This window comes from Thalia democratica, chromosome 6 (genome assembly GCF_965202585.1).
Source record: "Thalia democratica chromosome 6, ktThaDemo2.hap1.1, whole genome shotgun sequence".
Classification (NCBI taxonomy): Eukaryota; Metazoa; Chordata; class Thaliacea; order Salpida; family Salpidae; genus Thalia; species Thalia democratica.
Genome location: NC_139170.1, coordinates 30,354,928 through 30,427,016, shown reverse-complemented (window position 1 = coordinate 30,427,016; position 72,089 = coordinate 30,354,928). Strand labels below are relative to the sequence as shown.

Below are 72,089 nucleotides of genomic sequence, written 5' to 3'. Positions count from 1 at the left end.
ACAGATGTTCCTTGGTGAATAATGCTTGTTCTGTTTGAGCTGAAATGTTAGAAAATTAAAACAAACTACTAAACCTAATTGATGACATAACAATATAGTAATTAAGAGTTTATCTCATTTTAATTTTATTTAAGTAAAGTATGTTAATGAAAAAAACAAATGGTAAGTAGTGATGGAATGCATCTTTCATATGCTCTTCCATTGTTTAAGTGTTTAAATGTAGAGTGTCACAAAATCAATCAAAGAGAACACAAGTATCTCAGGCAACATTATCATTATTATTGGATATAGTTATTGATAAGACCTAGAGCTTTTATTGAGATATTGCTTAAAGTTATTTTAGACCTTTTTTAGAACTGCAGGTTAATTATTTTTGTATGTTTATTATTAAAGTATTAATAGTTTTTATTGAAAAATAATTTACTGTTTTGGAGTTCTTTATTTATTTTATAGCTCTTATTATTTAACATTTAAATTTAAACTGTAAGGGCATGGGGGGTAAACACCTTTTTTTGAAATTTGATCTTATTTATATAGTTTTTTACTAAACTACAAAATGCTTTTTACAGATTTAAAATATTCAAAATAATTTTTGAGATATAGCCGGTCAATGTCGGAGGCAACAATAGGTTCCTTATTAAACTAAAACAGCAAAAATAGACTGTTTCATTAAAAATCTAATTTCTTCTACATTTTTTAGATAACTACTTCAAAACTTTAGGAAATGTTCCTTGATATATTTAGAAAATTTTGTCAGAAGGAATTTAAAAAAAATTATATATATATAAAATAAACAAAAAAAACAGTTTTTTTTTTGTTTAAATTATTTTATATTTAATCTGTTCTGACAGAATTTTCTAAATATTGCAAAAAATATTTCTGCTTAACTAAAAACTATTTTCAAAACTGGTATATTTTTAGACTTCAAAACATTTATTGCATTTACAACAGCTGATTTGCAAAATATCAAAGTATCTCTAAGTATAGTTACAGTAAAAAAAAACATAAGTTCTAACTTTTCTCTCTAGACAAATAAATACTTTATAGCTTAAAGAATCAAGTTTCATCATTGTGCTACTATATAAGCCTTTGAAAACAGGAAAGTGATCATTTCAAACGAAAAGCTTAATAATGGTTTCATTTCATTTAAAAAATACTGAAAAACTAAAATAGTAACATTAAATCACAGAAGTGGGGATATACTGAGGTTCAAACCCTATAGTTAATGTTATAAAACAACTATAGAGTACATAAACAATCCAACTATTAGAACAAAATTAACCCAACATCAGCTGTTGCATATCAACTAAAAGTTAAAAGAAAATGTTAAAGCATTAATTTAAAAATAAAATACTATATAATGCAGTCTACTTAATTTTCACTGTTAAAGCACCAACAAATGTTTTAAAATGTGCTTAAATGAAATATTTTTTATTGTTGTTAACTTTAAAGTAGTAAGCTTTACATTCAATACAGTTACAACTAAATGTAACTTAATTTTAGAAACATATACTTTTTTAAAAACTTACTTGTTAATGGTCTTCCATAACTATTAATAAGAGATTTTACTATTGGAAAGTGAAAAAGTTCTTTTAAATATAGGTTGTCAAAATAATATACACCTAAAGCAATCAATACTATAGAAAATGTCAATAAGCCTTGAGTAGAGTACATAGTTGTGATCAGTAAAGCATTTCAAATATATGTTGCTTTTGGTTTTTGAAAACATGCTTTAAAAAAATTCAACAAAAATAAAACTCCCTAAGATAAAACTATTTTCAAATTTAAAACCACTATGAAAATTTAACCTTAAAAAGTGTAAATGCATAAGTAGTTTGTTTTGAGCAAAAATTAAAACCACCAAACCATTTTACCTTTTTTCAATTTTGAACTTGTAAAAACAATACGTTTTTTCAAAAAGATATAACATACTATATATTATATATATATTTTTAAACTATCTAAATGGAAGGCTCTTTACCAGACCTGGTATTAAGCAGTGTGTCTAGATTTAAAAAATTCTCGGCAGTAAAATTTAATAAACTTTAGAAGAAAATCAACCTAATGCATTTGTTCCTACTAATATCCAACTATTCCTGCTAAAACTTACATCTAGTTACTTTTTAATCTTTTTTTTTTAGTTTGCAGATATTACTATTGCAATTTTAAGTAAAAACCTAGTGTTAAATACTACTTCATTATTTGTTCTAATATACATTTTTATTGAAAAAAAAAAAAGTGGTCATAAAGTTGGTCCTAGGACCTTGTGTGGTGCACGAAAAAACCTTTAGGTTATGAAGTCGTGCACTTCTTGGATACCTTAAAACGTTTTTGTTTTTATATATTTATTTGTCAAAAATTAAACTTTTAAAAGCTTTAATTTGTTTAAAAATACAACCAACTTTTGTTTACCAATCATAGTTAGTCAAACTTCAACACTTTTTTATAAAAATCTTTATAATAGTTTTTATTTTCTGTAGACTTAATAGAAAAGATTTTCTATTGTTTTAGAATACTATACTAATTTAAACAAAAATTATCTTCAACAATATATTATATTAAATAGTTTGTCAGAAAGACTAAGTCAGACGAAGTTAGATAAATTGGCATCAATGTAATTAAACTGCTGTTTTAACATGCTGTTTCATTGTTTTCTAGTAATGTAGTGTTAGTCAACCAGAACAATTCCTGATTAAATAAATATCAATTGCAAGTAGTTTACCATATATGGAAGTGCAATGATGCGTAAAAAAGCTATATAGACAACAAAACAGAAGGTGATGAGGATTAGAATTAAAACCTTCGAGTAGTAAGCTAGTGTAGTTATGTTGTTTCAATTATTGAATTTTTGTTGTTTTTATAGTTTAATTACAAATTTTATTTTAACAATGTTTAATCTAATATATGTTTTTTGACTTAAAGTTTGACAATTCTTATATTAATGTACACAATCACATTCTTAAAATAATTTCCACTTTGACTTAGTTTATTTGTTAATTTTTTTTAAATCTATTTTTAAGTAAATTATAAAGCATAGTTCTCTATTCTATCTTTTGTGCATGGTTCTTTATAAAAGAATATAATTACTTATTTGTTTTGCCTGGATAGTATAAAGTAGCCTTAACTACAATTTAATTTAGTTAAGCTTAAAGTAAGGTTAGTGGTGTGGTGTAATAACCAAACAACTTGTATAAGTAATCCAATATATTTATAAGGTTTTATCAAAGTAGCAGTCTTTTTTTGTTGTTTCAAAGTTTTAATGTATTGGATATTTCTTAAACTTCATGCCAGTTTTTAAAGTTTTTCCTCAAGTTTATACTTTTATCTAGATTCAAAGTATTTTTGTTTTATTTTCGATGGTTTTTCAGTATTTAAGCTTGATTAATAGTGTTTTGTTCATCTTTAGAAACTTACTACTTAAATTTAAATTAGGGTTTCTAGTTTGTTTTAAAAAAATTAAAGCTTTGAAAAAGTATGCAAAATAAACTAAATGAAACTATAACTTTTGAAAGCTTATTTTAAGAGAAAACTCTGAGTTACAGTAGTGTAAGTAGATGTACAAATGTTATGCACTATTTTTAAACCATATTCTACCACTATGCTACAAGTTACATACTTTTAATAATTTAAACTACACAGGGTTGCCACTTTACTTGGAAACCTTGGAAAACCTAAAATTTGACAATTAAAGCAAAAAAAACCTAAAAGTTGAGAATTTTTGAAAAGAAAATGGAAAACCTGGACTTTTAACAATTTCAACATGTTCAGTAGTAAATTTCGATTAAAAAACATATTTAAAGTAGCTTTACCGTATCTTTCCAGTGCTTTTATACTTTTTAATACATTTTCTTACCTTTAACTTAACTCTAAACTATAAATAGACCCAAAAATGTGTACTTTTAAAAACCTTGAAAAATTAGGAGAAAACAAGTGGCAACCCTGACTACACTTATTTACTTGCAAAAGTATAATTTTTTTTGGACAAATATTATTTACTTTTTACACATAGCAAACGTAAATTGGGTTACAATTAATCATATTTTTGCACGCCTTTAACAATTACATTTTCTTTTATAAACTTTGTTTTATTTGTTTTTGTTCTTATTATTTTATGAATACTGACCATGTTATTTCACATCAACAAAATAGTGAAACTTCAACAATCTCTTAAAATGGTATCCAACTTAAATTATGTAATATGTGTTGTTTTATGCTAATAAGGTAAATATTCTAAGATGTTATAATACTATTTATGAACTTTAAACTTTTCATGGTCATGTTCAAAATTTTGTTATTAAAACATTATAAAACAATGTGTTTAGTAAAGTTCTTATCTTCTAGATCTAGTTTATAGTTAGTTACCTATAATTTTTTATTGTTAATAAACTTCTAATTTGTTTTTTTATAGAGTTTTAAGACAAAAGCTTATATCTTGTAATACTTTAAACAAACATAAAAACATGAATAACTTAAAAAAAACTTAGTTAAATATTTAGTCTTATAAATAAAAAAATACTTTCTTTCATCTTATTATTATTATTATTATTATTATTATTATTATTATTAATCTAAAAAACATTGAAGTCATGTAGTTACATTAAATGTTGGCCAGACTTCAATGGTTTTTAGGTGTATTTATTTAAACCAGGATTTTCTAAACCTATTTTAATACTTAGTCTCTTTTTAATATCCAAAAATAATTTCTCCTCCTTATTTCAAACCTAAAAATATCTAGAATCTTCCATCAACTATACCTCAGATCATTTTTTTAATATTTACAGGGTTGACAAAAACCTGAAAAACCTTGAACTTGACAATTTAGGCTAAAACACTGGAACAACCTGGAATTTTAATCAATTATTCATGTTGAGTAGTAAAATTTTGATTTGAACAAAAAATATACCATATAGATTAAAATGTTTTATCATTAAAAAATTACATTATTAAAAAACACATTTGAAGTAGCTTTAGAGTATCTTTTGAATATTGTTATATTATTTAACACAGTTTTTTACCTTCAACTTTAATTTAATCTATAAATAGACCTAAAAACGTGTGCTTTTAAAATCTGAAGAAAATTTTTAAAACTTGGAGAAAGTTTGCCAAAAACAAATGGGAACCCAGTGTTTATTACAATATTAAATTAGTTGTTGCTGCTTTACATGTTATTGTCCCCTTAATGCCCGAAGTTTTAAAGTAACTCTCTTTTGCCTCTATTCTAGTTATTGCCCTTCTTTTGTTCTTTAAAAAAATTTTATTTATACTGATGAGCTAGCTCATTGCGGGAAATACTGTTTCTGAAATTAGTTGTTCAAAAAATAATACTGAGTATTGCTAAATCATTTTTTTGTATACTTTTTTTTTAAGTAAAATTAATTTTACGATTAGTTACTTTTATAATCAACATAGTTACTAAATGCTGTAACATAATATTTGTTACCTTTTTTTAACTGGTTTTTAACAGGCTAAAATAAAAAAACACACTGTTAATAAATAATTTAAAAGCCAAGACCCGCCCCTGGTCAGAGGCAAAGAAACAAAAAGTTTATAAAAATTGTTACAAATGTTTTTCGTTTCTATCAGTTGACATTTAGCTATGGTAACTTTAAAATCTTGAAACTTTAACATTTTTGAATTTTTTTATTTTGTTGAATTATAACAGTTTGTAACTATTTATTTACAATACAAAAAATGTCAAACTAACTTTTATCGGTACTCTATTATTTTTTCTTAATGAAATGTATTACTTAACAGTTAAAATTAAAATAATCAAATCAAGGCCGTAATGTAAAAATTAATAAAACTTTTTTTACTACAAATATTAACTGGCTTCATTAGTTTTTTACACTTTTTAGATTTTAAGCTTCCGTTTGTTATTTAGGGCAGGGTTTTCAAAAAAAAATTTCAAATTGCCCCCTTCAACGATATTACCTAAACTACCATTAAATACACCTACGACCTTTTTTTGCTCTTCATCATCAACTCCAGAATATCTAGTGCAAGCTTCAAATTATGACCTCATGGCTACCCTATGACTCCTTAACTACTCACATCCCTCCCCTCTTTGCTGCTCGTGGTCCTCTGAACATCTGTCATGGCCCCTAAGGGTTTGCACTTTGTTGTTTTTAGAGTATATAACATAAAAAATAAATAAATATGTTACACATGAAAACATTACAACAAAACTTTTTATTTTGTTTATATGTATATAAATAAATATATATATATATATATATAATAAGGTTAATATTCAAACTTGAACACCTTCTACTGAGCCCACTTGAAGGGCTTTTAAATAATTTATTAAAATGACGATTTTAAACATACTGGAACATATGTTTCATAAAGACAAAAAAGATTGTCTTTAATGTTCAGCCAGTTCAAATTTAAAATAAAAAGCACTTTGGTAAACAAAGATGCAAAAGTTTACCAAAAAACAAAAGCAATATGACGTAAGAATTGAACATTGTACAATACAAATATTCAGTACAAAAATCGATCTACCATCTAACTAATCATGTAGTCCTCCAGGGCCTGTGGTAGGAACTACCTTTAGTTGGGGGAAGTCCCCTTTTTTGTGCTAAACGCTTAGCGCGTTCAGCTCTTAAGACTTTTACTGAATTTACCTTACTCATTAGGTTTAACTTAGTACTTAATAAGTATGTAATAAACTTAATATAAATAGTTTCTTTAATGAAGTGAGTTTATTGAATATGTGATATTAGTATGATAACTAAAAAGTAGAATGACAAAATAAAATGAATTTATCAGTAGAATATAACTGCGAATATAAACACAACAAGTAAACACCAAATTCTACAAACTAAAATGTCTTAATAATGTTCTTAAAGTGTCTGAATGACACAATCCTAAAAACTAAATATGTCTAACTTATAATACTACTAATGTTACAGAGTCTTAATAAATGTCGTGCTTTATGCACAACGATGGCTTAACTAAGCACAATATAATACAATAGTGCAAAAATACATCAAGGTCTTATAAAATGAAAATAATAAAATAGTTCTTAAAATCAATTCGTGTGCCTCTCGCACGGTCTTATGGCTTAACTGAGCACATTACAATATAGTTATACAAATTAACATAAAGTTCTTGTAAAATGACAATCATAACAAAGTTCTTAAATTCAATCAGTGTCTTAAGTTCTTAAAATTAGTGTGTTTTTTGCATGATCTTATGGCTAACTGAGCCAAAAATAATGAACAACATATCGAGCTGCGCGTAGTGCGCAAGCCAAGGCTAATGAGCAATTTCTTATCGTTATCTTGAAATAAGTATACAATTTCGGCTGAATATAGCGCCAACTGGCGGAAAAGTATAAAACAACGAAATCGAGAATCGAATTCGTTACATTCAAACAACTAAAAATTAACAAATACAATAGTTAATTGACTCTTAAAATACAACAAATTTTGAAGTATTTTATAGTCAATTAACTGTTGTTTTCGTTAATTTTTAGTTGTTTGATTAGTTAGGTGGTAGATCGATTTTTGTACTGAATATTTGTAATGTACAATGTTCAATTCTTACGTCATATTGTTTTTGTTTTTTGTAAACTTTTGCATCTTTGTTTACCAAAGTGCTTTTTATTTTAAATTTAGACTGGCTGAAGATTAAAGACAATCTTTTTTGTCTTTATGAAACATATGTTCCAGTATTTCTAAAAACGTCATTTCAATAAGTTATGTATATATATATTTACTTTTTTAGTTGAATAACTTGAAAGACTAGTAAACTATAAAATTTTATTAAGTTAAATAATTCAGGTTAAGTAAAAACAATTAATAAAGATGGTAAAAAAATTGAAAACAACAAATTTTGAAGAAGCAACAAAATGTTCTGAAGGTGAAAATTTTGTGATTTTATCTAAAGAAAACTCTGCAAAAAATGTTGGGTTCAAGTCTTTTTCAAAATTTAAATCAACAATTAAAGCAGGTATATAGATTAAATGTCATTTAATGTAGATTTAACTAAACTAATAGCTAATGAAAAATATAAATTAAATCTTTTAAATCATATAAACTTAACCCTATTTCTTAATTAAAAATTTGAAAAATTTTAGAAGAAGATTAAACTATAATACAAAAGCTTTTTTACTAAAAAAAATGTACTCTTTTGAAGATTGGTAAGTATAGTTTTTAATCATGTTTAATTAGTTATTTGTATGTTTTTAATAATTGTATCCAAGTTAAACTTAAAAAATATATAAAACAAGTTCTAACATTTTAAACTTAAACACATAGTTGACAATTTTTAGTGAATGTTGAACAAGATGATTTGGACCGCTGCTCAATTCTGAAGTTAAGCAAAATTCTACTAACAGAAGATTTCCAAAGTTATCTGAGAAAAGGAGTAAATTTTCGCACTGTGCTTGTTTTGCTCCAACTAACTAAAATTTTCCACTTACCCACCCTCCCCAAGGAACTTTTAAGTAGCGTTGATCGTTTATTCGCGATTGTCGCTGGTACCAGCAGCTTCTTGGAGCTGGACTTTGCGCTCTTATCAAAAATTCTCGAAAGCTCTCAACTGAATGTCACGTCGGAGGTGGAGGTGTTCAACGCGGTAGTTTGCTGGCTGAACCACGACGTCGAGTCACGTGGCAAGCACGCGAAAGATCTTTTGCTCAAAGTCCGCCTTCCTTTGCTTTCACAACACGCTTTGGAGCACCTTTTGAAAAAACCCTCGCCGATTTCGCAAGATAGTGAATGCATCGCAATATTGGAAGGGGAGATAGAAAGGAAGAAGGGTTTATCACGAAACGAGTCAAGAATTGGCTGCACGAGCAGGTACTGTGATAAAAATATGTTTAATTTTATGATTTGCGGAGGCTTTAAAGAATCATCAACAAAAGTTTGCGGAAAAGTGAGTGAAATCTCAGGAAATGACTTAAATTCTTTCAAAACTCTCCCATCAATGGTAACAGAGAGAGGCGGACCATTGGCAGTGTGCTCAAAAGGAGATGTTTACGTATTCGGCGGTCAAAATGAAAACAGAAAAGTGATAAAATCCGTGGAAAAATATTCAATAGCAACAAACGTATGGAGCATTGTAGCTGAAATGAGTGTTGACAACAATTGTTTCTGTGGTTGCGCTTTTACAGATAAAATATTTATTGTAGGAGCTGAAGGAGATTCTTTCTCACATTTCGACACCAAAGATACCAAATGGACACAAGTTGCTAGAATTAACGAAGCTAGAGATATGGCTGCTTGTACAGTGTTTGAAGAAAGTATTTTTTTGTGCGGTGGGGTTACCAGAGATGACGGATTGTTATTAGATACCGTAGAATCTTACGACGTTTTTTCTGATGAGTGGACTCAAATGCCCAATATGAACGAAGGTAACTATTGTCACAGTTTAGTTGCAGTTAAAAGCAAGCTGTTCGTGATTGGAACTTTAGACTGTGAGGTTTATGACAGCACTTGTAGGAGATTCACTTTTCTTAAATCACATTCTAGGAGAGAATACAGTTTTTGCACAGCGATGGCGATTGGCAATAAAATTTATGCTTTTGCTACCTCTAAAAACTATGTATTTTGCTATGATACCATTACAGATGAGTGGACAGATAAACTATACGACTTACCAGAGCTTTGTTTAGAAACAATTAATGTAAAAGTGCCTGTTTGTTTTGATTTATTATTTTTAAAAATTTGAAACGTTAAAGGGTTAAAAGATTTCGTTTATTGATTGCTTTAACTATCGTGAATAACCACAATATTTTTTATGTAAACATTTTACACTAATTAAGTATTTGACTTGTTCAGTTGTTCGTCATTTTATTTGTGCTTAATATTTAAAACTTTTCTTTTTGGGCAACTTTTAAATTTGTTAATCTGAAAAATAAAAGAAGGAAATATGCTACTAATTGTAACACAAATAGTATTTTTTTAGAAATTTAACATATTTTTTTCATTACTTTAAGTTTGAGACTAAATTTAAATAAAGTTGTATCAAAAGACTGACAATAGTAAAATATACTATTTTACTATACTATGAAATGTTAGTTTATTGATAGTTTTTAGCTTGATACTGCATTTAAGGGTAGGTGTCAGAAAAGCACAGCGTCACTTTAGCACGGAGTAGCACTTTAGCACGGGGTGACACTTTAGCACGGAGTGGGACTTTAGGACGTAGTGTCACTTAAGCACGGGGTGACACTTTAGCACGGAGTATCACTTTAGCACGGAGTGACACTTTGGCACGGCGTCACTTTAGCACATTTTTGCACGTAATAATTCTGAATCTTTTAAAATGTTTATTTAAATAATGTTTAATATTCTAAAATATTTAACTTAACAAACAAATAATTGTGATAATTAGTTCTAATATTTAAAAAAATATCATCTTAAAAGAATTGTAAATAAAGTTTTTACTATTTAAAACGAAATAAGAAAGTTTTTAGTCTTTATATATTCTATTTTTTATTTAAAACTTACGCTTAAAATTTAGCCTTATTAAAATTAGTTAAAGCATTTAAAAAAAGTTTTAATAGTCCTAGAGCTTGTAATTATTTCTAGAGTGTCCTAGCTTTATTAAAATAGTTTTATGTCGAAAACTTTAAAGTAAAAGAACAAAATATTTTATCTAAAATTAAATAGTAAAACAAGTTTTTAAGTTTTCTTTTGTTTTAGTTTTAACTAAAGCTTAAATTTGTAACTCATTTAAATCTTTTTAACTATTAGTTTACATGTTGCATAGTTCGTTTTTAGATGTTTAAACAATACAGTACCTAATGTGATGTAAGCAAAGAAAAAAAAAGCAAAATAAATTCTGTGCTAAAATGTGACTCCGTGCTAAAGTGTCATTCTGTGCTAAAGTGTCACCCGTGCTTTTCTGACCCGTTCCCGCATTTATACTGCAAAGCTTTTTTAAAGATAGTTTTAGAAATTATCTGCTTGTTCCGAAAGGCTTTGAAAAAACAAATACACCTTAACACTATAAAAGCCATACACCGCGAAAGAAGGGCGTATTCGTTGTGCACTGATTCATGTTCTTGAACTCGTGTATTTTTAGGTAGAGCGTTTTTCGGCTTTACGTTTATAAGCTGACATTAATGATTTTAGTTCAGCGAGTTTCTTGTTTTTTTTCTAACGTTCTTGTCTAATACCGCAGATTGTTTATATTGCAAAATAAACTGTGAGTGCTAATTCGCATTTGTTTCTTAACTAAACTTTAATCTAGTTAATTAAATAAGTGACATTTCTATTACTTAATTAGTAAGCAAGATTGTAGTAAGGCTTTAAAAAGTTGGCTTAAGTGTAAACTATTTAATTTAACTCTATCAGCGGTAATAATCCCTAATATTGACTATGAGCACTAGCAGCAATAAATTAACGCCTTTATCAGCCTGCAACCTTTTAAAGTCAGTTACCAAACACTTCATACATGTGCAGACGGTTGAAAAAGCTTTGGATGCCAGTAAATAGAGTGAAACATGCATTGCATACCATATTTAATTATTAGTAAATAAAATGATATTAAAATATCTCTATCTTTAACGGGTATAAATAGGTATAGCAACTTAATTTAGTTATAAAATAAACAACAAAAACTATGTACAATTTATTGCCTAAACAAACAATACAAATGGTGCGCGACGCTTAAGTTTTCTAGACATTAATCTTATACGAACTTCAATATCGATAAAGGTTGAAAAGACGATATTAATGAACGAAGAAATCCTATCAAAGTTGTTTCATATCGTACCACAGCTTACGTCTTTGGCCACGAAGTCTCACGTAAGCTGTTTTATATCGTTCTATAGCTAACCTCTGCGGCCGCGCAGTCCCAAGCCAACTATTTTGTATCGTACTGCCATTGACGTCTCCAGCCTCGAAGTCTCACGTGAAAAGCTGCAACTACTTCCACGAAGGAAGAGTCGCCCCGTTGAAGCGGCCTAGGTCCGCTTTGTAGGGTAGTTGAGGTATAATAACCTGTTTGTAGATGTGCTTCATCGTTTATATACATTTTTACTCTCTCTTTTGCAGGTGGCTTGACATGTTGACAGTTGCAGGTGGCTTGTCATGTTGACAGTTGCAGGTGGCTTGACATGTTGAAAATTACAGGTGTCTTGGCATGTTGGAAGCTGCAAGTGTTTCGGCATGTTGGAATCTGCAGGTGTCTCGGAACGGTTTTAATAGCCAGCTTACATACTCACCTGGCTTTGCACACGGCAATTAATGGATACAAAATTGTATTTATTTTGTCTTTGTCAATTAAAAAATATCGAGTAGAATTCAAAATATAAGTTAAAGAACTGTTGTTACTATTTATTTGAAACTTGTATTTTAAAATGAATTTTTAATTAAACAAGTTTTAAAATTTATTCTAATGCATGCATCGATACTTGGACAATTGAAGTGAAATAAGTATAATTTCACATAAATGTCCAACACATGTAATCCTTATCTGACTAACATATCTGCTGACACAGAGTGGTGTCCGACGAACCAAATATGCTAGTATTAATTTTATTTTAAATTTAGATCTTTAAAAGTTTAGTATAAGTTAAATGCATTTGTAAAAAACATTATTTTTTTTTCTAATAAGTTAACTTGCCAAACAAAATAGTACATGAAATGATAACTTTAAAAAATGTTTAACTTGGTTGTGAATTTTCAACGAAGTAAAGTGTATTTTTTAGTTTATTACTTACAAGTTTGCTATAGTTTAATAAAAAAAATAAAAAAAGGTTAATAATCTCATAAGCGATAAACTAAATATCCTTATAAATTCAAACTTAAAAATACACTGTATACACATAGTTTTTATAGTTTTAGGCTTTGAAAATCTTTTATTATAGTTTATTTTCAAATCATTTTTTTTTAAAGAAATAATATATCGTCTACTTATTTTTACAAGTTTCAAGGTTTTAGATAAAATAGTTTTAGAATTTTTTTCTAAAATACTTTTATTATTAGACGTGTACTTTATAAACGATTTATTCCGTTTTAAACGCAAAAGATTACTGATATACTGTTATGATTTAATGTAAGTTTTGTTTTTCACTAAAATTCTTCAATTGTAAAATTGAAAAAAAACATAATTTTTAAACTAATCTGTACTTATCTATAACTTTTATTGGATCTTATTTGAACTTGGTATAGCTTTAGTATTTTTTTTAAAAAGTAAACACGCTTTAAGTAGCCGAAATATGTTTACGTATAATAGCTTTATTGACAACTTCAATAAAAAGTATCTAGCCTGATAACAAACGATAACATAAAAAAATCTCAAGCGCTTTAATGTTGTCAAGTACATGTAAAAATTATTGTCAAACGAATTATTATCTATTAAAATTTTGAAATCAAGCTTTTTTTTCATTGTGACAAACTTTTCTTAGAATAACAAAAGTATTTTTAGTCAATTAAATAAAAAATAGATAGGGTAAAAACATTTTTAGTGAAATTAAATCTAAAACAGTTTTTATATATAGGTAAAAACTAAACTATCCAAAAAGACTTCGCAATGCTTTACTAGACTTGTTAAGTTTTTTATTTAGTTTAGTTTTAATTGATTTTTATTTGTAGTGTTACACTTTAAAATAAAAGAAATCCATAAATTTATTTAAATTACAGTTAACCTGTGTTAATAAAAGTAAAACCACTAAAAAATTTAACCAAGTTAAACCTGACTGTTTGTTTTATAACGAATTTTAATAGCAAACTTTAGTTTTAATCATTTTTAGTAGCATATTACACTTAGTATATTTTTCTCAAAGACTCAAGCAACCTTTCGGTTTTACTATTTTGTGTGACTTCTGACTAAATTGCACGAGGGGACTAAATTGCAAAATGACAAAATTTCACGAAGATACTTTTGCACGAAAACAAATTCGCATGAAGGGATAAAATTGGACGAGGGGACAAAACTGCACGAAGACAATTTTGCACCAAGGGTCAATTTTGCATGCGTTAATATTTTGTATAGAGGGTCATTTTTGCAAAAGAATAATGAAAAAATACTTTAAAAAAAAACAGAAAAAAAAATTAAAAGATAAATAAACAAAATACAAAAAAAAAAATTACTGACCGAGGGTAAGGGTTAGGGTTAACAGTGATGGTTAAAATAATTATGTAATTTTTTCATAAGTAAAGTCAATATATAAAAAACTTTCTTCAATTTTGCTTTTAAAATTTAAGAACTATTATTCAAAATTTTATTAGATTGTAAACTGTTACAACAAACATACACAAATAAATTCTCAAACAAATCATACTTGAAATTAATGAGATACTATTTTGAAATATTGTCATCAATTGGTTATCACTAAACTTAATCATTTAATTAATCAAAAAGTCCTTAATTAAAAATCAATAGCAGAAAAGAGTGCAAACTGTAGTCTCAAGTTGAGATATTTTACTAAAATGTAAAGTTGAGCAGTTTATCTTAAAATAATTTTCAATGTTTAAATGGAAAAAAAAACTTTTTTTTAACATTTATAAAATCAACTAACTACACATCTGGAAAAAACAGCAGTTTTTTACACGTCCATTTTTTATGAAATTCATTATGGTTGGTTAGATCATCAAGTAAGTTAGTTCAGCATACAGATTTTTTGGGGTAATTTGATAAACGATTATTTCAATTAACTTAAAACAAAACAACATACTTTAACAAAATGGTGTTTTTTCACCACACAAATAAAAAGCCATTTTTAAAAGTGTTTTCAGGGTCAAAGTCTTACAGTTTTTTTTTTGTGAAAACAATTCAAAAGAGGTTTTGTAAAAATTTTGTAATATTTACATCGGCTGGCCGGATTTCAAACAAAATTTTAAAGTGCTTAGCGGGCCGGATCACCTACTTGAGGGCCGGATCAATTTTGTCCGCTGGCCGGATTCCATTTAAATCTAAAAATAGTTTGGGGGTTTTCACTCAGCGGGCCGGATCCGCCACGCGGGCCGTACGTTGCCCACCCCTAACTTAAAACATCAAAACTTTAGTTAATGTTGTATATTGTTACAGTACATTGTTGAAGTAAATAATATCAGCAATTCAAAATAAAACAACTTTGAACTTAACTTTAAAAAGTGTAATTAGTACAATATAACTTTGGATTCAACTTTTAGAGTTAAAAAACAACTGTGTAGAGTTAGACTTTGATACTTCAGCACTTAAACCAATGTCTTTATTGATTTTTATTAGACTAAAACCTTTTTTGTTATCTAATTTAAACATGTATTTAATGAGTCTTAAAACCAATAGATACACTCATTACTATAATAAATTCTAAATAGACAAACTTAATCTAATAGTTTTATACTTTTCAAGTTAAAAAGTTTGGTTTTAAAACAACTTATAACCTATGTCTTAAATTATTTTATAACTTAATTGTACTTAACACTTTTTTAAACCGTTTATTAATAATAAATTTATCTTTTAATTTTGATAAATTTTAAAACTGTTTCTAAACACTTGATGATATACAATATTATAAAAAGTCTTCAATATGCAAAAAAAAACACTAGTAGAAACAAATGAGGTAGTACCTAAATGTTTTTTTTTGGAGAAATTTTATCTCCTTTTCAGTTGAAATTTTGTAGCACTATGAGTAATATACCTAGTTATTTTGATAACTGTCCTACAGATGTGGAACTATACGAACTAAAAGTAAACTTTGTGCCATTTTTATTAATCATTTAAACGTAACAAACTGAAACCATTGTTAAAAACTGCAAAAATAAAAGTTTTAAAGAAATACACTTTTTAAACAAATAACATGAGTTCTTGTCATTTTATATTTACCTAAAAATAAATTAAAAAGTTTAAAAGTCTCTGAGTATATTTTTGTTTATGTTTTTTGTTTTATATAAAAAAGTTTGTAAGATTTACTTATTATAATTTTTTGCTTCTGTTTATGTCTTTTTAAGAAAGTATATATGTATACAAACCTATTCACTTTATACTTGAGTCCATTAAGTTTACTAACAGTTTTTGTACTTAACGTTTTAAAAGAAATTTCAGCAGCTTAACGGCTGAAGTTAAATAATTTTGTTTTTGTGAAAGTATGTATCTATAACTGTATCATACAGTACACAACTTAGTAAAACAAACGACCAAAAATGCTGCATTTTATTTTGTTTTTTTTTAAGTTATCATTAGAAAAAATATTATTTATTTGAACTGTTAATTAAAAAAATACTTTTAAGTAGTTAATTTGTTTCAAATGTTTTATAGAAAATAGTCGAGGCACTTACGGACAGTACGAAAATACAGTTCTTCAGATCGAAGACCCTGAAAGATCGATGGTTACACGAACAGTTCTTACTGGAAAAATGTCTGAAAACACAAACTTTATGTTAATTTATTTTATTTATTATTGTAATTTTTAAAGCTGATTTTAAAAAAAATTGAAAATTTAATTTTTATTTTTTAAAGAAAATCACATAAATAATAACACTTATCTATTCATCGACTTGAATAATAGTTAGAATCATAAACCATCTGAAAATTTTTTAATCTACAATACAAAGTAAATTGTTAATAAAACTTTTCAGAACAGAAAAAACTTCATTTGAAAACAAGTTACTTCAAAACATTGTATTGAAAAAAGCAAGTTTATTATACATAGTAAAGTATATTTTTATACCAATAGAAACTACTTTTTACTTTACTGCAACTTTTCACTAGTTTTTTAAACTAAAAATTTGTCATTTTAATGAAAAATTTGTTAATATCAATACTAGAACTAACTCATTTAAACTCATGATTAAAAGCTTTTTTGTAAAAACAAGATGAAAAAACAAACTTGAACTGCTGCAAAAAAACAAAAAAAAAAAAACAACTTACTTCGTAAGTTTAGTCTAAAAAGAAAATAAAATGATTTAAAAAGGATGACGTTCTGTTAACTAAAAGTTCAAAACTGCTAGGATTTATTGACGATATAGGTCCAAAGTGGTTTAAAGTGTTCTTTTTAGAATACAATCGTCGTCAACAACGCAAATGCTACGCCCAAATCATATTGATGTACTCGTCCGTTAACACGGTAATACGGCCAGAGAGACGGTCAGAGAGTACGGCGACCCACGAAAACTGTTTTTATCCACAAAATGCTGTGACACGGAACTGGGCAAAGAAACGAATATAGTAAAGTTCACTTTCAATTGCGACAAAGAGTACAATCAGAACAAGCATTTTTTTATAAGCAACAAGAACTATTTTTTGCTTGAAAAGCATTCTTACACACGGCGGGCAGGTACGGTAGTATGCCTGAAATGCACAAATCGTTATCCTGCGTGCTTTTTTAGCCAAAAAGTAAAGTGGTTCGAACAGAGCTAGACACAAAGAAATAAAAACATAAAGTGCTTTCTCAGAGATAACTGCAGATTCGCAATACGAGACCGCTTTTTAATTGAACCTTCAAGTCTCGAGTTTGAGTACAAGAAACAAAAAACAAAAAAATTCTGCATACGATGAGATGAAGAAAAAGCAAAACAAAATAACAAAGGAGGAGGTCTGCTTTATTCTGAGTATTGCAGAAAGTTTAGAGGGAACAAAACCGAGCCTATTTACTTTCCACACCAGCCGTAGGACTTCAATGAGCCTTTTAAGGTTGGCAGAATTTTGAAAATCAAAGAGTTTGAACATAAAGTGATTTCAGTCAACTATTATCTATTGCGCGTCCGACGTAAAAGTTAGTAAAAATGACAAGAGTTAGTAAACTTCACAAACATTCACAAGCTGTTTTTGTCTGGTCAAAGAGGTTTGACCGCAGCGGAAGAAGTTTTGTACACGTGCGACGTTAAATATCTTGACAAATATGAAAGAGCAGATAATGTTGATGACTTGCAACAAAGAAAATGTTACAGCTTTTATAGCAACAGGTTCTTTCTTACAAAAAATGAAAAGAATTAAACAGCTCAATGCGAAGCAAGTTAAAAACGAGAAACTGGCAAAAACGTTCCGAGGCTTTCAAACAAAAACTGAAATCGCTGAAAATATTTGCTGGCTGCGGCGGTTTTTCCAAAGGCCTGGTCCAGTCCGGAGTCGCCGATCTCAAGTTGGCGGTTGAAAGGGACCTTAACTTCGCCTCCTCGTACGCAATCAACAACCCCCTCACCAAATTGTTTCACAAAAACCGCAACAGCATGCTCTTGGAAACGATCGGAAAATAGGAGAGATACAAACCCTGGTTATCCTGAATCGGACCGGGTCGAGCTTTTGTGCGGCCGGCCGCCGTTTTAGGGGCTGTATGCCAGTGTTACAACCAACAATCCAAAAACAACAAATAAAAAATGCGACTTTAACAGCAACACGATAACACCGGTGCTTCGCGCACTCGTTCAGGAAAAAACGAACATTTCAAGAAATCTTACGGGAGAACATTGCACGAAACTAGATTTCTACCCCCAAAACGGCAGGATCCTCCTCCTGGAGCAGTCAAAAGCGGTCACGTGTCGCGAATACGCCCGTCTTTAGGGGTTCCCCAACAATTATGAATTTATTAAGTCGGCCAATCGGGTTTACACGCAGATCGGGAACGCAGTGCCGCCTCAGATGGCCAAAGCGATCGGCGTTGAAATAAGCCATGGCTGCTGATGAAGTCGACTAGAATTTCTTTTGTTTTTATATGTTTTATAAAAAGCTAGCTTAGTTTAAAGTTGCTAAGCTATAAAACATGTAGTTGTTTTTGTTTAACTTTTTATGGATGTAGATTATAATTTGGATGGTATAAAAAAATTCAAGATGTTGTATTTTTTTTACCATTTTTTCTATAAACATCTAGTACCTCTTAAACATTATAAATTTTTAACTTTCCTTCTTTAAAATATAAAACGCTTTATTATGCACTTTATTTACTTTAAATAAGTTAAGTAAGTTTGCTGTGCCTTTTTCCCGGATGTATTTTAAAAGAGGAAAAAATAGTTAAGTTGTTAGAAACATCAATTGTAAACGACTGTACATAAACTTAAAATAATTGTGTATTGTAAAACATGTGTGCTTATATTATACACGATAAGACATAACTTATATAACACAAGTAAAGTAAAAACAGATAAAAAAAAAAGAAAAAAAAAAGAAAAGTTATTGACCAAGGGTAAGGGTTAGGTAGTGGTACAAGTGGAAGTAAAATTAAAAAATAAAACAAAAACTGTTTATTAAAAATAAACGAAAAAAAAAGTTATAATACAAAAAAAAGAAAAAATAGTAACTGACCGCGGGTAAGGGTTATGGATAACGTAACAGTGATAGTAGAATTTTAATTAGAAGAAAGTTTAAATTTTAATAATTGAACATATATTTTAAAATATTAACCCGTGCAAACCCTTCGTTCTAAATTGTCTTCCAGCAAAAGTGTCTTCGTGCAAAAGTGTTTCTTCGTGCATATTTGACACCTACCCTTTTTATGTAGTTCTTCAAGCGTAGTTTGAATTTTGAATACTTGAGCATGTGAAATAATATTCAGAAATTCAAATATAATTAAACTTTTATAACTGCTAAATTCGAAGCACAATGCTGCAACTGTGTCAAATCAGTATACAACATATTATCAAATATATTTATAAAAACTGCTTTATTTTGTTAAAATAGACTAGTAAGATAAAAAAATATAATTTTATTCCTTTTAAAGAAATACATAAGTTAATTAAACATGTCTCATAGTTAAGGCTTGCATTCTTTTTTATGTGTTTCAATTTTATTTACTCATTTATTTTGTGAAAAATGTTATGTTGAAAGTTGTTAAAAATTAAAAATGACTAGATTTTTTCAGCAATACTTTATATAAAACATTATTCCAAAATAAACTCTTAAACAAAAAAATATTATATATTTATAATATTTTATTACTTTTATAAATATATGAGTTAAATGTTGCAAGATTTAAACCAAAGGGTCTGTGCACATACAAAAAATATATAGATAGTGTTTCAATGTATCATTTATCTGCTAAATATTATATTTGATAAAAAAAGTTCATAGTTCATAAACTTAACTATTCTAGTTTGTTGTTTTTTTATATTTTATTCAAAAAAACTGTAAAAACTATATCTATAACTCCTGTGTTTTTTTTAAGAAAAAACAACAGTAATATGATTTTTTTAAAGTAAATAATTTTTACTCCATTTCATTGACTATCATTTTATTGTCTAATTTTTTGATACCTTAAATTACTTTATTTGTTTTTGTTATGATTAAAACAATTGTTTTTGTATTTAATTTAAATTTTTTGAAGATAAAGTGCTAATGTTGTAGACTTATTGTTCTTAATTTTTTTGCAGCATAAGTTTACCAGAAGTGATCACTGTATATAAGTATTTTTATACTAGTTTACAGTTTTTATTATTATACTGATTCCATTAGGTTTTTTTTTTTAAGGTAGAAAAACATCAGAATTAACTCACTCTCCCCTCTACAACAATAAACGTTTTCTGAAGGTCATGCAAGTGAGTTTGAGCTCATCACGTGTTATTCCACCTGCCCTATCTTTAAATTTACTAAGAAAATTTTTTACCATTTAATTAAATAATAAAACTAAATCTATAAACAAAAAAAAAAAAGAACTTTTAACTAACCAAAATAAAAATAAAAAAACTAATCCTAACCTTTTGTTAAAAAAAAAACCCTGGTGACATGTCATTTGGCAAAAACTCACAAGGTTAAAATCTCAACACTAAAAACCACAAAGTGTGGGAAAATCCCGAAGCTCAAATCCCCAACCAAGTGCTGCCGACGGTTCTGAACAAAACAACAATAGCAACAATCCAATTATGATATCACTGCCACCAAGTGATTCCACAATTAGCCGTTGAAAATTTAAGCAGCAATATACCATTAAGCAGTGTAATTTAAAAACAATAGCTACAAAACAACAAACTCTAAAAGAAAATCTTATGTAATTTATTGCTAGCATTAAGTTAACACAAATCTTGATCAATATTTAAAAACTTGACAAATAATTTCTCTCTAATTGTATTAGAAAAAGTAAAATATCTCAACAGAAATGTTCCTTTATATATTAAAATAAGTTAAATAACATAAAATATTTGAACTTAAATTTATACAGAAATCAACGAGGAAAACAAAGTATATAATTAATCTAGTTTATACACAAATGCACAAAAAATAAGACAATAAAACAATATAATCAGGCATGTGATTATAAGCACTCAAGTTTCACTTCTTGTAGCAAGTTAATAGAAAGTTTTTATAACCACATTTAAACTTATCTTTTTTTAATTTTTTTAAATTTTCTGGGACACTAGACCAAAATCTTGGACCCAAATACCTAATGGAGTTTAGGCCAAGTCTTGTTCTAGGTCTTTCAGTTATGAAATTTATTTTTTTTGAAAATCTTGTATTATGTGAGTGAAGAGAACTAGCAAGAGTAAAACTTTTATGCTCAACATCAAATCCAGTCATACTATTCTGCATCAATTTACAAACTTGCAGTTTAAACACATCATTCAATTTCAGCAGACCAGTTTTCACAAACAGTGGGTTTGTTGGAGTCAAAGCAGGCACCAGCAAACATACCTCACTATCCTTCTTTGCATAGTAACAATTTGTTTCAAATAACATTCAGCAGTACCACCCCAAGCAGATATACAATATTGAATATGCGGATAAAATATGCGGATACCATTTTAAGTGTACTCACATCCAAATAGTACCTCAATTTTGAAAACACAAAACAACTTTTAGACAGCTTTGATTTGAGAGAGCTTAAGTGAGCCCTCCAACTCAGTTTTTCATCCAAAACTACACCTAAATATTTTATACTTTTAGTCTGTTCAAGAGCAAATCCATTTATATTTACTTTAAAATCACATTTTTTAGAAGTATTGTTAAAAAGCAAGAATTTAGTTTTAGAATAGTTAATAAAAAGTTTATTATCACGCAACCATACATCAACTTTTCTCAGTTCTTCATTAATAACACTGTTCACACAAGCAGGATCACTATGTTGGTAGCTTAAGCAGGCATCATCAGCAAACAATCTCATATTAATCTCAGTAGAAGAAAAATATCATTTATATACACAAGAAGCAATAAAGGACCCAAACAAGAACCTTGAGATATACTAACTTTCACAATTTCACACTCAGACACAAAATTATTGATAACAGTCGATTGGCTTCTGTTATATGAGTAGCTTTGTAGTAAATTTAACATAGATCCTTTAACTTTATAACTTTTTAATTTTGACATGAGTATTTCATGATTTAGCGTCTTTAATGCTTTTGCTAAATCTAAAAAAACAGGACAATTAACTAACTTTTTCTCACCAGCCTCAATCAACTCATCCACAATCTGATTCACAGCAAGCTCAGTTGTACTATTTTTCCTAAAACCATACTGATTTTTATGCAAAACATCGTTAGACAAAAAAAAATTGTTCAACCTCTCACACACTAAGGACTCAAACATTTTTGAAAAAGGAGACAAAAGAGAAGTAGGTCTATAGTTATTAACATCACTTTTTTACCAGACTTGTAAATTGGTACCACTTCAGCATATTTAAGTGACTCAGGAAACACACCATACTCTACACTTTGTTAAACAGTTTACATAATTAAGGAGCAATAACTTTTGCACTTAGTTTTACAAATTGTATACTTGGCACATCGGATCGCACACTTTTATTTGGATTCATATTCCTGATGTACATCTCAAAAACGTATTGTTTATATGTTTTAAAACGTATTGCACTATCAATTTTTAAAACTAACATATATTTGTTAAGATTAGAAAAGTATAAAAATTTATTTTTACTCAGTTTTATTTTTTGAATTTTGGTTTTAAATATTTAAGTATTTTATAGCATTTATATTAAAACATTAGTGTGCTTAGTACTTATCTAAATAGTATGGCATGTAATTATAAACATTTTTTCAACAGAGATTTTTTACTTGTTTACAAAGCTTCACTGTTTATCTACTGCTCATCAGGATTTACAGTGAAAAATTAAACAATTTGTTGAAAATTTATTACAGGTCGTATAACTATTTTTTAAAGTTATAATTTTTGTACAGGAGTATGTTGTAAAAATATTAGTCACAACTTAGTTATAAAAATGCAACAAAGAAATTTAGATAGATCCTCTGAGAGTTTTTATACAATATACAAGCAAATTCACAAGCCTTCTGGGATTGAAAACTCAATTTACTGTAACTTCACCTCTTGCAAGTTCAAAGTTCTTGTCACTTCAGTGGCAACAAAACTAGAAGTTTTCAAACTTAGGGAAGAGTTTTTGGTGAGTTAAAAAAATACCTATTAAGGTTTTGTTTACTTTTGGTTAAAATAATAAAGAAGTGTTAAACGAAATCTATTTATGACAGTACTTATGGTATGAATTGCTAAGTTACAAATTTTAAATATAAATCAAATACTTTTTTTCATGTGTAAAGGGTTTTAAGTAGTCCATGTTTGAACTTGATTATCCAACTTAATTAAATATCTTTAAATTGTTTTTAAGTTATATTTACTAGTTCTGAAATTTTTTTATACAAAATTATTGTTTTTAATTGTTTTATGTATACTTAGTTTTTATTGTACTTAATTTGAAATTTGGCAACATAAGATATCACAGTTTCCTGAATAAGATGTCAGAAAGAAAAATAATAATAATTTAAATTTTTTCATCCAACGTTTTATCATTTAGAAGTTTTACTATTTTTTATTGATTCCACCTTATACGTAGCAATCTATTGTCAGAGTTACCACACACTTAATATATTCAGTATGCTCAGGATAACTCAGGGCAGATTGAAATAATTGAAAATCTCTAGCTAGTTTGAAAATTAAAAAATAATTAAAAAAACTCAGGATGGCTCAGGGCAGAATTCAATTAATTTCAGGATAGTTAAAATTTTTTTTTGTCACCAGAATAGTTTCTTTTACTCAAAGAGTGGTAACTCTGTAAACTGTTAAACAAAATGTCAACTGTTAAACAAATTAAAAATTTAGGAAGTGTCTGAAGATGAGTTGGTTGAAAACTTCAAGCAGCTGAGTTAGTTGTTTTATAATTATTTTCTCTAGCTAAAGTTAGTTTTATAAATGTAAAAAAAAAGCCAAGTAAGTAAAATGCTTTAAGTAATACATTTAAAAGTATAAGTGTTTTAAAAGTTAAAATTTGAAAAATACTATTTTATCTTGTCACACAAAATTTTATACAGTTTTAAAAATCTTAAAGTATTTTAAGTTAAAGTTTTAAATAACTAATAAATTACAGTATTGAAGTATAAGAAGAATAATTTTTAAACTTGATTACTGCTATATTTTAGATTATCATATTGAAATTTTTGAATTGTTTATTCTGCTTTTAATTTGAGTTGTTTTAATAAATGTTAAAGTCAAATTATCTTATTTTTCTTGATTTTTTGTAGTTTGTTGTATTTCATAGTTTTATCTAAGCTACCATATACTTTTTACATCTTGAAAAAGTTAAAAGTAGTTTTAAAATATAAGGGTCAAGTTTTAATAAGTTTAATAGTTTTTGCATGTAGCGTTCAAACTAAAAACATTAAAAAGACTTTCTTTAAAAATATATTTATTGTACATATTTTAAATATACGTCCTACTAATTTTTAGAATTTGACCATAATTGATTTATTTCCATTTTTGTACTTTTAAGAAAAACAATGGTTTTTAAATTTTTTTTGGTGTTTTAGCCTTAATGTTTTATTTTTAAGTCTCCTTAAAACTAAAGGTATTAATAATATAAAACCTATATAGAAACATTTCATTAATATTTTTAGTCTCTTGTTGAAAAAATTAATTTTAGTAAGTTCATAATTTTTCATGAAGTTTTACAATGAAAACGTCTTTATGTTTGTGTACAAGTTTTTTTTGATAACTGACTATACCTAAATTTTAATAAGAATTACACTGGTTGAAAAAAATGCATTAGTTTAATTGTTTTACCATTGCAAGTGTCAATGCCAACAAATTCTAAATAAATGTAACAATTTATAAAATTTAAACATGTTTACAAATGTTTTTTCATTGTATTTAATTAAATAAAAATAAATCAAATATATAAAGACATGATTTTATACTAAACAACTATCTTTTGAACACCAATCAAAAAATTTTAATAACAGTATAAAAAATAACAAATGGTTCTTAAAAATTAAAAAAAGTATATATTTATTTTTTTAACAAATTTGACCCAACAAAAAAATTGGAAGTAAGTCTGTCTTTATTTGATATATTGTTAACCCATTTTTAAATTTTCCATTTCCATTTGCCTTCAATTTTTATTTTGATGCTAGTCTTTTTGTTTTGTTTTTGCTAGTTTAGGTATGTTTTTTTATTATTAATCGAAAATGTAAAATTAGCTTTCACATATCAATAAAATCAAATAGTTTAACTTTTTAATGGCTAATTATTAAAAAAAAGTTTGGTTTGAAAAAAATGTACTATTTATATAAATGAAATTTTTTAGACACTTTTCTAAACTTTGAAAAAGTTACTTTTTGTTCGCATCATAATACAAAAATGAAGAACAAAAAAAGCTAATAACTTAAAACTGCTTGCAATTATCTGGTTTTACTGAACAAGCTTTTTGTAGTATTATTAGAACTACTCTGTATAGAGAAATTTATGAGCTTCATTTTGTTATTTAAGACAAAACTATTAGTCACAAAGAAAAGTAAAATAAAACCTATAATACAATTAATAATTATTTTTATTTGTTTTGGTTATAATTTTTATATATGTTTGTTTTGTTTTGTCACATAATTTGAGTTTGATGTTAGTATTGCACAGCAGGCCCTCAATCGAAAAAAAAAGAAAGTTTTCTTTGAAAACTAGTTATCAAAATGTCATGAACTTAAAATTGAAAAATAAACTTAAAGCTTTAAATCAAAGTAAAACGATGCATCTACAAATGAAGTTATGCCAGTTGGCACTTGGTCATTTGAATGATTTCGATAAGTAAGAAACATCAACTCTAAAACCAAAAAAATTAAAAAAGGCATATACTTAAGTGTGTTATCTTACATGTTTTATTAATGTGTTTCAAAATTTTGTGTGCTAAGTTTTGTTAATAATAGCTTTTGAGAATAAGCAGTTTAAGTTTGGGAACCCTAAGATTCTTATGGAAGGCTAAAACTAAATACAAAAAAAAAAGACTTAATTCACTAAAATTTTACTCCTATAACTTTTGAGCATTTTAAAAACTATCTGTACTAAGTTTTATAAAGTTTAAGAAGTTTTCTTAAAAAGTAGTTCTTTTTAGCAATACTTATTTTAATATAAATTTTACTTTAAGAAAAAATAAATTAGCTAATAAAAAATAAACTTTTTTTGTAGTCATAAAATTTTCCATTTATTTTTTTTAAAGTTTGTTCCAAAAGAACTTTTTTATATTGCAAGAAACATTGCCGTTTTAAAATATTTAGTTTTTAAACAATATTAGCCAATGTATTAATATTTCAATGTATGACATGTAAAAACTTTAAATAAACTAATTAAACCTTGTTCTTTTCAAACATAAAAGTTATATATTTTGCATCTATAAAGCAATGTTTAATAAGTTGAAACACAAAAATAACTTAAATGAGTTATTATATAATAGTTGTAAATGTTAGATTACTTGTTTTTTTGTTTAAAGGGCATCTATTTTATAAACGAAGAAAACATTTAGAAAGCCACTAAGTAATTTTTGTCGGACAACTTTTGTTCAAAAACAAATCTTTAAATTTGTATGAAAAAGTTATATGCTTTTCCAAAGTTTTTCTTCTGAAATTAGGTATAAGTGTAAACTTTTTTACAAAGTATTAAAACGTTATTTCTAGCCCAGTAGCTCGGGACCAATGCGTATTGGTCAGCAAAACTTATCTGTACCTCAGAGCACAACTAACAACTATAATTTCACCTAAAGTTCCCCTGAAAATTTTCACAAGTTTAACAAACTTATGCAGATTCGGGTTACTTCAAAGGGGTGCTGGAGCACGTGGGGACGTGGTCCATGTTCGGAAAAGTGCTTTCCATCCGCAACGTTGCCAGGAGCAACGGCCAGCTGGACATGCTGCTGCTCAGCTTTTCTGGCGGAAACGTTCGTTTTTTACTTATTTGAAAGAATTTATTTATATTTATCAGTTTTAGTTCTGTTAGTTTGTTAAATGTTTACTAAGGACGGATCGTAAATCTGAAAACGTTTTGAACTTGTGTAGTATGCTATAAATTTGTACACTTTTCAAAACTATCTTTTGATTTATTCTAAATGTTCAAACAAATTATTGTCTTCGATTTTTATTTTATCACATACCAAAATAATTTTATGAATTCGTTTATATTTTGAGTTAAGTGTCTATTTTTAAACTATTTAAAAACTATTAAAAAACTATTGTTAATCAAACTATATCATGGTATTTAAGAAGTTTCTTAAAATGTCTTTAACTAACTTTGTTTTAAATTAATTTTAGTACCGATTAGTTTTTACTTAAAGTTCCCCTATAATTAGCATAAGATAACATAGTGACAAATAATAATTGATTTAGAATTAATATTTTTTACCAAAAATAGTCACACATTTAAAATGAAATGTATTTAGTTTGAGTAAAAATTTAATAAATTTGTTAAATAATTTTATGTAAATGACTAAACTTGTCAGTTGCTGAATGTGTATTGTACTTATACTATTAGGCTTTACATTTTTTAAGGCTCAAGTATAGAAGGTTTCTTCTCTAATAATGCGTAAAATTAGCTTTTAGCTGAAATTTCACTTTAGCAGGGTTTGTGCGCATCAGGCTAAGTCAGTCTAAATCAGGCTAAATCAGTTTTTTTGGAAAAAGTTCAAAAACGTCAGGCTAAATCAGCTTTTTTATTTAAAAATTTGAGAATCTCAGTTTTTCTCAGTTCGAATGCTTGAAAATTTTTGATAAAAAAAATTGAGAAATCTTTTTAAGATCAAATTGAGATGTGAATTTATTTCTAAATAAAGATTTAGTTATTAAAGACAAAATCAGTCAGCATTTGTAAAAATAAATGCTTAAAGCCTTTTGTTGAGTCTCTAAATAAAATTTAAGAATCTTAATTATTTTGTTTTGAATAGATTATATACATCATGATTATGAATATTCATTAAAAAAATACAGGTTAAACATTACAGTTTAGTTCAACAATTTAGCTGTTTGTTTGAATTTGTTTATATCAGGTTTTTCAGAGCTTAGTTGATTGAGCTGTTTTAATTTCTAATTTAAAGGCTTTATACCAAATACTTTTTAGATTAAAACTCTTTGTAGTTTATCAATATATTTTACTGTTTGTTTTAAGTTATTAGAGATTTTCACAACACTAAAACTTAGCTTTAAGATATAAGTACTAAGTTTTGTGGGAGTACAAATTTTAGCTACAATTCATTTTTATTTGAAATAACAAAATATTAAAGGTTATTTTTTAATTTAAAAATAAGCTTTCTAAATCTGATATGACATCAAAAATCACTGTATTTATTTAGATTTAGAGTTTAGGATTTATAATTATGTATCAATTTAAAGTATTAGTCAAAATGCTATAATAAACATTTTTTATTTAATTTAATACTTGTGTAAACTTTTCATTTTAAATTTTAATAAAACACGACAATGCACGTCGTTTTATTATAGATCTTCTGGTTATAATGTTTTTACTTGGTGCTTAATTAAACTGAACAGTTGTGTTTAGTAATATATTTTAAATTTTTACTTTAGTAATAGATTAGATATTACATTCGTTTTAAAACTTATCACTGAATTTGTTATGTTAAGGGCATATCGGGGGGGGGGGGGGTTGTATATTGAGCTATAACTAAGCTATGAGTTGCTTTTTGCAGATTTTTAAAGCTCAAAATATTTTTGAGAAAAAGCTGGTTGAAGTCGGAGACTACAATAGTACCAATCAAGACCCCCCAATACCTAAAATGACATTTAAGGGGATTTTTCTCACTTTGAAAAAAATGTCAGGCTAAATTGGTCTCAGTCAGGCTATATGAAAAAAAATTTCGCGCACGAACCCTGCTTTAGTCTAGAATTTAAATTAAAAGTAAATACTTTTTATTGTAAGAAATAAAAACGTTGTTTGAATTATTTATCTCATCATTTAAACTAGTCATATATTTTTTTTGAGTATTGTATTTCATTGCTTCAATCAAAGTTCTTAATTTATTATTATACAAACCATAACATGTCTAACATTTTGTTATAAAATTAAATTTGGTTTTTATTGATGTTTTATATAATATAATGTTTAGATATCAGTGGTTGAATTCGATGAAGAAGCTTTTGACATTAGAACTTTGTCTCTGCACAGTTTTACTGATCATATGAAAAACGTTAGTTTTTAGATTTTAAAAGTTAAAATAAGCCTGTTTAGTTATTTATACATTTAGTTTATAAGAGTGTAACGTATAAGAAAATAAATTATGTGATACTACCTAAATTATTTTAGTACAACTTTTTTTTTATTACCTCAAGGTAATTTGAGGTTTTGTCTACTTAAGCTATATGTTTTGAAATTTATAAAAACTTTTGCTTTATCTGCAGAAGTAAATTTATATGAATTTGTTTCTAACTGAATATTTTTTTTAATTAAAAAAATCAACTATAAAAATTAAACTTAAAAAAGCTTTAAGTTTGCCAAGTTTTGTGCTGTAAACTTTAACACAAGTATAGAAGTTAAAATATACATATATCTTTTTGGTATGTGAAATAATCTAAAGCCTAAAGATCAGTATACAAAGACATAATCACTAAATGCTTAAAACACTGTTCTAAACGTTGTGTTGTACATATGTAAAATAAATACAGTAACCTCTCGCTTATTTACGCGCATTGTGCCCACAGAAAAAATGCGTAAAGATACAAGAGATCGTAAAGATACGAGATGTACCAAATATACTTACTATAATGGCTTTTTTTGATACTGCTTCTAGTTTAAAGCAGACTGGGGACTTTCCCACTTTTACCAATTTGTTTACTTTATTTATAAATTTGAAAATAAACTATAAAACTACGTATATTAAAAAAATGATTAAATTTATATAAAATAATACTACTTTTAGAAAATTTTTATTGATTTTAATAATAAGTAGATTTTATCTTTATTTATATGTTACTTATTTGGTACTTAACATTTATATTCTTTTCTACTTAGCAAATTCAATTTATAATTAAGCATTTGTTTACAATTAAGAAATGGTGTGGTGTCTATATTTAAATTTGTTTCTATAGTCTTTTACAAAAATATGCATTTGGTGCTGTAATGGATTTCTTCTTTTGAACAAAAGTGTATAAAATATAAGAAAAATGTTCAATAAAAATTCTCTAATATAGTCTGTGATGCTTGGAAGCTCATATCTGAGAAAACTGTGAGAAGTTCTTTAATAAAAGCTTATTCAAAGATGAACTTAGTGACTGAAGTAGAAGAAACACTTTTATTTTATGGGCTGATAAAAGGTTTTTCAAAAATTAACATTGATTTAGAGGAAAAATGTATAAACAATTTTGTTGCAATTGACAATGAAACAACTGAAGAATACTCAGAAAGTATTTTAGAGGAAGTTGAAGCGGCAAACAGTGAAGTTGATTCCTCAAACATGCCTGGAACTTCAAAGGATCATCTTGAAACTGATGAGGAATATTTTTCAGAGCAAGAAGAAGAATTTGAATTCGAGGGTTTTAAACCAATGTTAATGAAGACCATCAGTTTTAATGCGCAGTTATATTCTTCCAAAGCTGTAACTGGTGCTGGTGAGCATTACGAAGAATTGAAGGCAACGTGCGAAAAATTTCAACGCTTGCTGTGCAAAGCAAGTGTTACGGAAGAAGAACTTAAACTAAAATAAAACGTCAACTGAAAATTAGTAATTTGTTAACTAAAAAAAACAATTGAGATTTGTGTTAAGTGTAAGCTCTATATTTATTAAGTATCACTGCTACTTTTTGCTAGGAAGTTTTATTATATTTCTTTTTTAGGTGTTTTTTAAGTCTTTATTCATATATAGGGAAAGAGTGCTGTATTATTTATTTGTGTTTTAAACTCTCATTGTTTCATTATACTTTAATTATTTAACATAGTCATATTTCTTTCCGAATTTTGATTCAATTTTACTATTGTTAACAAAATTTCTTATTTACTGAGATATAACTAAATGTTTATCAAGAAATATAAGTTTACAAACTCTAAAGATATAGAGAGGTGAGTGAGCGTTTAAAAACATATTTTAAATTAAAAATATACAATAAACCTAATTTGTGCAATATTTAACAAATAACAATTTTTATTTTTTGAATATTTTAGAATTCTAAATTTCGTAACTAAACGAGAGTGCGTAACGTCACGAGTACGTAAAGATGCGAGAGGTTACTGTATTATACATTTTTTTGCAGCCTAAAATCATCTATCTTCAATTTTAAATTATAACTTGCTAGGGTATTTAATAAAAAAAAGTTTTGTAAAACTTTGATTTTAAGATAAAAATCTCAATGTATTCTCTCTTTTCTTGTTCTCTCCTCAAAGGCGTTGAAAATACAGACGAACGCGGTGCTGGAGAACGACGTCCACCGGATCAGGGTGGACCCGCTGAACAGGTGCGCCGCCATGACGCTCACCAGCTCCTCCGTCGCCATATTGGATTTCTCCTGCGAAAACAACTCCGTCGAGAGCGACTACGCCGAGTACCATCAGGACAAAAAGTATGCGATTGGTTTTTGAGTGATGAGTAGTTTAAGTGAAACTTTTATAAGTTAAAAATAAAATGTGTTTACTGTCATCTTATGTAGTAATTCTTATGAAGATCTTAAAATCGTTTATTTACTGTGTTTTTTAAATATTTTCATGTTATTTTTATTAAAACAATGTGTTTGAAAATTGTGTTCTAAGTTTTTTTTTGTAACATAATTTTTCTCTGTATTTTGTTTTGTAGTCCATTATTTTAGACTCTTCAAAAATCAGACTTTATTAAAGACTCTTATCATTAAACTTAGATCTTCAAAAATAAACAGCACTAAAGCAACTGTATTTTTGTATCCTAAAAAAGTGCTTTAAGATACTATAAAAAAATAAATAAATAAATAAACTCTATGCAGTGTATAATCTATATTCTATTCAAAAAGTACCTTAAACTATTTTTCTATTATTGTTGCTATAAATAATGTTTGTTCCTAGTATCAGGGTTGTCAAAAAACCTGGAATCCTGGAAAAACCTGAAATTTGACAATTTAGGCTAAAAAAACTGGAATTTGAGAAAAAAAAACTGTAATTTTAAACAAAATCACTAAAAAACCTGAAATATTAAACTATTTTTTCATGTTAAATAGTATAATTTTAATTCAACACGAAAAATCTACCATATAGATAACATTTTTTTTGTCATCATAAAAATTTTTAATAAAAATAGACCAAAAAACGCGTACTTTTAAAAACCTGAAAGAAATTTTCCAAAAAAAAATTGGCAACCCTGTAGTATAAAAGTTTTGTAAAAAAAGAAGCAGTTGAAGAAAATATTAGTTTAAATAGCTTATACCAAACTATTTGAATTCGTAAGACGTCTATGACCTATAGTTAACAACAATTCACTCTTGAGATGCTTGTAACTTGTTCACAGAAAAAAAGTATGGAGCCACGTTATAGATGTGAAAGAGTTGCTGAACACGCAAAATATAATAGACGTTGAATTTTTGCATGGTTATTACAAACCAACGATGCTGATTTTGTACGAAACACCATTAACGTGGACCGGGTAACTTGAATGTTTTATTTGAAAATTAAATTTATCGTATAATATTTATTTAAATAAGTGATATAGCGTGTTTGATATTTAAATATTAAATTTTTACTCTTCAAATTATTTTTTTAACTGGTATTTATTAAAATAGAGGGTAAAAATTTCCAAAAGTAGTAATTCAATGTTTATCACACAAATTTTCTTTTTTGAAGCTTACTTAATTTATGAACTTATAAAAATCCCAAAGTATCAGCTATAAAGTAAATATAGATTAAATCCTGAGGAAATTGTATGACTAAATTTGTATATATTTCCTTAAACTCAAGTAGAGAACTCTACTTTTTTATTCAAAATGCATATGAAACATACAAGGTAAATAATTTACAAATCAGGAGGGTGATGACGCAGAGAGATACTTGCTTTATCAATTAGTTTTAATTAATAAACGATTGTTAAGATGAAATAGATGACAAAACGCAATAAAATTAGCAATGATCTACATGACTCTACAAAAGTAAATATCTTCACAGGAGAGTTATGACGAGGAGGGACACTTGCAACATCGCCGCGCTCTCCCTCAGCACGAAGAACATGAACAAGCAAACGTCCTTTCCCGTCGTGTGGAGTTTGAACAACCTGCCCTACGACAGCCTCAAGGTCGTCGCCGTCCCCAGGCCCATTGGTTGGTGGTGTTTGTTGATATGTGTCTTGTTTATTGGTTTTTAAAACCTATCAGTTCTCTATTATTGATATATGTTTTTCATTGGTTTTGAGTGCTAACTTTTTTAATGAGTTTTTGTAGAATTGAGTAACACAGTTTACTTTCTTTAAACTTCATTTAAAAGGTGTTCTATACATTGTAACATGTCTTTGTGTTATTTAGTTTTTGTTTTTAAAAATGTTCGAGCATAGAGTAATGTTTTATTCAAATACATCATAATGAAAATCAGGCGGTGTGGTGTTGTTTTGTAATACGTCGATGATATTTTTGAATCAGAGCGTTCCAGCTTACGGAGTCTCATTGAATGGTTTATCAGAAAAAGCCACATATTTTCCCCTACGTTAGTTTTTTTATAAGTGTTTAGAAATTTTGTTTTTTAATCTTTTAATTTTTTATTGTTTTAATTAGTGTTTTACAGAAAGCTTCATGGGAAGGAATAGTTATAAAATTTTGTTAACTTATTTACAATTATATTTTATAGTTTTTCGGTCATCTGGATTCATTCTAATTCGAAATTTTAAGTATTTTAGATAATTAATAAAAAAATTACTAAAAAATACTATTTTATCACGTTACTATTTAAGTTGTGTTATAAAAAAATTGTACTACTTCTATTACCTAAACACTGTTTAATTTTAGCTTTTAGTATTTTTGATTGATATGTAGCATTGATATATATATTGTTAAAATTAAAAAAAATAATTATAAACTAATTTTTTTAATCAAATAAATATTCAAATAGATTTATATTAGTTTCAAGTTTTAAATATAAAGCGTATTTTAAGTAAGTGCAATGATAAGTACCTACTCTCTGAATGTGTAAAAAATATATAATCTAATCATTTACGTTGTATTCTTTCGTACTAATGAAAACTAATTGTCACAGATAGTCAAGATGAAGTCTGTATTCAATTGAATTGCGCTTTTTCAGCTTTCATTAACAACACACAACTTTTAGTTTGCTTAAAAGATGGACAAACGTTTGTTTTTATTTTAATAATTACATATTTGTTTTTGTATGAATCAAAATAATTTATTTAGATCTAAAAAACTATGCCAAAAAATCTTTTTTGTTTTAGTACGAGATCTTTATAAATTAAATACTGCACCAAAAGTAATAATTGCGAATTTTAGACACTTTGTCAAAAGATATCAGTTAAATTCGAAGTAAAATACAATTGTTTCATATGTATGATATTTAGATTTAGTTTTTTTTTGTATAAACTAAACAAAAACAAAATTTAAAAGGTTGTATTAATATTCTATGCTTGTAAGTTGTTATTCATCACTTAAATGTTATTAATCAATTTTTGTTCGGCCATTATTTTTATGAATAAAGATTTATTATTTTATATATAATGGTTTACCTTTGTACTATTTTTAATATTCAAACTAAAATCGATAAAAAAATATTTCACTATAAATTCTGTCAATTAGTATACTTTTTCTATTACTAAACGTAAAATATAAATATAAATTTAAGATATATTTTATAGATTTTTGTAAAGTAGATATTTTTCTGAAAATAATGAGGAGTTTAATAACAAGAGCAATTTTAATTTTAATAATTCAATAATAAAATTAAAAATTAAATCTGAATAGTTTAACGTTAATAAAGATATTATTTTATTTTACTTGCTTGTTGCTAATTATAAACGCTTTTAGAAGTTTTAAGTTAATCTTTACTTCTTACTCTTCTTTTGGAAAGTATTTTTGTCAGTAACATGTGAAAACAAAAACTAAAGGCCATTTTCTTCAATTTCGAGTTTGTTTTTTATAAACCAATAATTTATTTTTATATATTAAATTTAATTTGTTACATTTAAAGCTCATTTTATAATTTACTTTTATCAACTTTCAGGTACATAATATCACTGAAAACATCGGGCATGCGAAGTGTGAAGGGAATCTTATTCAAAAAACTAACGGATTGCACCCTGCCTTCTTCGGTTGGTTAATATTTTTTATAATAATATTTTTAATTTAAGCTTTTTTAATGCTTTTAAAAAATTGTTCAATTAGAGTAGGGTCGGGCAACGTGCGGGACGAATGCGGCCCACCAACGTTTACAAAATTTAAGTGGAATCCAGATTGCAGAAGGTAAAAATGCGGCCCGCGAGCACATAAATTTAGCCCGCTTATTTAAGTTTTAAAACCTACAATAAGTATTCCTGGATTTGGATTAAATAACAAAAACATCTTATGTAAAACTCAAAATATTTGAAACTCCACTATATATATAGTTTAAATTTTTTTTCCATAGAATTACGAATGAGTTGAACAATTGTCAAGAAAAACTCCTTTTGTTTCAATACTTTTTTAACAAAGAAAAATCTGAAATGGTAATAAGTACAAATGTAAACACCCATGTATAATATGAGCTTTTATGTATAATTGAATAAGCTAAGGATCTATCGTTCTAAAAGTTAAGTGAATTTGAGAACTAAATGAAATTGAAATGATCCGGCACGCAAAATACTAAATTTTCTACATCTGGCTCGACGTCTGAAATTTTTGCCGACCCCAAACTAGAAAACAATTTTTTTTAGTTCGTTGTTTTCTATACACTAGGCAAGAGTTATATTTAAATGCTCTTTTAACTTTAGCTAAATTTTTAATTTTTTTTACAGCGTAAACAATTTAACTTTTGTTTCTAGTAAAGCAATTTTGTACAGTAGTGTGTCAAATGTAGAAACAAATCGCCCTTATTTCAGGCATAACTTTTGTAAAGAAAGTTTTCAATTTAATTATTTTAAAGACCAATGGAATATACTTGTTTGTGTTAAACCAAAATAATTTAATATTTAAATAATTTTGGTATTTACTTAGGTAGTTTCAATGGACGGCGGGTTTGTGTTTATTGGATCGAGACTGGGCGATCCGCAACTTATAAAACTATTTGCATCTGAGAAGATTGCCGATAACAACGGAATTGTAAGCACTGAAAAATAATATATACTTTTAAAATATTTTTATTTTGCTAATAAGTTTGTTTATCCTTAATTTAAAGTTATTTTAATAACTACTACAATATAAATATATTTTCTTAACTCAGTATAAATTACGTTTTTCTTAGTTTTTTGAATAAGCATCTCCTATAAAGTTATTAATTATTTCTCGACAAAACCAAACTAATGAAGTTTGAGTCTTTAGATTTTTTAAAGTTTCAACTATTTTAGAAAATTAGCTTTATAAATTAATTTTTGAAAGTTTTTTTTTCACCTGTAGTCAAAGATATTCAATATACTACTCAGGAGGAAAATTCCATGATAATGGAGGACAATAAGGAAAACATAAAAAGTGAAGAAGTTGGTACGACTTTAAATGCAAGTTTCAATTATTTTGTTATTTTAGATAAAAAATGTTTTCCTTATTGTACTTATCATTTGAAAATATTTTTTTTTTTAAGTTTTAAAGCTGTTATGAAAGTTTAAACTTATCCTTAATTTAAAAGTTGCAATTTACTTACGCTGTTAATTAAAGCAGTAAACGGCATAGAAGCACAATAAAAACGAATTAAAGAAAATTATAAAGCCACTTTAAAAGTTGCAATTTATGCTATAATTTCAGGCAGTGAACGGCACGGAAGCACCGTTGGTAGACGATGAGGTGGAACTCATGTACAAAGAATGCTGCTCGGACATGAGGGATGAAAACACCGTTTATTCGACAGTTGTTAGTGAAATGAGTACCTATCAGTTTGGCTTTGAAATATTTTGAAATTGAGTCTGTTATAAAACTTAAAAAGCTATTATATGAAAAATGTTAGAGGACTTTTTTTTAACTAAAAAACTAAGTTTTAGAACATTGTCATCTACTTAAGGTATTCAAAAAAGATTACCTATAAGAACAGCAAGATAAGTACTTATAACAGTTAGTTTTTGGTAAAGCACAACATGTCCTTGTGGCTTTGAACTCTTTTTTATTTGATTTGTTGAATTTATATACTAATTATATTTAAAGCTCTGCATTTTCCTTAAATGTACTGTGATTAAAACCAATACTTTGCCAAAACAGAACAAATACTTTTTGTAATAGATCTGTGATTCATTTGTAAATATTTTAAAAACAGATCTGTGACACACTTGTTAATATTGGACCTTGTGTTGCCTCAGAACTCGGAGCACCTTTCGGGCTGCCGTATCAAGTGAGTCGTAAATTGATAATTAAACTTATGTACTTATATAGTTTAAAAATTGTACTTATTTTATAAAAAAAAAGTGTTTCACTGTGAAGAAACAAAAGTTTAAACACTAAACCTAGATTAATTAACTTTTTAAACATTTTGAAAAAATAGAAGGTTGTCTATTTGAAATTTAATCTAATAAATAGTTTTATTAAACTTCTCTACTTTTTCTTTTACAGAAAGTCTTGTATTTCAAATTAATTTAAGAACACCTAATTTCAACAAATAAAAGCTTGCGTGGTTTAATACCAACTACATTATATTTGCAACATATTCATTTAAAATATAGCATTTACAATTTCCCGCCAATTTTGATTTAAGTTACTAAAACAATATTTCCCGCCAAAAACTTACAATTTCGCGCCAAAAACTCTTCAATTCCCCTTCACAGTTTCAAGGCAACCAGCACCACAACTTGGAGCTGGTGATGATGTCGGGTTGCGGCCGCCAGGGGGCGCTGTCGGTGCTGAACAGGACGGTGAAGCCGCAGATCGTGACCAGCTTCAACTTGCCCGGATGCGACGACATGTGGACGGTGTACGCCAGAAGCAGATCGGTTAGTAAAAATTAAATTATAATGATATTGGTGGAATTTAAATCAAAATTACTTTCGGAAATGTATTTTTCATATCGGTTAGTAAAAAAAGTAAATTATAATGATGTGGAATTTAAATTTCAATGATTATTTTTGAATATGTATTTTTCTTATCGGTTATTAAAAAGTAAAAATAAATTATAATTATGTTGGTGGAATTTTAAAATCAATGATTATTTTCGGAATTATGCTTTTGCTAAAGCTTTGATGAGTTTAAACGGGAGTTTTAAGTGATTGTTTTGAAAATTGATGTTTTAAAAAAAATTGAAGTAGTAGTTCCTTTCATCCAAGTAAAACATTACTTTTCTAACAGAGGAGACGCAAAAGTGATAACTTCCACAGATACCTGTTGATCAGTTTTGAAGGTTCTACAATGGTTAGTTTTTTTTCTCGAAGTACTGTTTATACTTATTTTGTCCTAAATTTGTTTAAAACTGTCCGTTACATTTTCATCAGCATGTGTTTTTATATATCTTAGACTAGTTTTATGTAGTGTTTTGTATAAAAAATTTATCAAACTAATTATATGTGTAAGAATTACAAGTGAATTTATAAAAATAAATTAAAAATTATAATTTTCATTTTAAGCTAGTTTGTTCACATTGAAACTTATACTGGAAGTTAATTAAATTAAATTTACTCTATATTATAAAACTTTAAACTTAAACTTTTTGATCATTATACAAATCTAAAAATGGTATATATATGTTTGTTTTTTTTTCTATCATTTTTAATTAAGCTAATATAACTCTGCTCAATTTAAGGAAAAACTTTAAAGATCTTCAGATAAAAGATTCAGCGATTCTAAGTTTGTTCTAAAACTACAGTTTGTTATTTATTTATTATATTTTCAATAAAATTCAACATCCAATCGCAGGTGCTGAACAGTGAGAGCTCCGAAATCAACACGGCGGAAAACTGCGACTTCATCAAGAACGAGCCTTCCGTTTACGTGGGAAACTTGAAGAGCGGCTTCATTCTGCAAGTTTGCCAGACAACCGTAGTTCTGCTGGACGGACCCAAAAAAATCGATCAGATCGACGTCAACGTCGGTCAGTAGTTGTTTACTTACCTTTTTTTTAGAATTTTTGTTAAGAGTTCTTTTTTTTTCAAATATTGTCATAGTTTTTTTTACAGAAAGTTCAACAAAGTTTTACTGAAAACTTAGACTGAAAAATCAAAAGTTCTTTTTGTTTGATTACAAATTAATTTATACTATAAAATTTATACTATAGAAACTATTTTGTGCCATAACAGTTATTGTTCTTTTTGAAAGTGTAGAATATGATTTTTTTTGTTTCTTTAATAATTTTTCTTCTTTTGCTTACAACGAGCATTTAAATAAAGACTTGTTTCATCATGAACATATTTCAATCCATGTCAAATTAGTTTTACAATTTTGTATAATAAATGCACATACAAGTGTTTAAACTATCTAATTATGTTTTCTATCCCTGATACAGTCATTTTACCACAAACGCACACGTAGCTGTTTCAAATAAATTACTTAAGACAGTTTTTACCTCAGATATAATTTTTAATTAAAAACGGAAAAAAAAACTTTGTACTTCAAAAACCTTGAGGAAAATCCAAAACAAAATGTTTTTTTTTTCAACAAACCTACAGCAACCCTGATAAACAAAACTGTTTTTGCGACAAATTTGATAGTAATGATGTTGAAATTTTCAGAGTCTCCGATCCAGCTGTGTTCGCTTCAGGATCCTCACGCGGTGCTGCTGACGGCTGACGGGCAGGTCGTGCTGATGAGCGTCATCACCGACAGGGAAACGGGGCTTCCATACAAGCTCGAATCGAAGACGTCTAATATCATACTGGTGAGGTTTTGTATAAAGGTTGTGTCTAATTAAAATAATATAATTTTTAAGTATTTTCTAAACTTACCTGATACGCTTACGTGTGTTTAGCGTTGTAACTTTTTATATATATAATTTCATACTGGTGAGCTTTCAAGTTTTGTAAATTGACAAATGGTGTGTCTATGTTAAAGTAGTATAATTATAATTCTTAAGTTATTTTAGAACTTACCTAATACGCTTACGTGTGTTTAGCGTTGTAATTATACTTTTTTTTTGCATCTAATATTATACTGGTGAGCTTGTTGTATTAATTTCGTTTATGCGTGATTGAGTTACTGCAACTATAGTTATCAAGCGATTTTTGAACACTGATAAGCTGGTAGACTTCATTAGTTAAAAAAGTTAAAATAAAGATAACCAAGTCTTAAAGTAAGTTTAATTCATGTTTTTTCTGTATTATTTTGTAAGTATACGAAAATTTAATTTCATAATTACTCTTATTTTACTTGTTACACTTTTTAGTTTAACAACTCCGAAAAACACCTTTGTTAAAGGCAGAACTATAATATTTGTTTTCTGTAGTGTACATTCTAAAAAACTAATAAATTTTAAATGTCAAAACAAACTAATGGTTTCAGTCGCCTGCAAGCACGTCTATATCTTTATATATAATACTGGTTGCATTACAGACTAGCAATAAATTTAAACTAAGTTTTGAAGTATGGATTTCAAAATAATTATACAGTAACCTCTCGGATCTTTACGCACTCGTGACGTTACGCACTCTCGTTTTGTTACGCATTTCAGAATTCTATAAAATTAGAAAATAAATTTTTTTTTTTTTTTAATTTTGCACAAACTAGGTTTAATGTATATTTTTAAATTAAAATATGTTTTTGAATGCTAACACACCTCTCTATATCTTTAGACTTTGTAAATTTATGTTCCTTGACTAATTGATAAACATTTATTTATACCTCAGTATATCAGAAATTTTGTAAACAATAAGAGATTAAATCAAAATTCTAAAATAAACATGACTGTTTTTAATAATGAAAGTATAATGAAATAATGAGAGCTTAAAACACAAAGAAATAATACAGCAGTCTTGCATTATATATTAGTAAACATTATTTTATTATTGTAAAGAAATGCTTAATTATAAATTAAATTTGCTAAGTAGATTAGAATATAAATGTTACATATATTAAAGATAAAAATAATTTCTACTTATTATTAAAATAGTAAAATTATTTCTACTCGTATTATTATTTTATAGAAATTCAAATCCTTTTTTTAATATATGTATAGTTTTATCTGTTGTTTTCATGTTTATAAATAAAGTAATCAAATTGTTAAAAGTGGGAAAGTGCCCAGTCTGCTTTTAACTAGAAGCAATATTAAAAAACAGCCATTTTAGTGAGTATTTTTGGTACCTCTCGTTTCTTTACGATCTCTCATATCTTTACGCACTTTTTCTGTGGACACAATGTGCGTAAATAAGCGAGAGGTTACTGTACATTATAAATAAAATATGTTGTATATTTATTCAGTCGCCGGCAATCACGTCGATATCGTTGTACTGCGACAGAAGCGGGACGTTCGCAACGTACGAGAGGGCTCCCGGTACGTCGTTGACCAACTCCCAAGATTCACAGGAAGCCATGGACACCGATGCTACGAACAACACGTTTGTTTACTTGAGTTTCAATAATAATTGACGGTGTTTTATTAATAATTTTATATAAGTAGTTTACATTTGAAAACTAAGATCAGCCACAATTTCAGATTACTCAGAATTGATCAGGCTTGTTTGACTTTTTTTTTGAAAAGCTCAGGCTAGTTTTACACCGATGCTACGAACAACACGTTTGTAACTTGAGTTTCAATAGTAATAACGTTGTCTTATTAATAATGTTTTTTAAGTAGTTTACATTTGAAAACTAGTAATAAAAAATTGTTTTATTAATAATTGTTTATGTGTAAATTACATCAAAAAAAAAAGATTCAATGCACTGTTTTAAAAAATTTATTCGTCATTGATGAAATTAATCAGGCTAAGAGTTTTTGTATGTCTACAAAAAAGAGCCTCAAGTAATACTATATTCAATTTTTTTGATAAACTGCAGTATTTTATTATTTTTGTTACGAACACTAAATTTCGATACAATGCATTTGAACATTGTGTATTATTATTATACAAAGAGTGGTTGATTGATAAAGAATTAAAATTTGAAATTAACTCGTACTTTTAAAATTTTATTGTTAAGACTACAAATTAGTATTGTACTACTTTTGTGTGCAGTTTTCAAATGGAAAATTTTTATTACAGTTTGGCAAGCATGTCCAGATAGATATTTATTAGACTTCTGATATTTATTGGCGTTTATTAATGAGAAAAATACTTGCAGTTCTAATAATGCTATTAATTAATTAACTTGAACTTTTTTGGTTGAGACAAAGACGTGTTTTGATTTGTACTTTTAATCATATTCTATAGAGGCTTTTATATGAAAGCTTAAAGTACAAACTATAAGCCAGTTTTTATAGAATTCAAAAATATCATTTAACTTTAAAGATATTTAATTTTTTGTAAAAATTTTCCAATATAAACGTATGGACCGCAAATTTTTTAGGGTCAATTTTCTCGGAAATTTTAAATTTATAAAAATCTATCTTCGACTTCATTTTTCAAGCAATCTTCTTCAAATTTTCAGGATACTTTCCTTATAATAAAAGGAAAAAAACGTTACTTTAGAATTTTAGTAATTTAAAAAAATAAAAATTTTATCACAAAAATTAAAAAAAAAAGTGTTTTTTTTTCAAAAAAAACATATTTTTAGAGAAAAAAACTTTAATTCCAAAGTAACGTTTTTTTTTATTATATAAAGATTTGACTGTGAAACTTTGAAGAAGATTGCTTGAAAAATGTAGGAGTTGATAGATTTTAAATGAAAGTCTTTTTTTGCTGTTTTAGTTTTCCCTTCTCATAGGGAACCTATTATGCGGCCCGACTTTGACTGGTCATATCTCAAAAAAATAATTTGAATTTTTTAAAACAATAAAAAGCATCTTGAAGCTTAGAAAAAACTTTATAAAGTAAGATCAACTTGTAAAAAACATGGTTTACCCCCCCCCCCTCCCCCCTATGGCCTTAAGTTATACTATCCACTTTTTGTGTAACAAAAATTGAAAACCTCTAGCAATGATTTTTATTGTATACACATATGTTTTTTAAATCAAGTCAACTCAGCGTGGTCTCAACGATTGTTTAGAATTTAAATGTTCTTAAGCAGCGCGAGCATGTCCATACTGGACCAGGAAGACGAGATGCTGTACGGGGAGTCGACCGGCGACGACATCACTTCGGAGCGGAGTTACCACGGGGTCGAAGCTCACCACTCCCAAGCCAACACGACGTACAGCTACAGCAGCCAGGCGGAAAACAACTACTGGATCTGCGTCATCAGGAACAAGCTACACCTTGAGGTATTCATAATTGTGTGGTTGATGTTTAAAGTTATATTTGATAGTTGTGTTACTTTGAAGTTAAACTTACTTTTAACTAGTGATGTACCGGACTCACTATCCGGGTCCGGCCGGATATTGCCATTTTTGTCTGATATCCGGATCCGGCCGGACTCTAATTTGAAAAAAAAGTCCGGATCCGGTTCCGGCCGGATCCTAACAGAGATCCGGCCGGACCCGGATCTAGTTCGTAAAAAAGAGCATACTGAAAAGTATTTTTTAAAAAACAAACCCTGTGTAAATTAATAAGAGTCATTTTCGTCAGTTAAAATTAAACACCTACCCCGATTGGCTCATTTTGTACACGTGACTAATTTACATTTGTTTACATTTAAACTATGATCTAAACATTTCATGAAATGCAACTCTTTACATATGTTGTAAAATTGAAAACTTTGGAATGAATACTTGCATTATTTATTGTTTAAAGTTGAGCTCAGAGAATATTTAGAGTTAATACGGTTGAATGTACGAGCAAATGAGAATCATATGACGAAATGTTTCAAACTAAATACTGATGCAACAAAACATCAGAACATGACAGGCAGTTTATATGTAGGCAGTTAGTTAGTTTGGTGTGTGGCTTGAAGCAACAAAATATCTTGAACGTTTTTGTGAATACTTATTGTAAGTAGTGTTTTGTTTGAAAAGCGAATATTTCAACAGGTGTTTAATTGTTTAAATATTTAAGCCAGGTTTATAGTTTAATAGTTTATTGATATTTTTAAAGTTTCTTGTTTACTAAAAGTTTTATTTAATTTTAAGTTTTTTGTTTTAAGTCTTTTGATATAGATTTAAATAGCTTCCAGTTTTTAAAGTGTTACCAAAGTAATTAATAATTTTGTATATGCTAGTATTTCTTGTTGTGTTTTATATAAAAGATTCATCACTCAAAACTATCGTGTCTGATTATAGAAAGTAGTCTCAGTTAGAATTTAGTATTTGTTAGATAATAATTAAATAAGGTAGGATTTAATTATGATGGGTAGTACTAATAAGTTAAGTGTACCACAATCAGTCCACAACTTTACTACCAAATTGTCAACCTTTGCTAGCTGTTCTACTGATTATTAGATTAAAGTATTTTTTTCAGTTTTTAAAACCTCATTCTGACTCAAGCTTGTTTATACTCACTCTAGCTAGTTTTATTGACTTAAACAGTGGCAACCCTGCTAGTTTGAAAATTTTTGGGAATTTCAGAAAATCTTTGACTGCCTCAGGCTAGTTTAGTTTTTTATAAAAACTATAGGCTAGTTTTCTTTTAGATTTTGAATGAGTTTAAGCTGATCCAGTTTTCAATATTTTGTTATTTTCTAGTGTATTTTGTTCAAGAACTTGATTTAAAATTTCAATTGTAAATAACACCTAAATTTGTAAACCTTGTGGCTAGCTGTTCTACTTATTATTAGATTAAAGTTCTTTCTTTTCAGTTTTTAAAAACCTCATTCTGAATCAGGCTAGTTTATTCTAATGATGTACCGGACTCACTATCCGGGTCCGGCCGGATATTGCCATTTTTGTCTGATATCCGGATCCGGCCGGATTCTAATTTGAAAAAAAAGTCCGGATCCGGTTCCGGCCGGACTCTAATTTGAAAAAAAAGTCCGGGTCCGGTTCCGGCCGGATTCTAATTTGAAAAAAAAGTCCGGGTCCGGTTCCGGCCGGACTCTAATTTGAAAAAAAAGTCCGGATCCGGGTCCGGCCGGACCCAAAATTGTGGGTCCGGTACATCACTACTTTTAACTTTTATCGTGTGTAGTTATTATCTAAGTTTGGAGTGTCATGTAGTGAAAAAACAAACGTAAAATTAAATACTGTTTATGCGCATGTATATATTGCTCAACTAAGCAGTGTTAAAATTATAAAATTAAGCAGTTAATTTTTTTGAAATAAATATTTAAATAGTAGATGAATCTTCATTGTGAGCAATCTAAGCGAATTTTGGGACCAGGGTTTTTAACTGATTACCTAATAACTTTGTTTTATTACAGCAAAAGTTTGTTTATATTCGTTCTAGTATTGTTTACTAAAACTGCAATTAATAAGGGATATAGAAGTAATTCTTGAATTGAAAAAAAGTGCAATTTATAATTTAACATGATTATTTTTAAAATAAAGCTACAATTATTACAGCTAGGATTTAAAAATTTTCAAATTCATTAAAAAAAACTCTTTGTAAACCAAAATAAGTTTTAGTTTTTATGACCACAACCTTATTTTTTTCATCTGTAAAACTTTTTGTGTGCACTTTCAGGAACATTGCTTTGTGTAAATTTAAAAGAAAATTTTATTTTGCAGATTTACGATTTTGAGAGCGAGCAGCTTCAGTTCGCCGTTCCGAACTTGTCGTTCGGCAGGCAGCTTCTGATCGACTGTCACGCCAACTACACCATACCAGGTTTGTCAATAATTTTCGTAAATTTTTGATTTTGTTCTATGATTTTTTTTGTTAAAGAAAATGCGCCCACCGACGAATCGAAAATGGACAACTGCGACATTTTGGAAGCGACTTTGGCCGCCCTGGACAGAGACGGAAAATATCCATTTTTGTTGGTTGGTGGTATTGCATTTGTATTATTGCTTGTTTATAAATTTAATTTAAGATTGGACTAAATTTTTTAAATTTATTATTCATTAAAAACCTTTTTAAACTAGTTAAAGATTTGTATTTATTTCTTTTAGTGTTTGTTTTTTAAGTAGTAAAAAAATAAATTTTAACTTGTTAGTTATACTTAAAAATTCTGCATGGGTATTTTAATTAATGTCAACAAATTTTTAAAAAGGTCAGACAGAGTTGCAACATTTTAATATACAAAGTGTTCAAGTATGAAAAACAAAAGAGTACCGCTGCCGACAAAGGTCTTAAAATAAGATTCAAAAAAGTAAGTACATGTTAAAGATTGATTGTTTAAATACTTTAACTATGTTAACAAGTATTTTTGAAGTACTATTTTTTAGTTAACTAAGATGAAAGGTGTTTTATAGTGTATATACTCCATCTTACATTAAACATGTAAACCAATTAGTAAAATATTGATACAAAACACCCTGAAATTTATATACAGTGCTACGCTTGTGGTTTATTGTAGCATGAAACTGTGTTTCTACAAAGTTTTAGTTTAGTAAATTGATTCAAAGTTCAAATACATTTCATCAAAAATATCCTGCATTTTAAAATGTATTATTTTTATTTGAAAGACCCAAAAGCTTAATTATTTACTCTTATAATAACATTAATATGAGTTAATTAAAGTAAACAAAAGGTTAAATTTAATTAATAAAAAAAAAAACGGTATTCATCAAAGTATTTTTTTTATAAGACCTATCCAAAAGCTAACCTATCCAATATCTAACTATTATTTGTTAGTGCTTTATCAAATAGTTCAAAAGCTATTATATTTTTATAACTATATTAATTTTTTGTCAATTCAAAGGTGCACCACAGTATGCTGACCAGGAAGCCGAATTCGGCCAGCGAGTTCTACGACCCGACAATGTTCCGGCCTTGCTTCAGGCCCTTCAGAAACATCAACAGCTATTCCGGGGTTCGTTACTTTGTTTAAATTAATTAGTTTTGGTAATTGCATAATGTTTTTGTTTATTCAAACAATTTCGACATCGCGTTTTTGATTTGACTATTTTTTTTTCCTCAGACATTTTTTAAAATAAAACTAAATTCATATTTATTATTATTACTTCTTTTTATTTAAAATTGGTAATTGATCAAAATGCTGTTAGTTTTCTTAATGATCTTTTTCTTTATTAAAACCAGTTTGACGTGACACTTTCTGTTTGACTCAACTTGATTTTAGTTTCCTCATACACGTTCTATTAACAAAACTATGCCTATTACCATGATTTTGATTCATTATTTGTAAATTAACTGAGCAAGTTTCGAATCCACCCGATCAAATTCGTGAACCGCTTACCGATCGAGGGTAAGGGTTAGGGGTAAGAGTGATAGTGAAAAATGGATAAAAAATAAATAAAATGTTAAAATATATAAATTAAGTTAATAAATAAAGAAAAAAAAATGGGTACATTTTGAATGCGGGTGGATTTTTATAGTATACCCACAGAACAACCAACAATAAAAAACGTTTTTTTTTTCTCCAAACAGGTGATTATGTGCAGTGCTTTATTTAACCAGTTTTACATTGTATAATTAGTTTAATTGTAACTAGTTTTTTTCTCAGAAATTATTAAGTTTTAATATTTAATTACTGTGATTTTTATTAAACTTTTCGTACTAACATTTTGATTGTTACATTAAACTGCTAAATAAATTTTTAATATTTTCACAACAGGTGTTTTTGTGCGGGGCTTACCCTTACTGGATAATAATGACGGGCAGGGGCAAGCTGGAGTGCCACCCGATGATGGTGGAGGGCAAGGTTTCCTCCTTCGCAACCTTTAACAACGCCTTCATACCCCACGGGTTCATCTACTTCACCACTGAGGTACTTGTGTGGTTAATATCTATTTTTTTTATAATAAAGTCGTTACTTTTGTTTTGAAAAATATTTCTTCTTTTTACTTCACCACTGAGATACTTGATTTAATATTTACTTTGATGAAGTAAAATCGTTACTTTTTTTTTTAAATAAGGTTTAGTTTTTCACTACTGAGGTGCTTTTATAAATTAACATGTACTTTGATATTGACAATATGCTTCTGAACTTGACTTTTATATTTTATCTTCAACACCATTATGTTGTACTCGGGTTGCTAAAATTCTTAGCATCCTGCAGAAACCTGGAATTTGAGAAATTAAAAAACAACTTTGAAAAATTAGAGTTTTTAAACATAAGTCCCTAAAAATCTGAAATTTTAAGCAATATTTACATGTATAAAATAGAATTTTGATTACCTACAAAAAAATCTATCACACACTTTTAATTATATTGTTTTGGAATTTATTTGTTATAAAACACATTTAAAGTAGCTTTTTAATATTATCTTTTTGATATTTTTATACTGTTTATTACATATTTTTACCTTAAGTTAAATTTTATACTAAAAATAGATAAAAACTTGTAATTTCAAAAAACTTTAGGCAATTTTGTTCACTGTTTTTTTATTTAAATTTACATAATAATCTATTTTAATGAACTAATGATGATACTTTTTGATTAAAAAAAATAATTTTTCATAGTTATTTATCCTTAGTTATTTTCACCTATTTTTAGTCAAATTGTTACTATTTTTACGTTAAAGTTTAAAAAGTTGTTTTATAAAATTTTCCCAAACATGATTATTAATTTTCTTTCATCAGTTTTCAATTTATTAATTTCTATTAAACACAGGAGTTCTTACGACTTGCCCACCTGAGAAAGGGCGTCAGGTACGATACAGAATGGCCGCTGAGAAAAGTCCAGCTGAAAGAAACACCGCATTTCGTCTGTTACTCCGTAGACCACAAGGTTTGAAATGATGATAATCCAAATTTTTACTTTAAAACCTTAAATTTTTCTTTTTTAGTGAATACAACAATAAAGCAAATCTTATCATTAATTTTTTAGATGTTTCACTTTTTTTCACAGTTTTGGCAACTAGACTTGTGTATTTATGTATTTTATCAATGTTTATCAAATAGTATTGCATGATTATCCTTACGAATTAACATGTTGGGATATATGAGCATGTTAACATTTATACTTCACACAGGTGTACGCCATAGTGACGAGCAAATCAACGCAGTGCGACAAAGTGCCGTACATCAACGTGGAAGACGACCGCGTTTACGACGAGCTGGAGAGAGACGAGGGGTTCATTTATCCGACCAAGCAGCAGTTCACCTTGCAGCTGTTCAACACCGAGTATTGGCACTCCATACCCAACACTAGGTTTGTTATAATTTGTTAATGTTTTTATGACAACTGTAGTATATTTTTAAAAACAAGGAGTCTGATAACATAAGAAAAAGTTGAAACTTTTTGTATTAGTTTTAAGTTTTGTACGTTTATTTTTCTGAATTAGTTATTTACTTATATAAAAAAGAATAAAAAGTGTGTCTTGAATATTTTTAGATAAAATTAACATTACCATTAACTTATCTTAAATATATAATTGAAAAAATGCTTTTAATAACGTAGTAACTAGAAAAAGTTGTAAATGATCTATTTTTCAAATATTAATCAATCATGTTCAAATTTTTGCTTACTATTTACAGAAATACTTGGTAGTTGCTACAAAATTTAAATAGACAATCCTGATAAAACACATATCAAAATCATGTAGCCTGTTCATTATCTTAGTTCGATTTTGTCTAAATTTTAAGTAAGAATTCTTAAGACAAATAAAAGCAGTTTCTAAACAATAAAATTTAAATTTGTATGGGTCCAACAGTTTCAAATGCAAGCATAATGCAATTATTTTTCACGCAATCGTTTTTATTGTCGCAAAACTATTTTTTTGTCTGCTTTTACCATTACAACTCCTTATTTCAAATTATTTCACTCAAGCAATTGTATTGTTTCAACATTTACCCAAGTATATTTCCACAGCATCACATTGGACGATCACGAGCACGTGACCTGCATGAAGAACGTGCACCTGGCCAGCACCCAGCAAAACATACAGAACAACTACATCGCATTGGGCACGGCCGCGGTCCTCGGCGAAGACAACCCCAGCAGAGGAAGGGTAAATTTATTTGAAACTGAAAAATTCAAAATGTTCTAGAAAGTTAAAGCTTGTGATTTTTAGTTTATAAAATGTGGCCTTTTGATGTTTTTTTAATTTTTGTTAATAGTTTTATCATCATTTTTAATGCCAGTCTTTTAGCCACATACTTGTAAAAAAAGCATTGCCTTTTAAATTTTTTGTCAACATAAAATTATAAAGTTTTACAGTATTTATCCAAATAAGTTGTTAAATTTATTTGTCCATATAAAATTATAATAACTGTACAGTATTTATCCATTGTTTTGGCTCTGTTAAAAACAAACGCAACGATAAAGCAGCCAATAACCACGCTAACGTATATAACACACGCGTGCAGATATTGGTGGCGGAGGTGATAGACGTGGTGCCGGACCCGAACCAGCCCACCACCAAGAACAGGTTCAAGATGCTGTACAAGGGCGGGCAGCGGGGACCGGTGTCGGCTCTTTGCTCGGTGGGCGGCCACCTGCTCACCGCCATCGGGCAGAAGGTTTGTTGACACTTATTCTGGTTTCGTGAAAAATTACAGTCCTTCGTAGAGTTTAAGCTGTTTTCAATGTTTCTTAGATTTGTTGTAAACTTTGTGATGACTTTTTCGGACGTTTTCACTTTTTATTTTCACATATGTAGTTATATGTATATTTATTTGTATATTTATAGTTGTTTGGTTGCATAAAAAATTGTTGTCCTTCATAATACCTATTTTATTTTCAACCTTTCTACGAGCTGCTGTTGGCCTTATAATTTTTTTTGGACGCAAGCACTTTTTATTGTCGCATCTTAAAATGTTTTAAAACAAGTTTCATAGTTAATATTGTTTAAAATTTTACCACCTCCTCCTTAGTTTTAATTACCTCATTATTATTATATTTTACAAAGTGGATACTTTTAATTAATTGAAATCAATCAATCATAATTAGGTGACAAAAAATCACAACTTCTCATTGTTAATTACAACTAAATAGCTGTAAAAATAATAAATATATAAAATTAACAACTAAACTAACAACTTTCTTTGAAGGTTTTCACCTGGTAACAGAACTTAAAAGTGACAACAATTTATAATTAACAAAAAATTATTTAAGTAAAGCAGTTATAAAAACACCATGCATAATTAAAAAAAAACCAATCAACTTCAAAGGTGTTCATCTGGAAGTTCGACGGTCAGACGTTGTCGGGTTTGGCCTTCGTGGACACCAACTCGTACATAACCCACGCCACCTCCTTCCACAACCTGGTCGTCATCGGCGACATCCAGCGGTCGATATCTTTGCTGAGGTTCCAGCCCGAGTGGAAGACCCTGGGCGCCATCAGCCACCACGGCAAGCCGACGGAGGTGCGGTCGGTGGAGCTGCTGGTGCACGACGACCGGGTGACGTTCGTGGTGGCCGACGAGAACAAGAACCTGTCCTACTACGCCTACTACCCCAAGCGTCAGTTTTTTAATTTTTTATTTGTAGTGGGATTTTTTTCATCAGTTGCTAACATGATATTATCTCTTACATAGTCATGCTGTCCCAATGTCAATTTTTGTTAAAAAAAACTTTTTTTTTTTTTAAAGCTTAATTTGACAAACTTTTGACTTTTAAATTTATGTGCTCTGTGAAAATTTCTAAGCAATCAAGTTATTTGATCTCATTGAGAAACATTTTAATTATTTTTTTTAATTTATTTAAACTTTGTTCCGGCAAACTTCTATTTGGACTTTTCAACAAAACGTTGCAATAAAAAACTCTACAAACAGACGAGTACAGCGACGGGGGAAGGAAGCTGATAAAGTGCGGGGACGTCCACGTGGGGGAGACGGTGCAGACGATGTGGAGGGTGGGGTGCATTCAGGTGGACAAGTCCACGGGGGTGCCCAACGAGCTGTTCGACAAGGCGCAGATCACCATGACCGGTAAGATGCAGTTTGATGAGTGTTTTTTAACTGTGTGTAAAACTTTAGTTAGTTGTTAATACTAATCACACATAAAAGTAAACAGGTTAAAAATTCAGGTTTTTGTTCAAAGTTCCAGTTTTTTTTCAAAACTTCTCAAATTCCAGGCTTCCAGGTAAAATAAACAGGGTTGCCACTTTACCTGGAAGCCTGGAATTTGAGAAGTTTTGAAAAAAAACTGGAATTTTTAACAAAAAACCTGGATTTTTAACATGTTCAGTAGTAAAATTTTGATTTGACTCAAAAAATCTATCATATAAAAAAAAATTGTTATCATCAAATTTTTTTTATTAAAAAACACATTTAAAGTAACTTTACAGAATTTTTTCAATGTTGCTTTACTATTTCACACAGTTTTTTACCTTAAAGTTCACTTTAAACTAAAAATAGACCCAAAAATGTGTACTTTTAAAAACCTGGAAGAAATTTGGAAAGCATAGAAAAAATTTTGAAAAAACGAGTGGCAACCCTGAATAAATTAGTGATTTTTTTTTATATACAAGTTTTATAGCTTTGCTAATTAAAGAAGCTTTTTTTTTGATAAGTTTTTTTAATTTTGAAATAAGAGAATCAGTAATCTTAGATGTAATTGAGTTGTCTTTAAGTGACAAAAAATAAATAATATGTCTATCTGTAAAAACTAGTTTTGCTGACCGGTAAGATACAAAGTAATAGTTTGTTAGGAAACAATAGATATTTTGCGTAAAATTTTAAAATCAGTAATGTAAGCATTTCAATGATTGAAATAGTGAGCAATTTTTTATTTTATTCTTCAATATTTATAGTTTTGTAAGATAATAAGTAATCTTAACTGCGTTAACATACTTTCAAGTAACAGAAAGAATATATTTTAAACTGTTAAAACAAAAGCTACCGCAAGCAAAATTTGTTTACATTAAATAAACATGACTACGTCTTAAAAAATTAAAATATTTTAAAAGTTATCAAAGCATAATATCTAAACATTGTTTGTATATTAGGATCATTGGACGGAGGTATTGGTATGATGGTGCCAATAAACGAGAGATTGTTCAAAAGATTTCAGATGGTCATCAATCTCATGTACCAGACGCAACCGCAGTTCGCAGGACTTAATCCCAGATTATTCAGGTACATTTCCAAAGTTAAAACTTTCATACATTGTACCTCAGCTTTCTGTAACAAAACAGTTTGATGCAGTTATTAAACTTGCACTGCTACTGCTGTTCCCCAAACAATACGTCTGCGTAACTCGAATATGTTTAAGCTCATGAAGTACAACTATTTTTATCAGAGCGCTTAAGTTAATGTTCTAATAACAATAACATAGTCGTCAGCAACTAATCATTGAAAGAAAATTTGTTTTTCCCGAATAATTTATTTCAAATGGTCACAACAAACAGTTCAGTTATCCTGAAACTGAACATATATTTTAAATCTTTTAACAAAACAATTCAAAGTTTCTGAAATTTAATGTTTAATTATAAATAAATAATTACTTAATTTTGTTACTAACGAAAAACGCTAGTAACTATAGTTTTCGAAAGTAGCAACCCATTTTTTAAAGAGGTTTACTAAAATTTATCTTAAAAAAGTTTTGTTTTGTTTTCATCTCAGTTACGATATCTTTTATGTAGTCACTGACATTCTTAAAGCTAAATGAAACACAGTTTTCTAATGGTCGAACATCAATTATGTATAAACTTTTTATCATCTTAAAACCGAGCGTAGTAACTGAAATAATGGCAATATCACTTCTACATTTATTTTGACTTAAATTGAAGTTAGTTCATTGCTCCAAAGTAACATTTCGTGCACGCCAAGCCTTTTAACCACCAAAAATCCAAGATGTTTTACAGTAAACTTTTTACCCATTTGAACAACTTTATATTCTTGATATGCGTTCAACTTTCTGAAATAGGCAACATCCTCTTTTTTTTAGTTTAGATTGAAGTCATAGTTGTTTCAACGCTGAAAGACAGCAGTTGAAGCACGCAAAGTAAATGCACAGCATCTTTGTTCGGCTCGATCAACTCTCGACCTTATCAAATATGTTATTTGCTATATTAATGTTTTATATACAGTTACAAAACCGTATTTCACACATTTTGCGGCCAATGCTGAAGTTTTAACCCTCCAACTTGTATTTTATTTTAACATACATACATTCTTTATATTCACATTGAATCACACAGAACATATGTTGCGATGTTTGTGCTTCACGGCCCATGTTAAACTTGTAGCCGTTTAAATCCGCTTGAACTTTTGTGAATTTGAAACTTTTTAAATCACTCATACACGTATTTCTTCTCCGAACAGGACGTACAAGCACGACAGGAGGGAGCTGATGAACCCGGAGAGGAACGTTTGCGACGGAGACTTCCTCTGGACCTACCACAACCTCAGCAAGATCGCCAAGGAGGAGATACTGAGGAAGCTGTCACTGACGCAAGCCGACATCGAGGACTCCATGATGGAGCTGCACCGGTGCACCAACGTTTTTTGAACATTTTTTATTCGTTTTTTATTGTTTTTAGGTAATTTGTTGTAAAGTTCTGTGTGGTTTCCTATTTATATTACATTCTTGTTGTTGAATTGGTAATGATACGTGAAGGCTAAAATATTTTATTTTTAGTTTTGATGTTTTAATTAAGTTTTAGTCAGACACTTTTATTCGTTAGTTCTCAACACGTTCCTTTAAACTAAAATTTTTATGTAACTATGAAGAAATTTACTCAAATTACTTTAAGTGTTTTTGTTTTTTTGAAAATGTTTTACTGGTTTTTTTCTTAACTCTTAAAAAAATACTGAGTACTTCTTTTTAAAACGGTTTTCTTTAATAGGTCAGATTTTTTATTTAAGTAATATTACATTTTAAATCTCAACGTAATGCTTTGAAATATATGATTTTTATAATAGTTTAGTTATAGTTTTATACTAGACATTCAACGAGTTTGTTACAATTTATATGAAAAGTTTAATTATTAAACCTTTATTGCCTTACATATGCAGAGAATATTTCAGTTATGTGAAAAATTCTAGTAAATGAACTACTTAGATATAATTAAATTGTGATGAGATTGGTTACACTGAAAAAAATCTGGTATTTTATTTTAACTTGATCGTTTTGTTGTTTAAAATTACGGTAGTTATATGTGCTATGTTAATTTTCGTAAAATTTATAAAGTTTCCTTTAATCTTAGTGTAAAACAAGGTTTATGAAAGTATGTTATATAAGTTTAAAAGCGGAATTTTTCATTCTTTAAATACCTATCAGCCAATTATGTAAATAATCACTCAAAGTGAAAATCGATAAGTAGTTAGTATCTCTCAAGTTGGGAGCGGGTCAGAAAATCACGGGTGACACTTTAGCACAGAGAGACATTTTAGCACAGAATTAATTTTGCATTTTTTTTTCTTTGCTTAAACCACATTAGGTACTGTATTGTTTAAAAATTTAAAAACGTACTATGTAATATGTGAACCAAAAGTTAACAAGCTTTAAATGAGTTACAAGTTCAAGCGTTAGTTAAAACAGAAGTAATTTTAAAAACTTTATTAACTTGTTTTACTATTTAATTTTAGATCAAAATATTTTGATACATTTACTTTAAAGTTTTCAACGTAAAACTATTTTAATAAAGCTAGCAATAAATACAAGCTCTACGTTTATTAAAACTTTTTTTAAATGCTTTAACAAATTTTAATAAGGCTAAACTTTAAGCCATAGTAAAAACTTTATTTATAAATTTTTTTAAGACAATATTTTTAAAAGTGTTAGAACTAATTTTCACAATTGTTTGTTAAGTTAATTATTTTAGATAATTAAACTTCACTTAAATGAACATTTTTAAATATACAAAACTATTACGTGCAAAAATGTCACTCCGTGCTAAAGTAACGCGGTGCCAAAGTGTCACTCTGTGCTAAAGTGACGCTGTGCTTTTCTGACACCTACCCCTCAAGTTACACTCTCACTGCGTCGAGTTTGAATTAAATTTACTTTTATCGTTCATACTTTTAAAGAATACTGATTTTTAGTTGAACGTAACTCGGGTCTATGGGTTAAAACTATCTTGCATCTCAGGTATGTTTAAATGAGCCTTTATTGATGAAAACTTCAAAGCTACTTTGTTTTCCAAGCAGATAGATACTCATAAATATGGAAAAATTTGAAGTAAACTTAGTTATTTTATATAATACAGGGTTAAAAAATCTAAAAAAATATGGATTTTGACAATTTAGGCTAAAAAAACCTGGAGTTTGAGAAATTTGAAAAAACCTTGAATTTTAAACAACTTTTACATGTTATGCAGTAAAATTTCAGTTTGACACAAAAAATCTATCTTATAGATATTTGTTTTTGTCATTATCAAAAAATTTTTTTTAAACCCATTTAAAGAAGTTCTAAGATATATTTTCAGTGTCGTTATGCTATTCAACACAGTTTTTTACCTTAAACTTAGTTTAAAACTAGAAATAGACCCTAAAACGTGTAATTTTAAAAACCTTAAAGATTTTGAAAAACTAAAGAAAAATTGCCAAAAACTTTTGACAACCCTGATAATATCATATTGATAAAAAAAACTGCACGGTTAATTCTTTATACAATATAACAACTCTTTTGAAGTATCTGTTTGATAAGTTTACTTTTAGCTAAATTGTTTTTTTTAATTGAGCCAGAAATAGTTACTAATTACAGTCTAAGTAAAAAAGCACCAGTAAACCCTAAACACTTCAGGAGCCTAAATGATTATTAACTCCAAATATAAAAACCAATAATAAGCTTATTGGAAAAGAATGTCAACTAAGATTTTAAGTTAAAAATTCTTTAAACATGAGCAGTAGAGGTGACGCAGGGGGGCCATGTGGTCTTAATTTGAAACTTACCCTGGATATTCAGGAGTTGATGATGAAGAGCAAAAAAAAAGGTCTATGACGTTTTTAATGGTAGTTTTTTGAAAAATCTTGCTAGACGGCCATAGCTTTTTCAATCTTTTTTAAGGGGGTCTTTTGTAAAAGAATTTGGGTAGCCCTGACTTAAAACTTACTCACACGTATCCATCTTTTAATAAGAAGTATACCAACAAACTGATAGGTTATCCATTGGTCTACTTCTCGTTTCCTAGCTGGCAAACTGGTGTGTTAGTAGTTTGGAAACGGGCATATCACATAAAAATAAAAACTTATAAAGTACTGTTATATATGTAGCTGACATGTTTACAATATTTTCTAATGAAAAACAAGCCAATAAGTTTTACAAAAAACTGAATAATATACAAAAAGATTTAATACTTGCAACAGAAACGAGCATGTCGAGTTAACTATTTTTTCTACATTTTAAAAGATAAATGACATCAATTTCTACGAAACCATCAACTACAAGTGTTGTATAAACTTTTGACCCGTTCACACCGCAATCACAGACTACTAATATATTTCTCATTAAAAGATAACGTTAACTGGGCGACTAACACTTTTAAGAATAAAAGAACAGATTAGGCCATTAATTTTTCAATTATTAACTCGTATTTAGAACTCTACTTCTGTAAAAATTAAAAAATAACTTGGTATTTTTTAATATGATCAACTTATGTAACAACAAAATACTTACTAGCATTTAAAGCTTAAATAATATAAACGTATAAACTTTTGTATCAACCTTAACTAAATTACCAGGATTATTTTAATAAAGAGTAATACTTAGTAAAGTAGAGCTGCACTTAATACTTTGATCAATTAAGTTTGTTAGAATTAGTGTTTTTTTTGTTTTAATGTTATTTCTAGCTTTTTGATTGTTATTTTAAGTTTACTCCTACTTTTCTGTTTAGTTGATCGATTTGTTTTGAAAGAATACTAGCTAAATTTGAAAAGTATAGTTTTAGTACATCTATAAAAGATGTAAAATGAAAAAAGTCTCATTTGTAATAAAATGGTTTGTTATATTTGGTCTTGGAAAAGATACTAAGCTTTATCCGGGTGTATGAATCGATAGCCGAAAGCTCTTTTCGTACACTAGATTTAAAACAAACTTTTGAAGAACTACTTTGTCGTTTATTGAACTATTAGAAATACTTTTTTTATAAACTATAAACAGTTTATAAACTAGTTTATTTTAGATGCAGTTAGTTAATTAAAATAGTTTTAACAATACAATTAATAACAAATAAAACTAATCTGCTTTTTTTTTTGAAATCAACTCCTTAAATAATTTTTCTTAAGTATTATCTAACCATAAGATTTAAAACTTTTAGCACAACTCAATGTGTGAAATTAATTTTTGATTCTTAATCTTTCTTTAAAGGTTTGTAACCTAAACCTTTTTATATTCTAAAATAGACTTATACTTTTCATTAGAACCTATTCTAATAATAGTTATTCTCATGAATTTTCTCGTGTTTGATTAGTTTTGTATAAGCTGAATTTTTGGTTTAAAAATTGTAGGAGCAAATTTGAGTTTTTTTCATTTGTTAGCTTTTGTTTTATGAAATACTTAAACAAAACTAAATACAATTAACCAAATAAAATCAAAAGTTAAACATTTAAAAAATATAGCTCAATGTGGAAAAGATTAGGTTTGTTCAGATATTTTTTGTCCTAACTTAATCTTTCAGCCAATAAGTTTGTCAATAAGTCTTTTATAAAAAAATAATAGCAAAAAGATTTAATTCTTGAAAATATTTTATTTAAAACTAGTTTCAATGGGCTTATGTTCTTTCAGGTTATAACACAACTAAATAAATAACAGCTTTATTTAATAAATATATAACAATCAATAAAAAAAACTAAGTTAATGGTTCATTTGTTAAAAGGTTATATATTAATTATTAAATTAAAAAAAGTTTAAAAATTTGTATTGCATTTTGTAAGTTAGTAGTTTAATGTTTTAAAGAATTAATGAAACAATAGACATTGAAGGTTTTACTACTATCAGTATAATAAGATTTTGAAATTGCCAAAGAAATTTATACTAAGATTAACTTTGTACTACATAAAGTAAAATAAACCAATTTTTAAATTAATTATAGAAAACCAATTGAATAATAAATAAAAAACTTTTTTTCCCTTTTAAAAATATTTTTTGATAGAGTTTTATTTAGTTTCGACTGTATTATAAGCTTTATATACTAGTTATAAAACACTTTGTAACTATTTTGAAATAATTCTAATACTTTTACCTATGTCCAAAAAGCAATTTAAACTTAATCTTAAAATATTTTTAGGTTCCTTATAAAATAAAATTTATCAATACAAGGAATTTACAAAAATCTATAACAAAGTTTATGTATATCACTAGAAAATATTCATTTAATATATCTCAAAAGTAGTGATACTTTTTGATATGATAAATAATACTAACATTTAAATTATACAGAACATTATTATAGCAGGTATTATATTTTCTTAAGCGCAGTTTTAATTGTTTATGTAAAACAAGCATTTTTTTATATAGTAATAAAGTAATCTCTTGCACTAATTTCAAACTAAACAATATAAAACTTTTGCTGTCTAACTTTTTGCTGTTTTCTAAACATTGAAAGTTAAAATTTTTATGACACAGTATCAATACACAACTAATAACAACGCATAAGTATAACACATACAAGTTTTAATTTGAAAAATAAAAGGCTTTATACTAAACAGTATAAGGAAATGCTCAAAAACTATTATATACATGCATATTTCATACTTAATAAATATCATAGAATAATTAATTTAAAGTCATACACTTGCTTTTTTGTATTTTCTTTTATGCATGGTATGCAAACATATACAACTGTTTACACTTGTTTAAAAACAGTTTATCGAAAAGCCATTTAAAATGGTAACTGCTATTTAGTAGTTTGTAGAAAAAGTTAGGTCTTTAAATCATAATAAATTTGACTAAAGACTTAAGCACAATTCTGAATTTTCTGTTAACAATCTTTAGCAACTAAAACTTTAAGCTTTAAAAGCACTTAAAAAGGTTGAGCTATCTATAAGTAGTGTAAACGAGTAGTTAACTATTTAAGTAAAATTGTTTTTTTTAATTTAATATTTATTTTCAACTCATAAATACTGTATCAAATTTGAACGAAAAATGTTTAATTTTTTCAAATTTTAGTATCTGAATTATAAACAATTATTTTACCTGTTTACGAACTTACCCCTAGTTAGTTTATGAAACATCAACTTTAAAAAGTTAGATGAAATTTATGAAGTATAAACAGGGTAATCTGTAAAAACAACTTAAACTCATTAGAAACAGAAGATACTTTTTTTTATGACTCTTAAAACTTTACATACTTTAGAGCAGAGACCGGAAGTCTTCTCTAAGTAACAGACTTTTCTTTTCTAGACAAAGTTGCTGGCGAGCCAGAAAGTAAAAACAAAGTCTTTTGAGGGCTTAAGTTGTTTAAAATAATTGTAGTTGTCAATAAAAGTTGCTATCTCATATCAAAGTTGTTGAAAAGTATGCAATTTCAATTAAGTATTTATTTAGTTAAAAACTGAGAGCCTAGTTGTAGGTTTTTACCAAGAGTTCTACTAAAAAGTCTATGTTTTTAGATGAAAGTTCATTGGGCAGACTTTAAAATTTAGAAAGCTTAAAATAACCAATATTGCATACTAGTATTACTAACTTCAACTTTTAGAGTAGGTTACTATAGCTAGAATAAAAAATTGCATTAGTTTTCTGTAATTAATGTAAAATCAGGTAAGAAAAAGTAGAAGTCAAATATAGATACAAGAAGTTTTTAAATGATAAATTTTATATAGAACTTGGAAAAAAAATCTCATTAAGGTCTTTTATCTCAATGTCTATCTGTAAATCAGCATTAAAAACTACTATTAGTTGGTGAATGAAAATTTTTTTAAAATATTTTGTTTGTTTATAATTGTGTTATACTAAAATCTATTCTCAAAAATAAATTAAACTTTATATCATTAACGTGTTTCATAGAATCAAAAAACTCAAGTAACATATCTTAACTAACTTATTAAAGCTAATTACTTTAAAAACTGAAAACTGATTCCAAAGACTAAAAGTTACTATAAGTAAATTTAAAAGTTAAAGTTTTAAAATCTAAGATACTAGCAGAGGGTTTTGACAAGGTAGTTTTTTGACAAAATAATATATAGCAGCTATTATTTACCAAAAAAATGTAGACATATAAACTAGCAACGACCTGGGAAAATAAAAAAGGGTTAAAAGAAACTTCAAACTTACGACCAACTCTCACACTTACACCTTTCAGTGCGAATCTAATCATGAAGAATAAAACAATTCTTTAACTATTTTAAGATACTATCTTAAATATATTTTTAAAACTTGCTATAAAGTTTAAACTTCCAAAACTAAACTGAGAAAATATAAAACAAAGCTAAAATAAGCCAGCTTTTCCGAAAAAAAAGACAGATAAATAAAATGGAAAACTAAAAACAACGTGGCCTCCCTCCACAATCACTTGTGTGGCCGCCCTCAGCACCAAGCAACCCCAGCACACGTGCAAGAAGTAGCAGCACCATGTAGTTACCACTGAAGATTGGCACCATGTCAGGCAGGTCGTAAGCGATGGTGTACAGAACGTGTTGTGGGGTGCAAGCACCACCTGGTGTACAGGAACCATGAAGGTGGCGAATATTAAGTCCTAGGAATTTTTGTAAGTGTTCTAGAGATAAAAGCTGACGCGTAGTAGCTTGAGTTTATAGTGATATATAAAAAATAACAGTGTTTAATAGATTAGATTTCATTCTTTATAAGTAGCTAATCTGTATTTTTATGAGCTTTAACTGATAGAAAGTATTTCAGTCTGAAGAGCTAAGACACATTCGTTAATCTTTTCTAATCTCAACTTTTAACATGCACAGTTCTATAACTAAATCATTATTTTTCAAAAAATATTACCTTAAAAACAAATTTAAAACTTTTGGTAAAAGTGAGTCTCATATAAACAAAACTGCAACAACTTCTTAGAAATTATTTTAATAATCTATGCTTTCTTACATTAAACTTACACATACATGTGAAAATTAGTTTCGAAATAATACAAACAAAAAATCTCTAGCTAACAAAAAACATCTTACTGCAGCTTTGCTGTGATCGGCGTGCTTGCAAACTTTAGCGAGATCCAGCAGGAAATTTTTCAAATAGTGCAGGGCCATTATCAGGCTACCGATCCTCGTGCAGTCAATGCAGTATGACGTCACAATCAGGAACAGGCTGATCACGTGATGGAGCACCTGCTCCTTGAAGTACTTCCGTTTGGTGTCAGTGGACAGCGAGAATATCAAAGAAAAGGTAAACTCCCCGTTCTATGACGAAATAAGCGTCGACGAAGGGCAGCTCCTCCTGGTCGCCCGGGTAACCACCCAGCACAGCCTCTGCTCCCTGGCCCACGGCGCTTCACTTTAAGTTTTGACGGGAAAGGCGAACAGGACCAGGTATACTGCGAACCGCCAAAACGTCTCCCTAAACTTCTGACTCTTAGTGGGCCTGTCCCAGTTCCTTCTCTTGTTGAACCACTGCCTGACCCGCACCTCGCTCACGTCCGTCTCCTCCACCTGGCCCGGCGTCTTGAACCGGTACATCTGCTCGAGGGCGGCCGCTAGCTCGGGTCGCGGCTTCTTCTCTTCGCTGACGCCGAGCTTCGCGGCGAGAAAGCGACGCAGATTTCAAAGGAGTCCTGGTTACGTAAAATACTAACGACGTCATCAGCATTTTGTGGATTTCCGCGGATTTTTGGTCGTTAAAGATTTGCAAACTGTTGGTGACAACCATTTTCTATTAAGTTGTTAAAGTTTCTAAAGCCTGTAAATGTAAGTTTGCACTGAAAGCTTTTGAAATAAAAGACGATTAAATAACTGAAGCTGATTGAAAACTGTAGTGGATGTTGCCAATACTCGAAAAGGACTTCAGCATTTTACTTTAATAGAAAAGTGACATCTGGGTGTCAGTGAAAAATTTCGAATAGTATAACTTAAGTGATGAACTAAACTATGGTTATATTCAAACTTCTTATCACTTAACTCTAGGAGTTTATAAATACGAAGTCTGTAATACTTAAAAATCTTGTAACTTGAAACTATATTTTGAACAGACGCCGATAAAAAATAACAAAAACTGTTATAAGCACTATGAAAACTCTTTTAACAAACTTATAAACTAGAAACCAAAAATCGAAAAAGATGTCAGACAAACGATTAACTATACTTAACACACTCAAGTTTTACAAGTACCAGATAATAATTAAACTTTAAAACCACAAATATTAAATGTTTAAATGTAGTTAAAAATTTAAGCTGTTTCCCAACTACTTGCTGACAAATAATTGTATTTTTTTTACATCGCAAACTTTTTTTTTAACTTTTATACAACTATCTCTTACAAAATAAAACATTTATACACATTATCAACCACACAATTAAAGAGTCTCACTTCAATAAAGATACTCAATAACAATTACACTATTCGTCAAAGCATGAAGATTCATCTAAGTAAAAATTTGGGCCATAAAAATCCCTGTATCAACTTAAAACATCAAGCAAGAGAATATAGTTGTAATAAAACTGATGCTGACATCAGGCGAGATCCTTCAGTTGGGGACGAATCAGATTGTGCTTCGTGCCTTTCTGCGTAACAAGAATTTCGGCAAGACACGTTTCACACATTAAGATATGTGTTCAAACCGTCTTCATTTCCGTTCACCTTGTAGAAGGATCTGAATTTTTAAAGTTGCATCGGTTCATATACCACATTTTAATGCTAGCGTTTGTGTCAAGCTTTATGACGTCATAGAACGAGATAATAAAAAAAAGAATGTAGAGAGAGAACTGGTAAAACAAACTTTTTATGTTGAAGAAAATTTAATTTCATTGCAGTTTTTATTTAATAATTATTATATAAAGAAACATTTGTAGAAAACATGAAACTAAAACCCCTTTAAAATCAAAAACATCTACTGTTCACTTAAGGTCTTTAACTTGTTTGATTTAAATACATATCTAATGTTTTTTTTTATCAGTGTTTATATAAATTTATTTAAAGCTTAACCTTTCAGAACTATACTATTATAAAATCTATAAATTATATACTGGTATAAAAAACAGCATAAGAAAGCGTTATTTAAAACTTATTTCGAGATTAAAGTAAAACTTTTCCAGCCTTCTATGAATATTAATATACAGAATATACTGAGATGGAAATAAATTTAATTATTTTACTCTTTTTCCAAAAATATCTCCAGAATATACTATCTAAATTTATTAAAATTGTAAAGAATAATTCATATTTCAGTACTTACTTTACTTTGAATAAAGTTATGGTTTGACAAATTCTCAAGACAATAAGTTACTACAAGTTATAACTTACTTATAAAAGTAGTATAATTTTTTTGCACAAAAAAACTATATACTTATTTTGTTTTATTACACAACCTTAATATATGATAATTTAGAAAAAATTAAGGTATCTCGTTGGCAGACCATTTCAAAATTGTTTAAGAAAAAAATACTTTATTAGTTTCGACAAAATTATTGAAACAACTGTTGATAAATTTTGGTAACAATCATTTTATAAACGGAATTATCTATTTTAAAAATGTGTTGAACATTTACGCATACATTTTCTTCTAAACAAACTTTTGTTGCACACGACTACAGAGTAAAATATTTTTACCTGACTTAAATAATGTATACGAAAGAATCAAAACTTTAAAAGATTTATTTTAACTAAGAAAATAAACAAGTTTAGTAAAAATTGTTTTGATTTTTTTAACAGGCTCACAAACTTACTTCATTGTCAAAACTGCATAAAAATTGTTGTACTTAATGTTCACTCAAAAAAGTTAATTGAACTTAAAATATTTGAAAAGATATTTATTAATATTATAACTTAGGTAGAAAATTAACTTAAAAAAACAAAAACATTAAAGATATTTAAAAAAAATGAAAATTTTTTAAAGCAATAAAAGCTTATATCTATAGATAAAACAAATTAAATCTAAATAAAAAATCTGCAGTACGAAATAAATGCTTTATTTTAATTTCAGACAACTATGTTTCAGATGCATTTTAAAGTTCAAATAAAATAATTTACACTACACTATTACTAACTAACACACTTAAAACTTTTAACTTGACTCAAAAACAACAAACAAAAATAATTATTTTAAAACCAAAGTGCCATTAGCCAGCAAGATGGAGACTTTTTACTCATAAAAGTCTTTATACCACTGATAAAATATTATTTATACAGGGTGGTCACTAGTTTTTGGCAAATTTTATCAAGGTTTTCAAAATTTTTTCTTGGTTTTAAAAAGTACACAGTTTTGGGTCTATTTTTAGTTTAAAAATTAAGTTTAAGGTAAAAAACTGTGTTAAATAGTATAACAACATTAAAAAGATATTGTAAAGCTACTTTAAATTTGTGTTTAATTTTTTTTTGATATAGACATTAAGGTTTTTATCCATATGATAGATATTGTTTTAAATTCCAGGTTTTTTTTTAAATTTCTCAAATTTCAGGTTTTTATAGCTTAAATTGTCAAATTCCAGGTTTTACCAGGATTTAATGTTTAGTTTCCACCCTGTATATAACAAACTTACTGGCTCAACGATGACCATGTTTATAAATCATAAAATTATAAAAAACCATAGTAAATGGTAAATATGTCAAATTGATACTAAGAAATAAATTTGAACACATCTTAAAAACTTATACTTTAACTATCTTAAGAACTAAGAGGCATTTTTTATTACAAAATTTCAAAAGATTTGTTTCATTCTATATTTAAAACAAAGCTTAACCATGATTATAACTTTTAAGATGCTTTAACTATAGGAAAAGTATTAATAACAAAGCTATGATTTTGTTTCTAAAATTTATTATAAAATATTTTTTTACATAAAACATGCTAAAAAGTAAAAAAGAATAAATCTTGTGTTTTTTGTAAAAATCTACTTTTGCTGCTCTTGAAGTTTTAAAAGTTCACTTGAGAGTTTAGAAACAAAACAGTTTCTGTAAGAGGGACTAAAATAATCAAGAAATGAGTACATCGTTTCATAAACTTGTTTTAATCCCTTATTCAAGTCACAAGCTGAAGTTTGATGTTGGGCAAGTTTGCAATCAACAACTTCAAAACCTCTGGATGTGAGTTGCAAAACAAATTGATGGCCTTCATTCAATACTATTTTCATTTTAGAACCATTTAAATTTTCAGCACTTTTTACTGCATACTTTATTTCATCAAGTATTTTTGAAACTTCTTCTTTATAGCATAGCGCGTTTTCCAAAACATCATTTGTCATTTTTAAGTGATTTATAGATTGAAAAAACAAAAAACCTATAAAATTTGTAAAAAATTCAGTAAAAAAAAATAAACAAATTTAACTATTGGTAGTTAACTTTTGTAATAATACATTGCTTTTTAATTACCACAGCACTTACCTATTTAAAAGCTAATGTTATTTTTTAATTTTCATAAACTTTACGAAAAGTACTATAAAAACTAGATAAAAAATATATATAAAAATAAAAACATCTTTGTTGCTCATTTTATGGAAAATATTTCTGAATATATTCAAGGATATAAGATGTAATGTTAAAAGGCATTAATTACTGGAGATCCTGATAAGCTAAGCTTATCGGAATATATACCACAGATGTTTTTGTGTTAAAACTTTATTCCGATTAACGGCGTTTCACTGCTCTCAAATAAATTTAAGAACAGATCTATGGAGTCTCAAAAAAGCCTATTCTTAGAGCTTTTTTGAGACTCCGTAGATCTGTTCTTAAATTTATTTGAGAGCAGTGAAACGCCGTTAATCGGAATAAAGTTTTAACACAAAAACATATGTGGTATATTCAAGGATATTAAGAACATTGTTAAATTAACTCTTTTTATCCTTTTTTAAGGATACTAAAATTTATTACAAAATGAAAAAAAATCATAAATTTAAACTTTTAATGGTATAGTTTTAAGTTTTTTTATTTATATTTGAAATACTGTAAAGTTTTTTTTTAAATCACTAGCTTAAAAGATTTTATTACTAAAGAGTTTTTTGAAAGATATGTATACAAAGTTTATCTAAGATTTCACAGATAGTAGCACATATAACCATTGAATAAAAATAACATCAAAGTAAACTAATGGACTAACATTACTGTATATAACAACTATCAAATATGCTAAACATATCAAAAGAAAAATCTTTAAAAAACTTTTAAAATAAAACACAAGCAGAAAACTATAATGTTTTCCTTGGTGTTTAAATACAGAAATGAACAATACTTGAAAATAATAAATGCACTTTATTTAAAGTGTAAATATACAGCTTAAAATCAACTAACAAGCAGCTGACAATAACTTTTAAAATATTTTCAACATATGTGAAGTGTAAAAGTTAAAAACAACTACACCCTAAACATAAAAATGCACAACAAAAAATGATTACAGTAAATAATTTATTTTGTTAAAAAAAATAAATTCCTTTGTAAAACTATATGGTTTGCTATATTGGGGTAGGGCCAATAAAAGTAAAATTAATGAGATTAACAGATTTATAAACAGGGCAATAAGATGCATCCATTTTAAAAATTTAAAAGAAAATGTTAGCAATTAAAAAAACAGAGAAAATATTAGATATTGAAAATATGTTCAAATATGACATAGGAATTTTTATGCACAAATTCAAAAAAGATGTATTATTAGTTAATTTTAAGCCTTACTTTACTAACATTAATAATATACATAATCATCTAACAATACTTTCAGAAACAAACTATATTTTTCCCAGAGTAAAGTCTTTATGGTATTAAGTCATTATCCTATCTTGGTTGTAAACTATGGGAATAATTACCCAGAAACTTAAAAAATCAGATGTATCTTGGAGCATTTCATTTTAGTATGAGAGATGATTTACTCAAAAGTCAATCAGAAAAATGTCAAGCTTAATCTTTGTGTAACATTACTTAAACTTATGTTTCTTATTAGTGTTTGTACTTTACTTGTTAGGGTTGATTGCAGTTGGTCTCATTGACTGGGTGTAAGCAGAGCAGGATTGGTCTAAGTTGTTTTTTTTTGCTTCTTGTATCTAAAATATGTTTGGTTTCATACTCAATGACAGTGTAATTAAACAAGTAAGTGTATTTTCATTAATTGATTTACTATATATTAAGTGTGATATTTGTTTCAGAAGATAGAGACCATGAATACAGGTATATTTTTTTATTTGTTTTATTAGATTTTAAGTGTTATACCTGTTTCAGAAGATAGAGATTCTCAACATAGGTGTATATACTTTATTTTTATTTTGTGTTTAAATTCATTTGTTAATAATTTGTTATTTCATATTCATGTAAAGTTTATCTAAATCACTTATAATACTATTTTAATATTTTGTTTTTTAAAAGTATTTGTCAAGTTTTTTTTTAAAGTTTAGCTGTTCAGTAGAAGAAGTGATTTTATTATATGTACTTAAAACAAGTAATAACAGTTACTAGTACTAGATTTTGTTGATTAAAACTGAATTGGGTTTTACACACAAATCAGGGCACACGCTTTTTAGCATTATTTGCAGGAATTTTTTTTCTATTTTATAAGATATGCAATATACATTTACTAACAGGTCCAAATTTCTGTGATTTCAAAAAGTAAAGACGTCGTAAGGTACGCACTTTGAGAGGTACGACCCGCGTAAGGTACGCAGTACGCACTATTAAAAATTTTTTTTTAACTCTTCATAATTGGTTTAAGATACTTATTAAAACTTAACATTTAAAAACTTTTTGCAGGTATTATCAGAGACGAATACAAGCTTTTTAAAGCAAAGATAGAAAACTGTAACTACTAGTGACATTTCAACTACGTTTGACATTTTTACTATATCAAAACTTTGTCGTCAAATAAATAAATGTTATTACTTTCATTAAACATGTATTTTATTAAAATCAAATAAAATCAAAAAAAATAAATAATAAATTTAAATTAGTTTAAGATAAGAATTTTTTTTATTTATCAGTAGACAAAAATGCAAATATTTAAAGAAATGAAACTCTAAAATTTATCAAACTTAAATGAAATATAATAACTTTTTAAGTTTAAACTACAGACCATTTTTTAAACAAATAAACAACTAGAATTTAGTTTTCAAAATTGATTCATCAGTTTTTGAGAGAAAAAAACCTTGATTAAAGCGGTACAAGTTTAACTAAACAACTATAATACAACAACTGATCTAATATATAAACACAAGTTTATTTAACATAAGTATTTTAAAAATTAACACAAATTGAGTTTAGTTGTTGTTTTTTGTTTTTACACAGTTAAAGTTTTACAATTTTAACCACTGAATCGTTAAACAAGTGAAATTAAACAATAATATATAGCATAAATTGTTTAGAATTATTTTAATAGGTTTAAAATATATTTTAAACCAGTAAACTTAAACATATTTAACTGTACATCTGTATCAAGACTTCAGTCGGGGTACACATACTTAACTGTAATCAAACAATATATACACCTATTTGGGCACGACTGTTTTTTTTAACTCTTATTTTGATTTCAATGTTGTTAGAAAAGTTTTGGTATACATTTTGTTTGTAATTTACTAAGTAAATATAGTATTCAGAATTTTAGTTTGTGTTATCCGTTAAAGATAAAAAAAATATTTTATTATATCATAATACAGGGGTTAACAACGTACGGCCCGCGGGCTGGATCCGGCCCGCAGAGTGAAAATGACCGCCCCCGACCGTTTTTTAAACTTAATTGGAATCCGGCCCCAAGTGAAAATGACCAACCCGCGAGCGAAGTGACAGGCCCGAAAAGGGTATAACAAATTTATTAACAATATCTTAACTAAATTATTAATATAATTTTACAGTATAATAACAATATAACAAATTTTTTATAAGAATATGTGTCATATTTTTACAAAACAAAATTATAAGAGTCTCACTTTAAAAACATGTTAAAAATTTATTTTATAAATTAATGTGTACTAATAATTACACTATTTTGTCCTAATTTATTTTTGTTGTTCTAACTTAGTTGAAATACCTTTTTGTTAAACTACCCCAAGCAAAGTTTTTTTTTAAGTACAATATTTTACATACGTACCTTTGTCAATTAGAATGTCAGTTCTATTTTGTAGACATTATTTTAACATCTGACATGTCTCAATCTACATCTAAAGTTCTTAGACTTGGGAAATTTTGTAAAGTTGAAGGATTAAAAAAAGCGATCAACTGTTTACATAAAATTAGATTCCGGCCGGTTCCAAAACTTTTATTTAAATTAGAACCCGAGTCATTATTCGGCTGGATAGGGATATTGGATCCGGTTAATGGCTAGTTTGAAATGCTCCGGTCCGCAAAAGGCTAATTTTTTCAAGATCCGGCCCGTTGATTGAAAAACGTAAGCATGTTGTGTACGACTCGATAAGCAAAAGGTTTGATCTTACACCAGGTATTTAGACCAAGTTTTTTAAGCGTTTCATATCGTTAGGTAAACAATATTATAAAGTATAAAGCTTCAGCCGAATTTTTAAGATAAGTAAAAAACTAACAAACAATCTTAAATTTAAACCTTTATTTATTTCAAAATGAACTATTATTTATATCAGAAACTTAGCCTCAAAAATACTTTAACTTTAACCTTTTTTGTTTAAAAAGACCTTCTATCCATAAATACTTGTTTTGGGAACTTAAGATTACATTTTAAGCGTAACTACTATATTGACTGACTTGACTTTAGCAAAACATAATATTTATTCTAAAGTAGTTAAAAAACTAAAAGTAGTATGAAAGTAGCTTGAAAGCTTGAAAGAAAAATTGAAAGTTTTATCGTATTATTAAGCAAATACATACTGTGTGCAATAGTTTTTTTAAATATATTTAAACTATTTATCGAAATTTTAGTTTAAATAGACAAGAAATTTTACGCGTGCATGATTTTTGAGAGAAAGTAAAACAAGTTAATCTAATTTTATTGTTATATTAAGCAAAAAATAGCAATCTCTGTGGAGGCTTTTTTTAATACACGTTTTTAATATTGTTAACATCAATGTTATACTTTTGTTTCGTATATAAAAAAAAACTAAAAAGAGCGTAGGAGTCGCCTCTTAATTGCCATGAAACGCCTTTTTATAGCTAAGCTTTACTTAAATAATCATATTTAAGAAAATATTTTCGAAATTTCCAGGTTTAACTTTTAAGAAATGTTCATATATTTTAGAACTAATTTGACTTGAAACTATTTAATACTTTTAAAACCTTAATTGTATAAAAACGATCTAATATTTTTTTTTATAATTTAATTTTCAGCAAACAAAGCAAACGAAAAAAGAAACACAGTTAAAAAAAATTGAGTAGTATATTTACTATAAAAGTATAGTACACTTGTTATACTTAATTAGTTTTTAAAATTAAATTTAAGTTGTTTATTTATTTTAAAAATGGACTGTAGTTAAAACTTAAAAAGTTATTTTAAGTTAGTTAGTTCAAACTTAAGAAGTTTGATAAATTTTAGAATTTAATTTATTTTGAGTAGTTGCATTCTTATTTTTATCTACTGTGAATAATAATTAATTTTCTTTTTAAAACAGTTCTAGTACAAGTTTGACTAAACTTTGGTTTAACTAAATATATTACTAAACTTTTTTTTTATAAGTTTATTTGGTTGAAGTCAATTACATGTTTCATAAAAATAACGATAAAGTTTTGATATAGTAAAAATGTCAAACGTAGTTGAAATGTCACTAGTAGTTACAGTTTGCTATTTTTGCTTTAAAGAGCTTGTCTTCGTCTCTGATAATAACTGCAAAAAGTTTTTAAATGTTAAGTTTTTAATAAGTATCTCAAACCAATTATGAAGAGTTAAAAAGAAATTTTTTAATATTGCGTACCTTACGCGGGTCGTACCTCTCAAAGTGCGTACCTTACGACGTCTTTACTTTTTGAAATCACAGAAATTTGGACCTCTTAGTAAATGTATATTACATA

At 27.7% G+C, this 72,089-nt stretch overlaps 3 protein-coding genes across 3 annotated transcripts in view; 2 read left to right on the top strand and 1 right to left on the bottom strand.

Annotated features, from left to right (window-relative positions):
* Positions 1-1,674, bottom strand: part of LOC145838571 (neuferricin-like) — a 12,590-nt gene extending 10,916 nt beyond the window's left edge. Inside the window, exons 1-2 of the mRNA XM_082946187.1 lie at positions 1,530-1,674; positions 1-39 (exon numbers count right to left, since the gene is read on the bottom strand). The exon at positions 1-39 is cut by the window's left edge and continues 123 nt beyond it. Coding sequence (XP_082802313.1) covers positions 1-39; positions 1,530-1,674 — 184 coding nt within the window. The remainder of the gene's footprint in view (positions 40-1,529) is intronic.
* Positions 1,675-6,094: 4,420 nt separating this feature from the next.
* On the top strand, positions 6,095-17,877 carry LOC145838948 (kelch repeat and BTB domain-containing protein 3-like). The gene is made up of 3 exons (XM_082946566.1): positions 6,095-6,107; positions 8,279-9,429; positions 17,704-17,877. Exons 1-3 carry the CDS (start codon positions 6,095-6,097, stop codon positions 17,875-17,877), a joined length of 1,338 nt encoding a protein of 445 aa, XP_082802692.1.
* A 5,132-nt stretch (positions 17,878-23,009) lies between these two features.
* LOC145837838 (cleavage and polyadenylation specificity factor subunit 1-like) lies at positions 23,010-54,809 on the top strand. Its single transcript, XM_082945291.1, has 33 exons — positions 23,010-23,218; positions 23,932-23,974; positions 26,892-27,025; positions 29,201-29,281; positions 31,483-31,643; positions 32,555-32,689; positions 33,205-33,356; positions 33,625-33,735; positions 34,282-34,375; positions 35,257-35,344; positions 36,225-36,329; positions 36,650-36,725; positions 36,970-37,070; positions 37,468-37,542; positions 37,973-38,137; positions 38,490-38,552; positions 39,054-39,228; positions 39,866-40,011; positions 41,547-41,683; positions 43,290-43,482; positions 45,820-45,919; positions 45,977-46,074; positions 46,305-46,403; positions 46,956-47,066; positions 47,829-47,981; positions 48,828-48,944; positions 49,189-49,367; positions 50,028-50,166; positions 50,525-50,677; positions 51,329-51,620; positions 51,932-52,087; positions 53,107-53,236; positions 54,425-54,809. Exons 1-33 carry the CDS (start codon positions 23,039-23,041, stop codon positions 54,609-54,611), a joined length of 4,329 nt encoding a protein of 1,442 aa, XP_082801417.1. The 5' UTR covers positions 23,010-23,038; the 3' UTR covers positions 54,612-54,809.
* The last annotated feature ends 17,280 nt before the right edge of the window (positions 54,810-72,089 follow it).

Excerpts from the sequence above, each read along its gene's own strand:
- LOC145838948 (XM_082946566.1), top strand. Across the intron at positions 9,430-17,703 it reads TTGGAACTTTAGACTGTGAG|CTGTTTTTGTCTGGTCAAAG; the intron begins GTTTATGACAGC and ends AACATTCACAAG.
- LOC145837838 (XM_082945291.1), top strand. The coding sequence starts at position 23,039 with ATGCAACAAAGAAATTTAGATAGATCCTCTGAGAGTTTTTATACAATA. Across the intron at positions 23,975-26,891 it reads TGAAAACTTCAAGCAGCTGA|ATTCGGGTTACTTCAAAGGG; the intron begins GTTAGTTGTTTT and ends AAACTTATGCAG. Across the intron at positions 47,067-47,828 it reads ACATCAACAGCTATTCCGGG|GTGTTTTTGTGCGGGGCTTA; the intron begins GTTCGTTACTTT and ends TTTTCACAACAG.